This window comes from Elaeis guineensis, chromosome 3 (genome assembly GCF_000442705.2).
Source record: "Elaeis guineensis isolate ETL-2024a chromosome 3, EG11, whole genome shotgun sequence".
In the NCBI taxonomy this organism is placed as follows: Eukaryota; Viridiplantae; Streptophyta; class Magnoliopsida; order Arecales; family Arecaceae; genus Elaeis; species Elaeis guineensis.
In genome coordinates, this window is record NC_025995.2 from 8,082,430 (window position 1) to 8,154,518 (window position 72,089).

Consider the following 72,089-nt stretch of genomic DNA (forward strand, 5'->3'; position numbering starts at 1 on the left):
CTGCAGTTGAGTTGACCAATAGCTATAAGGTAAACTATCTATATATTTTAGAATCATATCAGTTACGTCGGTACACATATGACATCCTATACGATAGATTGGCACACAATGGATCTGATTATATTCTATCAAAAATTAGCTCTGGTCCATTCAGATCAATACAAAAGTGAGTTGAGAGTTGAACTAGATCGGTATTCAGCTGATCTAAGTTACTTTAATCAATAATTTCTAGATGATACTGATGTCATCATGTGGCTTGATGATGAAGTTGATTTTTATGTACCAACATATATGAATACAGATATAGATATTATTTAGATGTAAAAATTCATATCTGTATTTTTTTAAATGGATATGGATATAATTCAGATACCGAAAGTATAGATATAATTAAAGATATAAGTTGGATAATTAAATTTTATGACCACAAAATCAAAGATATTACTAAATAAATAATAAATCAAGTTAATAGCATATTTATATATTATATATTTTTATTAAAAATTAATAAGTACTATATAAAATTATAAAAGAATGCAGATAGATTTGGATGTTTGGATATGGATCGGATTGTTGTCTGTCCATATCTATATCTATTTTTTTCTGACGAATATCGATATGGATATGGATATTAGTCAGATTCTTAAATTTCTATGCACATTCAGATAAATTCGGATATGAAAATAGATCCGAATGGATATTATCCATACTATTTTCATTCTTACTAAGTATGTCCTGTACAGCCTAGCCATATACTTGGGCTTTATGCATGGTGGTTAGGGCCCGCATATGCCTATGCAGCTGCATGGAACCTCAAATAGTAATAATGCGGCAAAGAGTAATTCTTTGTACACTGCATGTTGTGGAGTAAAAATGATGTGGAGCGCATCGCAGCTGTTGATTGGTCCATGTAGCATAGAAAAAATATCCCACCTAGCCATCAACTCAACATCTAACACTATATTTAATAATGGGGGCTGCACGATTTTCTAATACTATAAAATTTTAATGCAGCTGGACTTAATTTTGAAAATTTAAAACAGAGCAAAATATCTTTTTCCCCCAAAACACCTTAGGTGCTCTATTTTGCTCAAACGGTGGCCATTTTGAATGTTGTTTTCTCTTTTTTCTTCTTCAATTCATTCAATTTCTATCTAAGCAACGGACATCCAAGATTTTTCTATAGCGAGTCATGTGTGTCTGAGGCTACACTAATATTTTGTCTATTCCAACTACTTCAAGACAACAAAAAATATCTATAAGATTTATTTTTTCCTTTGTATATCCTTTTTTTTGTAATTCTTTTATTACAGCAACTCCTTAAATAGTTAAACAGAGTTAATACGTTGGTAGGTTAAAATAGAGCTTTCTTTTTCTATTGATACAATAGAAAATAATAATTTTATCATAGAAAGTCATAAAAAATAAACAGGATATCATAATTGTTATCGAAAAGTAATATAAATTATCAAAAAATAATATAGAAGTATTCTTTTTACATCCTATGACATCTGGATCAAGAAATATGACTTCTTATCTCTTGATATGATATCATATAGCCTTGTATGACTACCTATTTTGTTAAATAAGTATTTTAGAGGCATAAATCACTTTACATAAATTTGTATTAATATGAATGACTCTCTATTACTTAATAAAACTATATAAATAATAACTATTGCTTCTTCTCCTTAACGGTATTATTGAAATGGAGGTTTTTTTTTAATGGTGCAACAGGAAGTAATAATACTGTTATGAAAAGTCATAAAAAATAAACAAAATATCATGAGAGCTATCGAAAAGTTATATAAGCTATCAAGAAGTGATATAGAAATATTTTTTTTGCATCTTATGACATCCAGATCAAAAAAAATCACTTCATATCTCTTGATATGACATAATATAGCCTTATATAATTTTTTATTTTATCAAATTAGTATTTTACAAGCATAAATCATTTCATATGAACTTGTATAAATATAAATAACTTTTCATTCTTAATAAAACTGTATAAATAATAGCTATGGCTTTTTCTTCTTAATAGTATTGCTAAAATAGAGCTTTTCTTTTCTGTTGGTACAATCAAAAGTAAAAATTTTATTACAAAAAATTATAAAAAGCAAACGGAATGCCATAATTGCTATCAGAAAGTTATATAATCCATTAAGAAGTAACATAGACGCATGCTTTTTGCATCCTAAGATACCAGATCAAGAAATATAATTTTTTATTTTTTGGTATGATATTATATAACCTTGTATGACTTTTTATTTTGTCAAATAAATATTTTAGAGGCATAAATCACTTCATATGAATTTGTATTAATATAAATGACTCTCTATTACTTAATAAAACTGTACAAATAATAGCTATTGCTTCTTCTTCTTAATAGTATTACTGAAATAAAGTCTTTTTCTTCTATTGGTGCAAAAGGAATTAATAATACTATCACAAAAAGTCATAAAAAATAAACGAGATGTCATGAGAACTATCGAAAAGTCATATAAGCCATTAAGAAATGATATATAAGCTTTTTTTTCATATTTTATGATATTCAAATCAAAAAATATGACTTTCTTTCTCTTGGTATGACATTATATATCCCTGTAGCCTTGTATGACTTCTTATTTTATTAAATAAGTATTTTACAGATATAAATCGCTTCATACGAACTTATATGAATATAAATAATTCTCTATTACTTAATCAAACTATATTAATAATAACTATAGCTTTTTCTTCTTAACAGTATTACTGAAATTGAGATTTTTTTATTGATGCAATAGAAAGTAATAATTTTATCACAAAAAATTATAAAAATAAATAAAATATCATAATTGCTATTAAAAAATCATATAAATCATCAAAAAATAATGTAAAAATATTTTTTTTCATATTTTATAACATTAGATCAAGAAATATGACTTTCTATCTCTTAGTATGACATCATATAGCCTTATATCATTTTTTATTTTATCAAATGAGTATTTTAGAGACATAAATCACTTCATATGAATTTGTATTAAAATAAATGACTCTCTATTACTTGAAAAAACTGCATAAATAATAGCTATTACTTTTTTTTCTTAATGGTATTACTAAAATAAAATTTTCTTCTATTGATGCAACAAGAAGTAATAATATTGTTACTAAAAGTCATAAACAATAAACGGAATGTCATGAAAGCTATCGAATCATATAAGCCATCAAGAAGTGATATATAAGCTTTTTTTCACATCCTATGACATCAGATCAAAAAATACGATTTTTTATCTTTTGGTATAACATCATATAGTCTTGTATGACTTTCTATTTTATAAAATAAATATTTTAGAAACATAAATTACTTCATATAAATTTGTATGAATATAAATGACCCTTTATTACTTAATAAAATTGTATTAATAATAGCTATAGTTTCTTCTTCTTAACAGTATTGTTAAAATGGAGCTTTCTTTTTTCGTTGATGAAATAGAAAGTAATAATTTTATCATAAAAAGTCATAAAAAGTAAATGAAATGTCATTAATATTGCTATCAAAAATTTATGTAAGCCATCAAAAAGTGCTATAAAAATATTATTTTTGCATCTTGTGACATTCAGATCAAGAAATATGATTTTCTATTTCTTGGTATAATATCATATAGCCTTGTATGAGTTTCTATTTTATCAAATAAGTATTTTAGAGGTATAAATTATTTTATATAGATTTGTATTAATATAAATGACTCTCTATTACTTAATAAAATTATATAAATAATAGCTATTATTTTTTTCTTAATGATATTGTTAAAATAGATTTTTTTTCTATTGGTGCAATAGAAAGCAATAATACTATCATGAAAAGTTATAAAAAGAAAATGAGATGTCATGAGAGATATCGAGAAGTCATATATGCCATCAAGAAGTGATATATAAGTCTTCTTTTCGCATCCTATGATATCTATATTAAGAAATATAACTTCTTATCTCTTAGTATGACATCATATAGTCTTATATATCTTTTTATTTTATCAAATAAATATTTTAGATATATAAATCACTTCATATAAACTTATATGAATATAAATAATTTTTAATTATTTAATAAAATTATATAAATAATAGCTATAGTTTTTTCTTCTTAACAATATTACTGAAATAGAGCTTTTTTATGTTAGTACAACAGAAAGTAATAATGCTGTAGTGAGAATTTAAAGAAAAAAGCTCGCACAGAAAGTGAATACTGCTATTGAGAATTTTGAAAGTATTTGAAAAAATAAAATCTTTATAATTGATAAAATATTTTTTATCTTTTATTTGATTGTTGTGTTGTAACAAATAATTTTTCATAAAGTGTAATTATTCTTTTAGATATAATTGATCTTGCTGAATATATTGTTATGAAATATCATAATTTAATATTTTTTTCTTATGCAATATATAAACATGAATATAAAAAGTTAAAATATATATGTAAATATAATATTTTGATTATATGATATTATTAATTTTTATAAGATGTTATAATAATTTAACAGACTTATTTCAACAAAAACTTACTTTAATACTATACTTTTTCTTTTTTTAACTTTTTAGATGTAATACAGCATATAGAAAATGTCATAATTTTCTTCCGAAGTCATATATTATTACATGATGTCATACATCTTTTTTTTTATAAATTTATAATATAAAATAGGATGTTATAATAATTTAGTAAGCTAATTTTAACAAAGACTTATTTTGATAATATACTTTTCTGTATTGCTTGACTTTTCGAATCTAATACAATTAATATAGAATATCAAAAAAATTTTAGAAGTCATGGTTATATATTGTTTTCATACAGATTTATTTCATTTCAATATTATATTAAAATAGATATTTAAAATATTATATTACTTTTATTGATGTGTTATATAAATAAAAACTAATAAAATAAATACTGAATGCCATCACAAAAATTTATAGTAAATTATATTCAGAACATAATATTGCATTACATGCTATGATAAAATCATAATTAGACATCATAAAATATTACTCCAAGTAATAAACTATGATAAAAATTGATAAAATTTATCAAATACACATTAATTTTTTGCTCTCTCATGTATTAATTGACTGTATATGTAAGCATCAAACTCATCTAATAAGAGAAGGATTGAGCAGTTTTATTTGTTTATTGTACTACCTTTATTATTTTATGAAGAATCGTCTTTTATCTTTTAGCTAGTCTTTTACTATTTTCTTCAGTCGATGAACCACTAGATGTCTTCTTCATAACTTTCTGTGACAGTATTATTATTTTCTGTCACACTAACAGAAAAAAAAATTATTTCAATAATATTGTTAAGAAGAAGAAGCCATAGCTATTATTTATGTAATTTTATTAAGTAATTAAAAGTTATTTATATTCATATAAGCTTATATAAAGTGATTTATACTTTTAAAATATTTATGTGATAAAATAGAAAGTCATAGAAGACTATATAATATCATATCAAGAGATAGAAAATCATATTTCTTAATTTAGATATCATAAAATATGAAAAGAAGACTTATATATCACTTCTTGATGGTTTATATGATTTTTTGATATCTCTAATGACATCTCATTTATTTTTTATGACTTTTTGTGATAATATTATTACTTCCTATTACACAAATAGAAAAAAAAAACTCCATTCTAGCAATACTGTTAAGAAAAAAAAGTAATAGCTATTATTTATGCAATTTTATTAAGTAATAGAGAATCATTTATATTAATACAAATTTATATGAAGTGATTTATATCTCTAAAATACTTATTTGACAAAATAGAAAGTCATACAATGTATATATGATATCAAACCAAGAGATAGAAAGTCATATTCTTGATTTCAATATCATAGGATGTGAAAATAATATTTTTATATTACTTCTTGATGGCTTATATGACTTTTCAATAGTAATTGTGATATTATATTTATTTTTTATGACTTTTCATGATAAAATTATTACTTTCTATTGTACAAACAGAAAAAAAAAAGCTCTATTTCAACAATATTGTTAAGAAAAAGAAGTTATAGCTATTATTTATGTAATTTTATTAAATAATAAAAAAATATTTATATTCATATAAATTTATGTGAAATAATTTATATCTCTAAAATACTCATTTGATAAAATAAAAAATCATACAAGATTATATAATATCATACCAAGAGATAAAAAGTCATATTTCTTCATTTGGATATTATAGAATGTGAAAAGAAGACTTATATATCATTTCTTAATAGCTTATATAATTTTTTGATAATTCTCATGACATTCCATTTGCTTTTATGACTTTCAGTGATAGTATTATTATTTTCTGTTATACCAACAAAAAAAAATTATTTCAGTAATACCATTAAGAAGAAGAAGCAATAGCTATTATTTATAGAGTTTTATTAAGTAACAGAAAATCATTTATATTCATACAAATTTATATGAAGTGAGTTATACCTTTAAAATACTTATTTAACAAAATAAAAAATCATATAAGACTATATGATGTCATACCAAGAGATAAAAAATTATATTTTTTAATCCAGTATCATAGGATGTGAAAATAATGCTTCTATGTTACTTGTTGATAGCTTGTATGACTTTTCAATAACAATTATGATATCTCGTTTGCTTTTTATGACTTTTCATGATAAAGTTATTACTTCCTATTACACCAATAGAAAAAGAAAGCTCTATTTCAGCAATACTATTAAGAAAAAGAAGTCATAACTATTATTTATGTAATTTTATTAAATAATAAAAAATATTTATATTTATACAAGTTCATATAAAGTGATTTATGTCTCTAAAATACTCATTTGACAGAATAGAAAGTCATACAAGGCTATATGATATCATACCACAAGATATATAAGAAGTCATATTTTTGATCCGAGTATCATAGAATGCGAAAAGAAGACTTATATATCACTTCTTGATGGCTCATATGATTTTTTGATAGCTCTCATGGCATCATATTTATTTTTTATGATTTTTCGTGACAGTATTATTACTTTTTGTTACACAAAAAAAAACTTCATTTCAACAATATCGTTAAGAAAAAAATTAATAACTATTATTTATATAATTTTATTAAATAATGAAGAGTCATTTATATTAATATAAGTTCATATGAAGTGATTTATATCTTTAAAATACTTATTTGACAAAATAAAATGTCATACAAGGCTATATGATATTATATCAAGAGATAAAAAATCATATTTTTTGATCCGATATTATAGGCTGTGAAAATAATGCTTTTATGTTACTTCTTAATGATTTATATGATTTTTTAATAGTAATTATGATATTTTATTTATTTTTTATGATTTTTTATGATAAAATTATTACTTTCTATTGCATCAATAGAAAAAGAAAGCTCTATTTCAGCAATACTGTTAAGAAGAAGAAGTCATAGCTATTATATATATAGTTTTATTTAGTAATAGAGAGTTATTTATATTTATATAAGTTCATATAAAATGATTTATACCTCTAAAATACTCATTTGATAAAATAAAAGGTCATACAAGACTATATAATATCGTACCAAGAGATAGAAAATCATATTTCTTAATCTAAATATCATAGGATGCAAAAAAAAGGCTTATATATTACTTCTTAATAGCTTATATAATTTTTCAATGATTCTCATAATATTTTATTTGCTTTCATGACCTCTTGTGATAGCATTATTACTTCTTATTGGACCAATAGAAAAAAAAAAGCTTTATTTCAGTAATACCATTAAGAAGAAGAAGCAGTAGCTATTATTTATATATTTTTATTAAGTAATAAAAATTATTTATATTCACACAAGTTCATATGAAGTAATTTATATTTTTAAAATATTTATTTAACAAAATAGAAAGTCATATAAGACTATATAATATCATTTCAAGAGATAGGAAGTCATATTTTTTGATCCAGTATAATAAGATGCAAAAATAATGCTTCTATATTTTTTTCTTGATGGCTTATATGAGTTTTCGATAATAATTATGACATCTCGTTTGCTTTTTATGACTTTTTATGATAAAATTATTACTTTCTGTTGTACTAAAAAAAAAGCTCTATTTTGATAATGCTGTTAAGAAAAAAAATCATAGCTATTATTTATACAGTTTTATTAAGTAATTAGAAGTCATTTATATTTATATAAGTTTATATAAAGTAATTTATACCTCTAAAATATTCATTTAACAAAATAGAAAGTCATACAAGACTATATAATATCATATATACCAAGAGATAGAAAGTCATATTTCTTAATCTGAATGTCATAAGATGCGAAAAGAAGACTTATATATCACTTCTTGATGGCTTATATGATTTTTTGATATCTCTCATGACATCTCATTTATTTTTTATGACTTTTCATGATAGTATTATTATTTTCTGTTGCACCAATAAAAAAAATTCTATTTCAGCAATATCGTTAAAAAAAAATTAATAACTATTATTTATGTAATTTTATTAAGTAATAGAAAGTTATTGATGTTAATACAAGTTCATATGAAGTGATTTATGCCTCTAAAATACTCATTTGATAAAATAGAAAGTCATACAAAGCTATATAATGTCATACTAAGAGATAAGAAGTCATATTTTTTGATCCGATATCATAGGATGCGAAAAGAGTGCTTCTATATTACTTCTTGATAATTTATATGACTTTTCGATAGCAATTATGATATTTCATTTACTTTTTATGATTTTTCATGATAAAATTATTATTTTCTGTTGTAGCAATAGAAAAAGAAAGCTCCATTTCAGCAATATTGTTAAGAAGAAAAAACTATAACTATTATTTATATAGTTTTATTAAGTAATAGGGAGTCATTTATATTCATACAAGTTCATATAAAATGATTTATATCTCTAAAACATTCATTTGACAAAATAAAAAGTCATACAATGCTATATGATATCATACCAAGAGATAGAAAGTCATATTTCTTAATCTAGATATTATAGAATGTGAAAAGAAGGCTTATATATCACTTCTTAATGGCTCATATAACTTTCTGATAGCTCTCATGATATCCCATTTGCTTTTTATGACTTTTCATAACAGTATTATTACTTTCTGTTGCACCAACAAAAAAAAAATTTATTTCAGTAATATCCTTAAGAAGAAGAAGCAATAGCTATTATTTATGTAATTTTATTAAGTAATTGAGAGTCATTTTTGTTAATACAAGTTCATATAAAATGATTTATGTCTCTAAAATATTCATTTGACAAAATAGAAAGTCATACAAGGCTATATGATATCATACCAAGAGATATGAAGTTATATTTCTTGATTTAGATATCATAGGATGCGAAAAGAATGCTTCTATGTTACTTCTTGATGGCTTATATGACTTTCTAATAGCAATTATGACATCCTGTTTGTATTTTTTATGATTTTCTGTGATAAAATTATTACTTCCTGTTGCACCAACAAAAAAAAAAAATTCTATTTTAACCTACCAACACATTAATGTTGTTTAACTGCATAAGGAGTTGCTGTAATAAAGGATTTTTAAAAAAAAATCTACAAAGGAAAAAATAAATCTTACAAATACTTTTTATTGTCTTGAAGTAGTTGGAATGGGCAAATATTAGTGTAACCTCGGATGCACATTTATCGCTACAGAAAAATCTTGGATGCTTGATATTCAGACCAAAATAGAATGAATTGAGTAAGAAAAAAGAAAAAACATCATTCAAAATGGCCATCGTTTGAGCAAAATAGAGCACCTGAAGGTATTTTGGAGGGAAAAGATATTTTAGTCTGTTTTAAATTTTTAAAATTAAGTATAACTGTATTAAATTTTTACAGTATTAAAAAATAATGCAGCTTTTATTATTAAATATGGTGTCCGATGCTGAGTTGATGGCTAAGAGGAATATTTTTTCTATGCTATGTCGATCAATCAACGATCATGGTACGCTCCACATCAGCTTTGCTGCGCCGCACGTGGTGCACAAAAAATTACCCTGCGGCAAGACAGTAATTCTACGAGGGGAGCGGGAGAATTGTATGGAATGGCCCAGCGACGGAGCTCCTTTAAAGTCGGGCTGAATAAAATTTTATGAGGATCAGAATCTGTCTCTCGCATGTTCTTTAGGCTGGGATCCATAAAACAACAAGATGGAGGTCCGTTTTGGGTTGGATATAAATAAAATTTTTATCCTAGCAGTACCCCAGGGGACCTCAATGGGCTCTCTAGATGAATTAAAATAGTAGATGACAAAGACTTTCGTATATACAGAGACCCACCAACAATAGTCCGACCAATAAAAACGGGAGGGGTGACTCATCCCGTCCCTGTCTCCTGTAAAGTCATCGACGCCCGGCGACTTCTATCGATTTCATCAATTTATTATTATTTTTTTTTCTGTTGTTTTGTCTTTCGAGCCTCTTTCCACCCGTGGTTTCTTTCCGGTCTTCGATTCCGACCTATAAGCAGAAGCTCCCGCAGGCAAAGCAAAAACCGCTCTCTATGCTGCTTTCATCTATACCTCGGAGTGCAGCTTTGGCCGTTCTCAAATGCCACAAAGGTGACTTCTAGAGCAAACCTTTCCGCTCTCTATTTGTCTTTCTTTTTAAATTTTTTTTTTTATTATTTAAGCATTTGTGGTCCGTTACAAGTTCTGATCCTCTCTAGTTCTGGCCTTGACGATATTTGTCTAGAATTGTCGGTACCGAAGAGAAAATGAAGAGGGATCCATACCAAAATGTTACCATGCAATGGGCTTAAGTCCATTTTGGTATTATTGTTGAGTTTATAAGCTTTAGAATCAAATTTTAATCTCTTTGTTCTCCCTTAATAGAAGTCTTGCATGAAGCAAAACATAAGCAAACAGAGGAGCTAATAAAACAAGTTTCTCACTACAAAATTTAGAATCTACTTCTATAAAATCTCCGCCGTAGATTTCACTCATTTTTCTCAAAATATTGCCAGGGCTGAGATAGTTCAAGAAAAATACCTTAGGCTGAAGTTTCAAAAATATTTCTAAACCATTCTGATGCGAATCATGCATACTCTTAGATGATTCAATTGTTCTTCAACGGTATTACTAAGGAGTGCGCAAATGGCTCGATTAACCAAAAATTGAACCAAATCATGAACTATTTTGGTATTTGGTTCAGTTTTCTTCTAAAAATTTCGGTTTCGATTTAAAACCGAATTGAAGTTTTTTAATCAGTTTGATCTTTGATATTTGATTTGATAATTTTAGTTAATCAAAATTATCTAATCTACTTTCGTTTAATATTTACATTTGATCTAAGTATTACTTGGATCAGATCTAGTTAGACTGTGCCAAATCCAATGGTAGATAACATGCCAGATTACCTCTTGTATTTCATCAACTCCTAAATGCATGCTATCCATCGTGTATATGCTCCGAGATTTGTCCAAATCAAAACAAAAAGTCTAGTATAGAGAAGCCGAAAATTGAATTACTGAATTGAACTGAACCGATCTGAAATTATTTGGGTTTGATTTGTTCGATTTTAGATTATTTTGGTTCTATTTTTAGTTTTATAAAATGTAAAATTTTTTGAAATTTTAGTCCAGTTTGAATCGAAAAATCGAATGCATGTTGCATGTGTGAAGACTGACTTCCCTCCGCAAGGAGAGTTCCACTGCTTTACATGTGTGCAACCGTTCCACATACAATTGTTCGATCGACCAATGAAAATGCGAGGGCGGTTCGTTCCTTGCCCTGCTAGAAAACGTCGTCAATCAGGTTGACGTATTTGAGTTGGCTAAAGACTCTAACAAAACGCGCTTAATTAATTACTTCCATCTCATCCAAAGTTCCTTCATGGACTGATGCCATCGTTTTCTTTTTTTCCTTTTTTTTTTTCCGTGTTCGGTGCCACTAGCAGGTCATCTACGGCATCAGCTGCTGCCCACTTGCGTTTACTTGGTCCACATTGGCAACTAATCTTGGAATCGGGAGACTTTTATCCATTTTAATGGTTGGAAAAATCGAGAGTCCAACGCAGCAGGGATGGTGACTTCCACCTTTGGGCATACGGGGATGGAAGAATCTTTGAAAATGTTCAGGAAAGCCCTTCAAGCAGGTGATGGGATGGTTGATGCCACTGATTTCACGAGGACCAAAAGTTTGAAAAAATTTTTGATAGCTAAAAAAATTTGGAGTTCTACTACTACAGGTTCAGCATCCCGATGATCCATTTTTGTAGGAATCCTTACCGTATGTTTTCTCAAGATCAACTTCAATGATAACACACAAAAGGCAGAATTCATCATGGTAGTATTGATTTTGTTACTTGTGATGCGAGATCACATTTCATTTTAGCCGGGGGTATCTCGCTTTGTGATATGTTGGTGCCTCAGGTTGAGCTAAGAATTGCTTCGGAGGGTCCAGCGTATGTCGTTATCGTTTTATATGCGAACAGAGCGGTGCTAGAAGAAAATGCAAGTATGGTAATTTTCTGGCCGTCTTCTTTGATCGAGTTCTCAATAGTTGCAGATACTCAGAAATTCATCGTGCACTGCTCATGTTGTCTGATTTACCATATCAAGAGGGCGATAATGCGGCCAATTGGATGGTACTCTTCGTGGATGATAGCTGAGATTCTTTATTTACTTTATGTTTCGATTGTGCCTGATAACCGGTTTCAACCGAGAAAAAAAAAAAAAAAAAAAAGACAAAAAGCATCATGTGCGCTCTCGATGCCATGTACCGCCACGTGGAAGAAGAAGCACCCACAAGCAAAGCCAAGAAAGCCGGTCGACCAGCTTCAGCTATTTTCAGTTATCATCTAGGTGATTTCGAGAACAAACTTTTTCCTCTCTACTAATTTCTATTTATTTTATTATTTACTTTTCTGTATGCGCAGGCATATATTGGGCCCCTATTGTTCGAGCAAGTAGCACGCCATTTGAATGGATATAGATCAAAATTTTCAGCATAATGGATTAGATCGAACCAAAAATTTGAGCCTATTCTTTAATCGACCTAGTCCAAGTTCAACCCGAATCCGATTATTTGAACTATATATATATATATATATATATATATATATATATATATATATATATATATATATATCCTTTAAATATTTTGAGAGTTTGCAAATTAGATCCCTAACCTAATCTTATTGTTGCCTCGCCTCACTGTGCCTTCTTGTTGCCGCCACATCACCCGCTCCTCCTCTTGTCGCTGTTGTGATCTAAAAAGCCTGACGTTCGACCCGACGTCCAAAGCTTAAGGCTTGAGCTTAGGCGGTAAGCTCAAAGCCCAAGTCAGACTGTGCATGAGCCTGGCTGACGTTAATTATTTATATGGTTGGGCCTGACTTGAATCCAATCTAACCTCTCCAATAAATAGGTCTGCCAATGGAGGTCTAGAATTGTCTCTGTATCGAAAAGAAAATAAAGACAGGTCCACACGTCTGTGTAATGCAGTCATCTTGCAGTTTGCGCCTATCTATCTCCTTGCATGATTGGCGGTACAACTCTTTGCAGCGCGAGGACTACCAATCCATCAGGCTCTTTGCGGACTAGTTTGGATTGCAGAAAAAAAATTTTAAATTTTTTTTTAAAAATAAAATTTTAATATATTTAATTGATTATAAAAAAATAATTTATTGTAGAGTAGTTTATATTTGGTTGGACATACATTTTTTTAGAAAAATTATGTATAAGACTTATTATATCCTTAGTAGATATAAGATCATATCTTTTTACTCCTAAATTTTATATAAATATAAATATAATATTAATATATTATAATATAATATTAAATCATAATAATTTATTATGTTAATATAATATTAATATTTTAATATAATAAATTTATTAATATAGATATAAATATTATATTAAATATAAATATTATATTAATATTAATAAAAATATTATATTAGTATAAATATTAAAATAATATAATAAATATAATAAATATTATATCACTATTTAGTATTTTATCCTAACTATCCAATGATATTTTGCAAAATCTTAACCATGGATCTAAAGGGGTATTTTGAGAAAGAAAAAAATATCATCACTTTCCATCCTATGGGAAGTGTCAAAATCCACCTCCTCTATTGGTTTTCACTTTCCATAAAATATGAGAAGTGACTTCTCATGAAAAAAACTTTTTTCGCTCTCTCTCCTCTTAAAATTCCAACCAAATAAGAGATTTCCTCTCCACTTCTCAAAAAATACCTCTTCTCCCCTCTACTTTTCGTCAACCAAACAAGTCCTACATATGTGGCTGAGACTACCTAATGATAAATGCTTTTAGGCATAATAATCTTGTTTTAGCTGATATCCTTTTTTACAATTTCTATGTGATCCTGTATTTGATTGGGATCATGAGAGGGAGTATAGATGGGATTGGAAGGATGGATGATTTCTATCCATCGTTTGGTTCAAAAAATTCTAGAGAGGATAGAAAAAAAAAATAAATTATTCATTCACTCAAACCCACAAATTTGCATTATTTCAATTTGGGAGGATGCACAAAAGATAAATAGTGTTTGTGAGAAATAAATTATCGTAATGATAAAATTATTCTTCATAAATATTATAACTAAATTCTAATACCTTTTAATAGCCCTTATCTAACATTTTCTCTTTCATCTATCCTTTGCCGTCTCTCTTCTCCTCAACATTCTGTCACTGCTCATGGATAAGATTTTTTTTATCTATTCATAAATATTGTAACTAAATCCTAATACCTTTTAATAGCCCTTACCTCACATTTTCTCTTTCATCTATTCTTTGCCGTCCCTCTTCTCCTCAACATCCTGTCTGCTCATGGATAAGATTTTTTTTATCTATTTCCATTTGGATATGAAGCCTTCGGTTTTTTTTTTATCTAATATTATTTTTTATTATTTATCTATACCATAATTGTTGATTGAAAATAAAAATATAAAAAATATTATAGGTGTGGCGTCGTACTTTCTGATCGACGGTGTCCAATAGCTCTGGTTTCCACGGACTTTAAACAGAAAAAACGCACGATGTTTGTGAAACAGAAAAAAAAATGAAAGAAGCAGGGGCGTGACGTCCCATGTTGGTTCCTGTAGGCTCAGAATAGAAAAAAAAATATAAAACAGATTTTTTTATTTTTTTGTTTGATAATACGTTGGATTCCCAGGATTATAGAAAAATAAGGGAAGATGGCTTCAAGCATTTCCACGTTGATGAAGTAGGATCATTTTATTTTTTTGTACAAATTGGGTTTCTAAAAATTTATATAATTAATAGATATAATTAATTACTAAATTAAATCCTTTATTATTAATTTATAAAATTATTTATTAAAAAAATATAATTAAAATTAAATATCTATATTTTTATATAATTATAAATTATATAGATTTTAAACATATAAATTATCTTATTTTCTTTAGTATAAATAAGTATTATAAATGAATAATAAAAATATTTTTTTATTAAAAGATAGTTTAGTAAAAATATCATCTATTCTCATTCTCATCCATCCTTCTATGTTTACCAAACAAATAAGAGGATGGATAGATCTTCCATCTATCTTCTCTCACATCCATTCTTCTTTTTTTATCTATCTTTCCTCCAATCCATCCTTCGTATAAAAAAGAGAATTAATATCTATACATACATACATATATATATATTTCCTTGCAACTCAACACACGCTAAAATATCTCTCATATCAAAGCCTACTCATATCTTTATTGTATACATTCATATCATTTTAATCAACTTTCCATCGCTTGCTCCGTTTGTGCAACTCTAATGACTCCTTAAATATATTTATTTCTTATTAATCTATTATTTCTATTTTTACCATAAACCCATCTTAACATTCTTATATGTGCCGTATAATTTATTTGTATATACTTAATCTCTCTGTACGGTCATACAACACTGCATGATTCATTCCATTGGTTCAAAATGTAATCCCTAACTGATATCAAATAATAGGAGGAGCACCAATGTCAAAATTTACAACCATTGTACCTCTTTCATGTGTACTCAAAATTAACTAATTTTTTTTAAACAAAAAATATTATATAATGCAACATTTTATATGATATTTTCACATCCAAAAAGAAAGAAAGAAAGAAAGAAAGAAGATCCCATTTACCTCTCATACTGAAGACCGTCAAGCCTCAGCTTCACATGCATCTCTCTCACACAATTGGCGCGACCTTTTCATTCAATCAATTGGAGAAAACCTCGATGGCTCTTCTTCGTTATCGTATCGGAACCGGCCCCTGGTACTGTATTATTAAAATGTTTGGTTGTTCCAATCACGAACGAAGATATTTCTACAGTCTTTTCTTTCTTTCTTTTGGGTATACATTAAACAAAGCAGGTTGCTTTATTGACCTACTTGGTTCCCATGGAAGAAAGGGTGGAGCTGAAGAAGTTAGCATCGTGTGAACCAAGCAAGCCGCAAAATTGGATTAATCATAAACCTCCAATTGAATGGTCAGGCCCTTAATAATATATCCTGCTGCAACCTCTGGTCGTCACACAAGCCGAGACGCAAGACGATGGTTTCAAAGATTAGCATCGTACTCTTGGTTGCCATGTTTGGGGTGGCAAAATCGCTTGCTGAGCCCTACGATTTCCCAGACAGTGGAGTTGCTCCCGATCTTTCCTCCTCCCGGGGCAATCTCGAGGTCTCTGCACCGAAGCCGTCTGCTTTGGGCCGCCGTATCCTCCGCCCCGGAGCATCCCTCGCTGTGAACAAAAACCAGGCTCCATCCCCTGCCGTGCCCCACGCTCTTGCCCCCTGCCACGGTATTAGTTTTATATCCATAGATTACTCCATGTTATTAGAGCCATATAATTGCTTAACCACAAAGTTTATAAAAAAATTGTCATTTATGATTTCTTTACTTTCTTATAACTTTTTTTTAATGATAAATTTTCATGTTGCTTTTTCCTTTCATTCTCTGGCAGCCATATAGCACCATATTTTACCTAGATTTAGTTGAACAAGAAGCGTGCTTGGTCATCCAAGATTTTCCTTTGTAGCCTTCAGTTTCTTCGAAATCACTGAGACAGCGAATTCTCCTATGTGAATTGGTTCACAAGGTTAAGAGGAAGTGACAGGAGAGTACGGCAAAATACTCAAAATAATAGAAAATGTGGAAAAAGAGATAAAAATATATATTAGATTTAAAGGTTCATTTTTTTTTTTTTTTGGGGGTATGTTAAAGGTTTATACTTTAATGGATAAATATTATAGGAAGATAGGTCAACTTTATTATTGATCATATTATGGATAATTTTTTTTTTCATGAATAAAAGTTACTCATGATAGAAGAAAAATCATATCTATCTAGAATATGGATAAATCATTTTCCCATCAGTTTCCGTTTAGTTTATTTATATTATTTATTTATATTATTGTTTTATCTCCTGTTAGTTCGGTTGGAAAATCATATCTTTAGAGAGAGAGAGAGTGTGTGTGTGTGTGAGTGAGCTCAGCTTTCATTCTTAGCTTTGTTTGCGGTTGGCCCGGACGGAAGAAAGGACCATATGAGTAAGAATTGTTTTATCAATCCTTAACCTTTAATAATGAGGCTCCTCAATTCAGGAAGTCGATCAGTGGATCGTTTGGAAGAACGGATAGAAACAGGAGACCTTTGCCTGCTGCTTCTGATCCAATCAAAATAATTTTTTTTATTTTTTTCTAAAATAAAATAAAAAATTTATTTTATATATGTGTGTTGAAGAAGATACAGTACAAGGGATTAGATGACAGATGGTTATCCTGCTGCACTAGCTAGATTGGGATTGCACGCATGCCAAGGTATTAGCTCGCTAATTAACTAGAAGAGAACTGGTACTGTTTGATGATGTGGAAATATAAAAGAACAAAAGATACGCAGAGGGATCCAAGAGGTTGGAAATTGAGCAAACCAGAATTTTGGAGATTGCTTTCTATATCAACTGCAATATTCTATTTACAAGAGTCTGCTTAACCGGATAGCATGGCAAATAAAATTCTTTCAAAAGTCTTCTTAACAAGATAGCATGACAAATACAAGATGTTGCAGCAATATATTCGGACTCACATGTATAGAGTATCACTATGGGTTATTTTTTAGAACTTCATGAAATTACATTAATATCATCCAAGAAAAATACCAAACCGGTAATATTTTTTCTATCATCAAGATCTCCAGCAAAATCACTATCATAATAACCCACCAATTTAAAATCATTTGATGATGAAGAAAACAACCCACAATCAAGAATATCTTTTAAATAATGGAGAATTTTCTTTGCTGCCTTCATGTGAGAATTAGAGGGATTTTTCATGAAGCGACTTATAAACCCAACGACAAATGAAATGTCTAACCTTGTGCATGTTAAATACCTTAGACTTGCCATAAGACTCTTGAATAGTGTAGGATCTACTTCTTTTGGATCTATCTTAGATAACTTTATACCATACTCTATGGGAGTATTAACCAGCTTGCAATCTAGCATATTGAACTTCTTAAGTACTTCCCTTGTGTATCCTTCTTGTAAGATGAAAATCCCTTCTTCTAATTGCATCATATCAATTTTTAAATAGTAGGACATAAGATCCATATATCAATCATTTCAAACTCTTATGCCATAGCCTTCTTAAACTCTTCGAACATGCTTGGATTATTGCCGATGAAGATAAGATCATCCACATAAATGCATACAAATAATATATCTTCATTTTGCTCGTTCACATAAAGTGCATATCTATGTAAGCATCTTGTGAAGCCATTTTATTGAAAATATTTATCAATATGACTATTCCATACTTTTGACACTTGCTTCAATCCATACAAAGCCTTCTTCAACTTTAACATTTCATCTTCATGCCCTTTGACCTCATATCTCAAAGGTTATTCCATATAAACTTCTTCTTCAAGATAGCTGTTAAGAAAGACAAACTTAACATCCAATTGATGAATTTTTCAATGATTTTGAGCTGTAAGTGAGATAAGCAATCTGATTGTCTCTAATTTTGCAATAGGAGTAAATACCTCTTTATAGTCAATACCTTCTATTTGCTTATATCCTTTAGCTACAAGCCTTGTCTTGTACCTCGCTAATTCATCCTTTGCATTTTTCTTAGCTTTGAACACCTATTTGACTCCAATTTCCTTCTTCCCTTTTGGTAGACTAGCCAACTCCTATATCTCGTTTTTCTCTATAGCTTGTATCTCCTCATTCATAGCTTAGACCCATTCTTTTTCTTCTCTAGCTTCTTCAAAACTCAAAGGTTCAACATCAGCATAAAAATAAAATAAAGTAACATCAACTAACCTTTCAGTTTCATTATAAAGTTCAGCAAGACTTCTATATCTTTATAATCCTTCACTTGAACTTGATGTGGATGAAGATAAGGATGTTTATGAAGAGAAAAAAACTTATTTCTTCGCGATAATCAAGGTTGCATATAAAATTTTTTTACAAATCTATATGAATAAGAATCAAATCTTTACCTAAATAGCAACAGAACTGGAGATCAAATCTCCAAAATCTGGATTCAACCTTTGCGTAGGCCTAGAACAGCAGACCCTCTACTTCGTATGCACGTCAGGCAATGTAGGAAAGCGGGATGAACTTCTAATCAAAGCACCTTCGCAAACCAACCAAATGAGGGAGGAGAAGCTACCAGGTGTGCCTCCTTACACTAGCAAGGGGATGCCCAAGGGAGGGCCCATGGCAAGGAGGAGATGGAAGGCAAGGAGGGGTGATGCCAAGGAAGAAAGGGGGCGCCCCACTTCTTACGCCTCTCTCTCTCTTTCTCTCTTCTTTCAATCTAATTTGTTTGCTATGCATCCATAGATAGAGATCCTCTCTATTTATAGATAATTTTTATGATCCAATAAGTATAGGACTTCTAATTCAAATAAGTTTTGAATCACTCTAAAACTTATCAAAGAATGACTCCTACATGAAAAAAGATTGGCATCACACTTGACACCCAAAATACACCCACTCCCACACCCATATGGGACGTTCACAACCAGCACCATGCCAGATGATGGTCGGCCAAAGGAGAGGAAGAATCTCAGTGCAAGTAAGACTCCAAAGATCTCATCCAAAAAAGGTCCGATTTGAATTCAATTCAAAGCTGATTCAAAATAATTTCGAAATATTATTAATCCTAAACTCTTTAGGACTTTTGAACCAAATCTAACTGATAATTTTGAACCCAATTAAGTTTAATTAATTCAGATCTAATCTAAAATTAATCAGCACTTAAATTCAATCTCTCATAGGCTCCATAGATTATAAATCAGAAATTATTTATTTTTGAAATTGAATCTGAATCTCATATATAGTGCTAGCTAGATATAATCAACTCTTCAATTTTGTTTGACCCATAACCTAATTCTCAATCAAGTTTAGCTTATTATTCAATCAAGTCAAGTACTTTCAAATTGGATACATAAATATAGGCCAATACTTTCTTACTTTATCTGACTTGTGTGCATGATTCTATGGGTTCAAACACTAAGCCGATAGCACAAGAACTGATTTTTGTACTAATTGAAGCTACCATCTAGCAATAATTTTCGACATTCAGATAGATTGAATTATCACAAAAGAATATTTCAAAACCTATGCATATTATTATCGCATAATTCATCCCTTTGATCCTGAATGCTCTAGGATAGTCTAGGTTTAACTGTCAACCCAAATTGCTTCATCCATATTGTATTTCAACCTTTCAAATCTATCTCATGGATTATCCTTACTAAGGCTTTACTAAATTGAAATACAGCGATACATCAACTCCAATAATTCAGAGGGATCAATCCCATCTTGATCCATATACAGACTTCGCAAGTACTTGACTGTACTTAATAGCTTTCCGTCACTGTATTAGAAATCTAGATAGTCTGGCACCAAAACACAGTGAAGTGCTTGCAAGTCACTATGGTAATCTCAGTTCTAAGGGACATTTATGCCCATATGCTTCATAAGCTGCTCTTAACAGCAGAATGCTCAGCAGGTTAGTCATTTGTTTAATAAGATGTACTCCTACATCTCACCTGTATACCATACCAGTGTCACCATACTCCTTGATTAAGAGAACAACCAATCCATATGGTACACAATGACCTCCACTCGATAAACGTCATCATCCTGTAATGACGTATCATTTAATCGCAAACATGTTTTAAGAACTATATCATAAATCCTCTCTTTTTTGTTCACTAGTATAGTTCTAAGGACTTCATCATAACACAAGAGTTCTACAAGGAAGATGTAACTTTGTGATGAATAATGTTAAAATAATTTTTATTTATTAACCAATAATTCATATACAAAAAGAAACTCAATCATCATACGATTGATTTTAGGACACAAGTTTCAACAACTCCTACTTGGACTAAAGTCATTTGGGGCAGTATCTTATATCCATCTTTCATTTGAAATCATCAAACTCTTTGATCTCGAGAGCTTTAGTAAAGGGATCGGCTAAGTTCTCTTTTTCGTCGATTTTCTGAAACTCGATATCACCTCAATTTATGATCTTTCGTATCAAATGATAGCGGCACAGAATATGCTTGGTGCACTGGTGTGATTTTGATTTTTTCGTTTGAGCTATGGCATTGGAGCTGTCACAGTACAACAGGACAGGGCCATCAATAGAAAATGTAACTTCCAGCTCGATGATAAATTTTTGCAGTCACATCACCTCATTTGCAGTATCCGATGCAGCATTGTATTCCATTTTGCATACAGAATCGATCACAGTATGTTGTTTGGAACTCTTCCAGTATACAGCTTCTTCATTCAAAATAAATATGTAATCTGATATGCTTCTACTATCATCACAATTTGACTGAAAATTAAAATCAATATATCCCACAAGTTTCAGATCAGTGTCTCTATAGATAAGTCATTGATTTTTAGTATTTCTCAAATATTCAAGGATTGCTTTCGCAACCTTTCAATGCTTCTCATACGGATCAGACTAGTACATAGTACATACTCACTACCTCTAGTAAATAGGCTACATCCGACCTCATACACGTCATAGCGTATATGATAGATCCTACTACCGAAGCATATGGTATTCTACTCATACGCTCTCTCTCCTCGGGAGTTGTCAGATAATCCTTTTTGAAGAGAGTAATTTCATGACTTATCAGAAGATAGTCTCTCTTAAAATTATCTATATTGAATCATTTCAATATGATATCGATATACGTAGATTGGGATAATCCAAGCAACCTTCTAGATCTATCCCTATAGATCTTCATCCCTAAGATGTAGGATGCTTCTCCCAAATCCTTCATGGAGAAATATGATGATAACCATGGCTTCACACTCTACAAAGTCAGGATGTCATTTTCTTGTAACAATATGTCATCCACATATGATACAAGAAAAATGACTACAGAATTGATAGCCTATTTGTAGATGCAAGGCTCTTCTCCATTCCTAATGAAGTCATACATTTTGATCACCTTATCAAAATGCATGTTCTAACTCCTAGATGCCTGCTTAAGTCCATAAATAGATCTATTCAACTTACACACTTTCGACTCATCTGTGGATGTGAACCCTTCAGGCTGTATCATATACACCTGTTCTTCTAGCTCTCCATTAAGGAAAGTGATTTTGACATCCATTTGTTAGATCTCATAATTTAAGTGTGCAGCGATAGCAAACATAATCTGGATGAACTTGAGCATTACCACAAGAGAGAACATCTTGTCATAGTCAATACCATAATGCTGGCGGTAACCCTTGATAACTAGACGAGCTTTATAGGTCTCTATCTTCCCATCTGCTCCTCTTTTTCTCTTAAAAATTTACTTACAACCTATGAGTTTTATCCCTTCAGGCGGATCAACTAGTGTCCATACACCATTGATTTTCATGGACTCCATCTCGAACTTTATGATCTCAAACCATTTTTGAGAGTCGGACCTTTGCATGGCTTCTATATAGGTGATCGAATCCTCATCATTCTCATCAAGTTAGATGGGGTCACCGTCTTGGATCAAGAAATCATAGTATCTATCCGGTTGATACGGTACTCTACCAGATCTCCTTAATGGCGTCTCTACTGGCTTCAAATTTGATTCTTCAATCAAATCCAATTCTGTATGTATCGATCCTTCCACCTCTTAAACTTCATTAATTTTAATTTTACAGGCATTAGCTCCTTCTCCAAAGAATTTTTTTTCTAAAAAGACTGTCCTGTTGCTAACAAACATCTTTTGCTCTACAGCAAGGTAGAAATAGTATTCTTTAGTTTTCTTTGGATGCCCTACGAATAAGCATCTACCAGACTTAGGTCCAAGCTTATCTGTCTTTAAATACTTGACATAAGCTGGACACCTCCAGACCCTAAGGTGTAAAAGCATCAACTTATGTCTAGTTCATATCTCGTATGGAGTTTTATCGACAGACTTACTCGGCATCTTATTCAAAATGTCGCAGACAGATTTTAGAGCATATCCCCAAAAGAAGATTAGCAGACTCTCAAAGCTCATTATGGATCGGACCATGTCTAACAAGATTCGATTCTTCCTTTCAGACATCCTATTATATTATGATATTCTAGGAGGGATCTACTATGAGAGAATTTCATTCTCTTCTAGATATGTCAAGAAATCACTGGTGAGGTATTCATCTCTTCAGTCTGACCAAAGAGTCTTAATATTCTTTTCAATCTATTTCTCTACTTCAGCATGGAATCGTTTGAATATTTTAAATGATTCTCACTTATGCTTCATAAAATAGATATATCCATACCTCGATAGATCATCTGTAAACATAATGAAGTAGTAGTATCCTCCTCTAGCATTTATATTCATAGGTCCGCATACATCAATATGTATTAGATCTAGGACATCATTGGCTCTTTCACCTTTTTTCTTAAAAGATGACTTAGTCATCTTACCAAGTAGATAGGATTCGCAGGTAAGCAATGATTTACAATCATCTATTTCAAGGACATGTTCCTTAATCAACCTATCAATCCTACTCTTGTTCAAATGATCAAGCCTACAATACCAAAGGTAGGATCCAGTGACATTATCTAATTTAGGATATTTACTAGCTATGTACATTACACCAATAAGCCATGATATTATACATATGTTATATTTTAATTATTCACACATAATTGCACTATCATTCATAATGATATCACAAAAATCATCCTTTATTATAAACTTGAAATCAAGTTTGACCAAAAAATCTACAGAAATGACATTCATAAGAAAGGAGGGACAATAATGACAATCATTTAACATGATACTATTAGACTTGAAGACAAGCTATAAAGTTTTCAAGATCAAAACTAGAACAAGACTTCCATCTTCAATATTCAGGAACCGCTCATCCTCTCAAAACTTTCTACTTACCTACAGTCTCTGCAATGAATTACATATATTGATCAGACTTCTGGTATCTAATATCTAGATAGTAGTATCACAAACAAAAAAATTATAAGGAGTTATTATATAAGTACCTTGTGAAGCAGCCGTTTGCTTCTTTCTCTTGTTCTTATGCTTTTTTAGGTCAAGGATGGCTATATAAGCAGGATAATTCCTCTTTCAATGATCAAGCTTCTTATAAAAGAAGTATTCTACCTGACTCTTGTCAACTTTTGACATGTTGCTCTGCTTAAGATCGGCGGCACAGAATTTTTGTACCTTTTTTTTTCTCCTAGAGAATCGACGACCTGCAAATGAACCTCTCACTAAATTCACCGGCTCTTTCTGGAGCTGGTGGTCCTTCTCAAAAGTTTATAGTAATCCTAGCAAATCATGATAGTTTACTACATGCTTCATCATTCTATAATGACTGAGAAAGGATAGGTAAGATTTTGGTAGCAAGTTGAGGGTTGCATCCTTGCCAACGAAAAGTCAAGTTTGCTTAGGCATTCAATCTGTCCAATCATATACAGTACATGATTGGTGACTGAAGTCTCCTCGCGCATAAGGATATTGAACACTGCATAGAAGATTTTGTGTCTCTCCGTATCCTCAGGGGTGCTGAAGGATATTCAATATTTGAATAATCTCTTCTGACTGTGCATCCTCGAACTTACGACTAAGTTCATCGTTCATCGCTGCTCTTATCACATAATGCACAGTCATTTAGTCATTGAGCCACTTCACGTAAGTACCTCTCACAGCATGAGGAGTATTGGCAATAGATTCTTTAAGTGCCTCATCCGTAAGGACGTATAGAATCCTCTTGTACTTCAAGACGATCTTCAACTTTCAAAACTAACTATCAAAGTTGGATCCGATGAGCTTGTCGCTGTCCAACAGCGTACGGAGGAATAGTGTATTGATCATAGCTGAACAAAAATCTATTAGTATATGAATTACTTTTTAATCCTAAAGACATGAACTTTAGTCTAAAGGTTCTTCCACTATTTTTACAAATTTATAGCCTCTACCTCCAACTCGAAGATTATATTAATTCGTTAGTGGATACTAGAATCCACACAGACTGCATTCGGATCTGAGTGTGGCTCGATCAATCCTAGTGCATCCATGGGTAGGTTCATAATCAATTATTTCTTCAAACAACTTCTAGTAATTAGATTTTATCCCAGGCATTCCTTCAGCAGGTGTGTGGTGCCTCCACTGAAAGTTCTAGTTAGGTCCAACCATTAACATGATAATACTAAATGTATCTAACAAATGGATGTCCAAGCCCGAGTGTGACTCGATCAATCTGAGCATTGATCTAAAGGTATAACAAGATGGTCATATGATGAATAATAATTTCAATGTCTAATAGACACCAGACATGTGGCGCCTCCAATACCTATTTAGAATATTGGACTCATTATCACATACCTTAATGGGAGGCTATGAATAAGTTATCTTTATAACTGTATCATTTTATGAACTTAATAGTTTAAAAGATTTAATTTTATTGATCTGAGAATAAGAGAAAAAGTTGACCTGCAAGCTATAAATTCTTCCACTGACTTTACCAAGTCATGTAGAGGATTAGACACAAGCTAGTCTAAAGACACTTAAATCAGTCATACTGATTAATCTTGATGGCATGGGTCAGCACGAATAAACTAGTGATCTAATCAAAATATAATCTATCATGTTGATCAGGTAAGTGAGATCAGTGAGAGGGATGTGCTATTAACTTACCGTAGACGTATATAGGTGAGTAGCTCCCGATTAAAAATTACTTGATTGAATCTACCAAACTTACCTTAGACACTAACTGGTTAATTAGTTTTGGTTTGGTCCACCAGAAGATTCAGACTCAATACGGGGTCATGATCATGGTCCATTTATTAAGGTCAAAAATATGGACTTGATCAAACTTCAACTATTGAGGTTAATCTAGAAAAATTCTGACCTAATCTAATTCAACACTTGATTAGATTTAATCAATTTCTCTACTTGATCTATATATATTTCTAACCCTAGGTCTAATCTATTAGAAGGACCTGATGCTAACCTATAGCCCATCGATTTATGTGGTGCCTTAATGGTCTTCAATTCTCAAATCTAAATCATTCATACTTAATTCAAAATTAAGTGTGTGAAATGTATGTTTCAGTCTATAGAATTATTCTATCAAAATTTTAGGTCAAGCATACCATATATTTCAATTCATGAAAATAAATTTTTATAATATGTTTAACAATCAAACATATATGGGTATGATCTAAACTTCATACATACATCTCATGCATCATTATAACTTTTAGATCAATACTGATTACATCTAATGTAACATATAATTTAGATTTTAAAATAATTTTATATCTGAATTCATCTTATTGTAAGAAATTATAAATTATTTTATATCTAATTTAAATATATTTATGATCAAAATAATTCATAAAAATCTATTCATTTTTCTTCTTTATTAAATCGGATTACAATGACACTCCTACACGTCATAAGAGAATCCATCGAATAGATAAAAGAGAGAATAATCTCTTTAATTTCTTATGATCGGATGGTCTGCTGATCTCATCAATTTGAGTACTAGGCTATAAAGATATGAAATCTAATTTTATATGTAATCACATCAACATATAATTTTGATAAAATAATTTATGTCATGAACATATTCTTGATCTTATCAATCATATTCTTCATCTAATCTAATTAGATTTGATGTATCATATACATTATATCAGATCTAAAACATATCTTATGCTGATCACAAAATATCAATTTTAGATCTGGTATCATATAGAAAATTAATTAGATACAAACATGAATGCATAATGAATAAATTTTTGGTTAAATCTATTTTGATATAGTGCTGAATTTCGTTAGAATTCAGATCTAAATATCTATCAAAACAGATCTAATTCAGATCTGAAATAAGTCACACTTTATAACCGAAATAATAATATTAAAATTTTATTAAAATAAATTTAAAATAAATTTTAAATTAGATTGTTATTTCAATAAAAATTTAACAATAACAAAATTTTGTTATAACAAACTTATAATAATCTTAATCAATCATTGATTAGATTCATCTAATCCAATTAAAATTAGATTAAAAATTTTATTTAAATAAATTTAAATTAGATTTAATATCTAACATAAAATTTTAATTACATACAATATGTAACTAATCTTAAAAAATTTAGTTATATATCTATATATCAAAGCCTAGCTCTGATACCAATTGAAGGAAAAGAAACCTATTTCTTTGCGGATAATCAGGATTACATCTAAAATTTTTTTATAAATCTATATGAATAAAGATCAAAATCTTATCTGAATAGCAACATAACTAGAGATCAAATTTTTAAAATCTAGATTTAACCTTCGCATAGGCCTAGAATTGCAGATCCTTTACTTTGCATGCACGTCAGGTAACGTAGGAAAGTGGGATAAACCTCTAATCAAAGCACCTTTGCAAACCAATCAAATGAGGGAAGAGAACATACCAGGTGTGATGCCTCACACCAGCAAGGGAATGCCTAAGGGAGGGCCCATGGCAAGGAGGAGATGGGTGGCAAGGGGGGGTGACGCAAAAGAAGAAAGAGGGTGCCCCACTTCTCACGCCTCTCTCTCTTTCTCTCTTCTTTTAATTTGATTTATTTGCTATGCATCTATAAGTAGAGACCCTCTCTATTTATAGATAATTTTTATGATCCAATAAGTATGGGACTCCTAATTTAAACAAGTTTTGAATCAATCCAAAACTTATCAAGGAATGACTCCTACATGAGAAAGGATTGGCATCACACTTGACACCCAATATATACCCACTGCCACACCCATATGGGATGCCCACAACCAGCACCATACTAGGTGCTGGTTGGCCAAGGGAGAGGGAGAATCTTAGTGCAAATAGGACTCTAAAGATCTCATCTAAAAAAGATCCAATTCGAATCCAATTTGAAGTTGGTTCGAAATAATTTCGAAAGGCTATCAATTTTAAACTCTTTAAGACTCTTGAATCAAGTCTAATTTAAAATTTTGAATCTAATTAAGTTTAATTAATTCAGATCTAATTTAAAATTAATCAGTACTTAAATTCAATCTCTCATAAGCTTCATGGATCATAGATCAGAAACTATTCATCCTCGAGATTAAACCTGAACCTCAAGTATAGTGCTAGCTAGACATAATTAACTCTTCAATCTCGTTTGATCCATAATATAATTCTCAATTAAATTAGCTTATATATTTCAATCAAGTCAAGTACTTCCAAATTGGATACATAAATCTAGGCCAATACTTTCTTACTTTGTCTAACTTGTGTGCGTGACTCCATAGGTTCAAACACTAAGTCGGTAGTATAGGAACCAATTTTTGTACTAATCAAAGCTACCATCTAGCAATGGTTTCCAATATCCGGATAGGTCGAATTATCATAAAGAAATATTTCAGAATCTATGCATATAGTTACCGCATAATTCATCCCTTTGACCCTGAATACTCTAGGATGGTCTAGGTTTAACTGTCAACTCAGATTGCTTCATCCATATTGTATTTTAATCTTTCAAATTCATCTCATGGATTAACTTGGCCAAGACTTTACTAAATTGAAATACAGCAATACATCAACTCTAATAATCTAAAGGGTTCAATCTCATCTTGATTCACATTCAAATTTCATAAGTACTTGACTGTACCCAGTAGTCTTCCGTCACTATATTAGAAATTCAGATAGTCTGGCACCAAAGCATAGTGAGTTGTTTGCAAGTTACTATGGTGATCTCAGGTCTGAGGGACACTATGCCCATACACTTTGCGAGTAGCTCTTGACAGTAGAATGCTCAGCAGGTGAGTCACTTGTTCAATAACGATGTACTCCTACATCTCACCTATTTGTCATACCAGTGTCACCACACTCCTTGGTTAAGAGGACAACTAATCTATTGGCATATAACGACCTTCACTTGATAAACATCATCATCCTGTAATGACGTATCATTTGATTACGAACATATTTTAAGAACTACATGATAAATTCTCTCTTTATCGTTTACTAGCATAGTTCTAAAGACTTCATCACAATACAAGAGTTTTACAAGCAAGATGTAACTTTATGATGAATAATGTCAAAATAATTTTTATTTATTAATTAATAATTTATATACAAAGAAAAACTCAATCATCACATGATTGATTTTAGGACACAATCTCCAACATTGATCTATTAAGAAATAGGAGTTGGTGAAGTTGGTGGTGTAGCAAGATTAAGAAATGGCTGAATCTTCTTCTTCAAAGTATGAAAAGAAATTATAAGATTCTTCCTCTTGTGAACTCTAATCCCATGATGCTTTCTTATCAAACTCAACATCTCTACTGATCACTATCTTTTTGTTGCTTGGGTTGAACAACTTGTAGCCTTTTGAATTTGCATCATAGTCAATGAATGTATACTTCTCACTGCTATCGTTAAGCTTGAACCTTTTTTGGTTGGAGACATATGCATAAGCAATGGAGTCAAAAAGATGCAAGTGTAATATACTCGGCTTGCATCCACTCTAAGATTCTTAGGGCATCACATCCTTCAAGCTTTTAGTTGAATAGCAGTTAGAAAGATAAACTGCATATGAAATTACTTTAGCCCAAAATTCTTTCAGCATCTTCTTGCTCTTTAACATGCATCTAGTCATATTTAAAATTATTTGGTTCTTTTTTTTGGCTACTCTATTTTATTGTGATGATCTAGAAACTATTAGAGGATGATGAATTCAATATATTTCATCAAAATTTTTGAATTTATTAGAAGTAAATTCATCCCCTCTATCAGTTCTTAAAGCTTTGATTTCATAGCCACTCTCTTTTTTCACAAGTACTTTAAAACTTTTAAATATCCCAAAAGCTTCAGATTTGTTCTTTAAGAAATACATCCAAGTCTTTCTACTATAATCATCAATAAAGAGCAAAAAATAAAAATTTTTACCAAATGATAGAGGTTTGACAAGGTCACATATGTTGGCATAGACAAGTTGAAGTGGCTTGGTACTTCTTAAAATAGCTTGCTTTGAAAAGCTCTTCCTTGAATATTTTTCAAGTAAACATGCTTTACATAGTTGATCAGGGTGATCAATTCTTGCCACATCCATTACCATCTTCTTTTCTCCTAAAACTTTGAGTCTTCCAAAATTCAAATGGCCATATCGCATATGCCATAGCCATAATGAATCTTCCACACATGTCTTCAAATACACAGCTTCAGTAATTTGTAGATTCAACAGAAACATCCTATTGCTTGTCATAAATACTTTAGTAATAAGATTAGCATTTTGATTCCTTAACCAAAGGTTACGATCTTTCCTATAAACTTTATAACCCTTCACCAAAAGTTGCCCAAGACTTAAAATATTGCTTCTCAATTTTGGAATATAATATACATCAGACAATATTTTATGGCTACCATTTCTTGATTGAATTAAAATTATACCGTTGCCTTTGATTTCTACCTTGGATGAGTCTCCAAAAGTTATATGCCCACCAATATTGCTATCAAGCTTCACAAATTTACTTCTATCACCGTTTATGCGATTGCTCACTCCATTGTCAAAATACCATGTACTCTTCTTGTCTTCTTCTTCTTTAAGTGCAAGCAATAAGATAGGCTCTTTCTCTTCTTGTTTGTTTTCAACAAGGTTTGTCTCCTCTTCAACCTTTTTGCTATAGCACTCCTAAGAATAATGACCAAACCTGCCACAATTATAACATTCAATATGAGACTTGTTATATCTTTTTTTATTATATCTTGTATAGTTGCTTATTTCTCTTCCTCTACCACATCCTCTTAAGGAATTTTGATTTTTGTTGCATATGAAGAATTTTGTTCATCTTTTCCTCTTTCTTGGCCACAACCATGACCATAACCTCTTCCATGTCCACAGCTGCTTCCACCTCTCTCATAAGCATCTCCCTTAGATTTAAGAGAGAGTTTTGTTTGCAAGACTTGTTCCATAGTTTTATGTTTGTCTTTATTTATTTTTTCTTTATAAGCACACAAAGAAATCCATTCAATTGATCAATTGACATGGTCTCCTAGTCCTTGGACTCTTCGATAGCCACCACCATATGCTCAAACTTAGAATTAAGCGAAGTATCTTTTCAACTATATGAATATTTTCACATTTTTACCAAGCCTCCTCATTTGGTTGATCACCATCAGAACTCTTGAGAAATAATCCAAAATGGATTCATTTTCTTTCATGCAAAGCCCTTCAAACTTAGCCCTTAGAGTTTGAAGATGAATTTTCTTCACCTTATCTACTCCCTTAAGAAAATTTTGGAGGATTTTCCATGCTTGTTTGGAGTTGGTTACATTTGCCACCTTCTCGAATATTTCATCATCCAAGCTTTGATGGATGATTATGAGAGCACATTGATCTTTCCTTTTTGCCTTTTCCAAAGCATCCTTTTCAGCCTGATTTAAGGTTGCTTCATCTTGAGGCTCATCATAGCCTTTGTTAACAATCTTCCTTACTCCTTGAGAGCTAAGGATAGCATTTATTCTAATTGCCCAATTGTCAAAATTATCCTTCATGAGCCTTGGGTATTAAAAGGAAAGTGTAGCTCTTTTTGAGGACATCTTCTCCAAAGAACAAGGCTCTAATACCACTTTGTTGGAAGGAGGTGGGCACACACACTCAAAGAGAGATAAAGAGGAACTTATGAACTCTTATTGCATATACTTTGTTGTTTCCAATGCTTATACCATTTGCCTTGATACATGGCATATTTATAGTACTCAAATGAACATTCAAGATTCAACTTAATGACAAAAACTGGCTACTAATGGCCATACATGCATTTGCTAAACAACTAACTCAGCATCACAAACATAAGCGGTCATTCTTTTGTGGGTAAATACCATAAAAAAGTTGGTCAATTTTTCTATTAACCAACTTACCTATATTTTCACACTTTTTAAGACGGATAAGTTATTTTACCATGGACAACATTTATCCATAAAATTAAAAAAAAAAATTATCCATCCAGGGGGTGGCTAAATTATTTTTCCATCAACCAGTAAAGTAGTCATTTAATACTGTACCTAAAATATTCATCCTCAATTTTAATGTCTCCATAATTCAATGCTTAAAAACTTAGTGAAATCTAAAAGGCATAAGGGATATCATGAAAAATATAGATAAATTTTACCAACTGATCCAGAAAAATAGTAATGTAAAAGAACATGGGTAATATATTTTGAAGCCACTTTCTTATGTGTAAAAAAACATAGGTAAATTATTTTTCTATCTAAATATTATCTAAAAAATATTTATCCAAAAAAGTATGCATTCTAAGGTAAATCTTTTACCTGCAAAAGAACATTCCCTAAATACAAAACAAAGTGGAACAATGCAACTTTTCAGATTTTTCAGATAAACTACACACTTTCCACCAAAATAATCATAACTTTCTGTAGAAAATTCAGATTAATGCACTTCTTAAAATGTTAGAAATTAGACAGACATAGCTTTCTAGCAATATATAATTTGTCCATAGCTATTACAGTCTTTAATGAGATTTTCAGCTCAAATTTAACCCCAATGATAGAATCTGAATAGTCAAGTTTAGTTTCCAACATTAAGCACTGTATAACATAGGTCCAAGTTATGTCATATTTCTAGCTAATGATTGCTTGCAATGCATGATTCCCTATCCTAAAGAAACCAAATTTATGCAATTTTTCACTTGTTTTCAAATTGTTAAGCAGCATTTCATGTCTCAATAAACAATCTTTTAAATTCTTGCCACTATGTATTTGTTGTATGCAGATGGTTCTGGAATGAGCGAGTCACCAGCAGAATCTCCTAAAGAGATGCATTCACCATCTAACCATTCACTCCATGAAGAGGGTAGTTCTCTCTTACTTTCTCTCATTTAGTGAAGATTATGCTTGACATATATGACTCTTTAAAGTAAAAAGAAGCGTAGGATTTTATCTTTTCTCATTGGAAAAAGTATGATTTTAAGCCTTAAACATTTTGAACAGGTTTTTGTTAGTAAATAAACTTAAATGTAATATCATTAATGTTGGGAGTCTAAGAGTCTTGGGAGCCAAAGAGTCATATAAAAAACTCCCATTATCTAGAAGATGCATGAGTAATTATGAGTTAATCTCGGAATATGGATGTGACCTTTGGGAAGAAGTGTTATAAATGCATATTTAGTGATGTATTATGTCTAGTAAATTCCCCTAATGGCTATAAATACCCATGGGGTCATTTTGTAACGAAACAATGAGCATTTTGAGCCTTTGAGTACCTTCATAAAATATAGTATTATTTTATTCCAAGCCCATCATTCTTTCTTTGACAACTTCAAAGTGGTATCAGAGCTATAATGTCCACCAATAATCTCCTCCAACTCTCTTTTCCTCGTCTCACCAAAACAAACTATGAAAATTGGTGCCTGCAAATGAAGACTCTACTTGGGTCTCAAGATCTTTGGGATCTAGTAGAAGAAGGCTATTAAGAGCCAAGAGAAGGAGAGGCTCTCACCAATCAACAAAGAGAGTCTCGAAGGAGGGATAAGAAAGCCCTATATTTCATCTATCAATCTATAGATGAATCAGCCAGAAGATCACGACGGCAACCACTTCAAAGCAAGCATGGGAGATTCTCTAAAATTCATATAAAGGAGTAGAGAAGGTGAAGAAAGTTCGCCTCCAAACTCTTCGAGGCGAATTTAAAGCCCTATAGATGAAGGAATCCGAATGTATTTCGGATTATTTCATAAGAGTTTTAGCCGTTGTCAATCAATTGAGGAGGAACGGCGAAACTATGGATGACACCAGAGTGATAGAAAAAATTCTACGCTCATTGGATGTCAAATTTGACTATATTATGGTTGCCATTGAGGAATCAAAAGATTTGGAAGAGATGACTATAGACGAGCTTATGGGTTCTCTACAAGCTTATGAAGAAAGATTCAACAAGAGGAGGCAAGAGCCTTTGGAGCAAGTTCTTCAATCTAAGGTTTTTTGAAAGAGAACAAAGAGACTCCAAGAATGAAAGGAGTCAAAGAGGTCGAGGACGAGGCTGGGGCAATGGAGAGGCCGTGGATGCGGTCGAGGACGTGGATGCTACAATAACAAAGAGGAGTTAAGCCAAAATTCAAAAGGAGGACGTGGACAAGGAGGCTCATCTAGAGGTAGAAGGTATGATAATTCCAAAGTTCATTATTTTAATTGCAATAAACTTGGTCATTATACTTCAGATTGTTGGTATAATGATGCTAACCAAGTTGAAGAGAAGGCTCATTATGCAAAGAAGAAAGAAGAAGATGATGATGAAATCTTATTACTTGCTAGCAAAGAAGATGACACTGGTGAGCAAAATATATGGTTCTTGGATATCGGTACAAATAATCACATGTGTGGTTATAAGAATATGTTCACGAAGTTGGACGAATCGGTGAATGGACATATGTCTTTTGGTGACTCCTCCAAAGTAGAGGTGAAGGGCAAAGACAAAATCCTTATTCAATTAAAAGATGGAAGTCATAAATTTATCTCTAATGTTTATTATATACCAGAGATGAAGAACAATATTTTGAGTTTGGAGCAGCTTTTGGAGAAAGGATATGATGTGCATAGAAAAAATAGAAATCTATTTTTTGAGAAATCAAAAGAATGATTTGATAGCCCATGTTCAAATGATAAAAAATAGAATATTCATGCTTAACATCAAACATATTGATACTAAATGTTTGAATGCAAGTGTGAAGGATTGCTCATGGCTTTGGCACTTGAGATTTGATCATCTTCACTTTGGTGGCTTTAAGCAACCATCAAGCAAGAAGATGGTGAAAGACTTATCACATATTGACTCTTCAGAATAATTTTGTGAAGGGTGTGTTCTTAGTAAGTAATCAAGAAAGAATTTTTCCAAAGAAGCTTCCTATCATGTAAAGAAGCCACTTGAACTCATCCACATCGATATATGTGGGCCAATTTCTCCAATATCTTTTAGAGAGCATCATTATTTTCTAACCTTTATTGATGATTTTAACAGAAAAACTTGGGTGTATTTTTTGAAGGAGAAGTCTGAAGCATTTTTCACATTCAAGAAGTACAAAACTATGATGGAAAAAGAATGTGGCTACTACATCAAGGCCCTACGATCCGATCGTGGAGGTGAATTCACATCCAAAGAATTCGAATATTTTTGTGAGGAGCATGGCATTCGATGATTCTTGACGGCATCCTATTTTCTCCAACAAAATAGAGTGGCAGAGCGAAAGAATCGGACTATTCTTGATATGGTTCGAAGTATGCTGAAGATGAAGGTCATGCCGAAGAAATTTTGGATAGAGACCGTAAATTGTGCAGTCTACTTGCTTAATCAATGTCCTACCAAGAGCCTAGAGGATATAACTCTACAAGAGGCATGGAGTGGAAGACAACCTAGTGTCTCACACTTGAAGATTTTTGGGAGTATCACCTATGCTCATACCCCAGACCAAAGAAGAATGAAGCTTGAAGATAAGAGTAAAAAATTTATTTTTATCGGGTATGATGCTCGATCTAAAGCTTATAAGCTCTTTGATCCAAAAACTAAAAAGATTCATATTAGTAGAGATGTGGAGTTTCATGAAGATGGCATGTGGAGTTGGCAATCAAACAAAGAGCTATTTTATGAAGAGAAGGAAGAAGAAGAGAAAGAATCAAAGGTGCATTTTGAAGTTTCTTCACCATCTTTATCTTCACATTCTAGAGTATCACCTCTTTTGGATGATAGTCCAATGCAAAAGAAGACAAAGAGTTTGCAAGAGCTATATGAGGTAACAAACGAACTTAATCTCATTTATCTTTTGGCTAACAATGAAAATATTTCTTTTGAAGATACAATACAAGATAAGATTTGAAAAGCCGCCATGGATGAGGAGATCAAAGCAATAGAGAAAAATGATACTTGGGAACTTACTACTCTCTCTGAAGGCCATAAATTCATAGATATTAAATGGGTTTACAAGAAGAAGAAGAATGCTCAAGGACATATAGAGAAGTACAAAGCAAGATTGGTAGCCAAAGGCTACAAGCAACAAGTCGGTATCGAGTATGAAGAAGTGTTCGTCCCAATTACTCGCATGAAAACTGTAAGATTACTTATCTCTATTGCAGCACAATTCAAATGGCCAATCCTTCAAATGGATATCAAATCAGGCTTTTTGAATGAAATTTTAGAAGAAAAAGTCTATGTGAATCAACCTGAAGGGTATGTGAAGAAGGATCATGAAGAAAAAGTTTTGAAGTTGAAGAAGGCACTCTATGACTTAAAACAAATACCTAGAGCATGGAATAGTAGAATTGATGCATACTTCAAAGCTAATGACTTCATGCAATGTCCATATGAGGATGCCTTATATGTGAAGAAGAAGAATGAAGATATATTGTTTGTTTCTTTGTATATGGATGATCTTATTTTTACAAGAAGCAACCCTCAAATGTTTGACGAATTCAAGCAAACTATGATCTTAGAGTTTGAGATGACAGATTTGGGGCTTATGTCATATTTTCTCGGCTTAGAGGTCAAGCAAAACAATGAAGGCATCTTCATTTCTCAAGAAGCATATGCAAAAGAGATTCTTAAGATATTTAAAATAAAAAATTACAAGCCAATAAGCACTCCTATTGATTGTGGAGTCAAACTATCAAAATTTGAAGAAGGTAAGGTGATGGATCCTACTCTTTATAAAAGCTTAGTTGGAAGCTTAAGATATCTCACATGCACAAGACCGGACATTCTATATGGAGTTGGCTTTTTAAGTCGTTTCATGGAGGAACCAAAATCTACACATTGGAAGGCCGCAAAAAGAATTTTTCGTTACATCCGAGGTACTATATCTCATGGATTAATGTATTCTCCTTTTTATAATTTTCGGCTTTTTTAGTTATTCGGATAGTGATTAGGGAGGAGATTCGGATGATAAAAAGAGTACAACCGGATTTGTTTTCTATATGGATGATACGGCATTCACTTGGCTTTCTAAGAAGCAAGCTATTGTGACTCTTTCTACTTGTGAGGCGGAATATGTTGCAGTATCTTCATGTATTTGCTATGCTATATGGCTTAGAAGATTATTACAAGATATCTATTTCTCTCAAGGTAATGCTACTAAGATATATGTGGATAGCAAGTCGGCAATGGCATTAGCAAAGAATCCGGTCTATCATGAAAGGAGTAAGCATATTGACATCCGTTTTCATTTCATAAGGGAGCATATAAAAGAGAAGAATGTGGAGTTAGCTAATGCAAAGACTTATGATCAAGTTGCCGATATCTTCACCAAGCCATTTGCAGCAAATCTTTTTCACAAGCTCAAGAACTTACTTAGCATGAAAGATGGAATACAATTAAGTTTAAAAGAGGGTGTTAGTAAATAAACTTAAATGTAATATCATTAATGTTGGGAGTCTAAGAGTCTTGGGAGCCAAAGAGTCATATAGAAACTCTCATTATCTAAAAGATGCATGAGTAATTATGAGTTAATCTCGGAATATGGATGTGATTCTTGGGAAAAAGTGTTATAAATGCATATTTAGTGATGTATCATGTCTAGTAAGTTTCCCTAATGGCTATAAATAACTATGGGGTCATTTTGTAATAAAACAATGAGCATTGAGTACCTTTATAAAATATAGTATTATTTTATTTCAAGCCCATCATTCTTTCTTTGACAACTTTAGTTTTTGTCCCGATTGTAGAACAGGCTCTGCCGGTATTATTGTCAAGTTTATATGCTTTAGAATTTTTTTTTTTTTTCCTCTTTTCTTCTCCCCTAATAGGATTCTTATATGAAGCAAAATATGAGCAAACAGCAGAGCGAATAAAACAAGTTTTCAGACTGCCAAATTTGGAAACTATTTCTATAAATATATACACTGTAGGTTCCAGTCGTTGAAGGTTTCAAAAGTACTTCCAAACAGATCGGATCCGAACCATGCACATTCTTTGATTCAATTGTTCTTCGACGATATTACATGTGTGAAGACTTCCTCTTTTCTGATAATAGAAAAGGCATATTTTAATCCTTTTTTAAGTTTTTAATGCAGTTAAATGTGCTGGCTGTAAGACTCGCCCCCCTCTCGGATATGACATAACCCCTCCATCGAAGCCAAAGGTAAGCCGGCCTCGATTCCTCGCTCTCTCTCGGTGATGAAAGGAAACACTTTATCCCTTCTTAACCCTTCTTTCTTCTCAGAGTTTTGAAATCAGTAGCAATAAATCAACCGTTAACCCACTACCATGAGCACTCCCACTTTATTTTTGCAATTATTTAATTTTAAAGATGGACCTCATACAAAAAAGACTCTTATTTCCAATTATAATGACAATTTGTCAACTATGATGATAGTCATATCTATTCGAGGCCATAAAGATCCTAATTGTTTTAGCTTGCATTGTTGTTGATCCTTTGAGTAGGAATGATGTAGATGTAGGGATATGCAAAAACCGTTGGTTTTAAAGATTTTAATCCAAGCAGGGTTCCAAGGAAAAGCTATTCTTTAATAATTCATTTTTCTTCATCAGGATGTGTCTTATTAGATTGTTAAACTATCTTTTTAGATCAACCTTGTGCTAATTTGTTGTTTTTGGTGACTAACCTTGCCCTATTGTTTATCTCTAATATACAATTGCCGTTCTCGTGCAGGTTGACGGTGAGAAGGGAAAACATGGGTAGAAGAGAAACGGTAGGGCTTTTTCTTTTGTTGAGAGCAATGACATGTACTCCAACATTACAGAGAATGTCGTCTCTTGATACCTGGATATGATCGTTTTTATATAGAGGTCTGGTCAGGAATGGTATTTGATGTAGCCGTTATGGCTACCAATAGCTAACTAGCCCGGGCCAAGAACCCAGTAAATGGATCTTAATGATGGCGAGTCTCCTAGTAAGCCTGCAGTTACTTTGCATGACAAAACAAGCTAAATAGGGAACGTTTAAGAGGCTATCTGGACAAAATGCATAAAATTTTAGACTTGTAATGCCACTTCTAGTGTCAAGAAGCCGTAATAGATGACGGGATAATTTCTACATATTATTGTTGGACATCTTCAGGAAAAACGAGAAAGAAAAGGTTCCTGGTTTCGGCTATGACCCAGCATTCTAAGGAGCCTTCGAATACTTAGAAGAGCTTGAACGTCTAGAAGAAGTTTTTTCCATCTACTCCATGGACCGTGCATTAAGCCTTGGCTGATTACTGTGTGCACTATATATCACCCCATTTGCGCCCCTTCTTCAAAAGTAAGGCTCTTTGGACGGCACACAAGGCTGGACAATATGCTTCTAATTGTCAGTCTAGCTGTATAGTTCGCTTGATAGATTGACGAGATATACTACCAGACATCTTACATGCATTATTAGTTAATTCTATATCGCATTGTTATTAAATTGATTGGTGGAAGTATCTTACTTTCTCCGCATTCCATTAAAAGGTATATTCGATTACCACCACAGTGGTAATCTGGTGGAAAGAGCCTTTGCTTTCCAATCAGATGGTCCGAATATGAGTCACGATGGATACCGTGGCTTCAATTAAATGCTGAGATAATAATGAACGGAAGCGAATTATTTCTGATGGTCTGGACGTAGGGTCTGAAAGAGGCATCTGGTCCATCGGCTCATGGTGATGTTGGAGTAATGTACTCATCCATTGGGTTCGTCTATATACTGAGGAGGAGGATGTTTGTTGTCCAAATTCATCTCCGAATCAAACATTCTCCGACGAGATCTGGAACCTTATGGTCACGTTCAGAGAGGTGGCTACTTTGGGATGCGCCCCCCTCCAACTTTTCTGTACCAAAAAAAAATAAAGTATATTAAATTGTTAAAATCTGATCTGGCCAATTGAATGGGCAATTAGTCCAACTAGACCAACTTTGATCGAGTGGTCAAAGGGGGAATAGTGGCATGAATAAGGGCACTACCCTGACCATGAGAACAGAAGGGAGAAGGAAGATGCCACACTGCTCTAACTGAGAGGAGGAGAATGCCATCCTACTAGCCCATCTCCCTGGAGTATTTTGGCTAAACTGTCACCCAAGGTTGACATGATCGGAGGATGGCAAGGCCTCCATCTCTTCTATTTCTTCCTCCCCTTCTCGAGCCACCCTCATTACTTGTCTCTCTCTGCCCCCCTCTCTCTCCACATTGATTGCTATCAAGCCTTCATTATTTTGAGCAGCTTTGTCCCAATTGTAAAGAAGGCCGTATTAATCGAGGCTCGCTATTGCCTCTTCTAGCACCATAATTTGCATAGAAGCAGTAGCAACAAGTTGGAAGCCTTAATTTCTCTCCTCTTTCCGGTGAAAATAAACTGTCAATCGCTTTTTAATCCTTTGTTAGTCTCAAAATGCTTAGTTCAAACTCTAACTCGCTACATGAAAGCAAGGGCTATCCAATTGCTGACCTATGAATTTTATTATTTTTTACTAAATTATTGACATGTTAATCTTATTATTTTTTTAGAAATTATATATTTACTAAAAGCATGTTACGCGTATGTGAGTGATTCTTACTATGCTGTTGGCTCACGTCATTATTTTGCCTCTTTCCAAAGCTACATTATTTTATCTCTTTTCAAAGCCACAAGAAACCAAGCTTCGTGGAGTAAATCTAGAGTTTTAGAAAGCGTAGTAGATGCTATATTTGATACTGAACATATGTGAACCCTACATTTTTATTGCTTATCTATATATGAAATGTTTTGCTTACCTTGACTTCTAATTTGCTGTTATTAAGTATTTGGTTCAGATCTATAGAGCTAGCATACGTTCCAAGAGTTAAATTACAGGATGCATAGTCGTGTCACACATCAAGCCTGAGTGGTAGGTTTGGAATGCGTGATGGAGATATCTTGGAATTAAATATATTCATCTATTTATAGCCACATTTATAACCATCTTTTTTTATCATACATTCATAATGCTTTACAGTAGCATTTTAAGAAAATCAGTATTGATTTATTAATTTTCTAATTTTGCAACTAGCATGATCCTGGAGCTTATTGCTCTTCCTTCTCTCTCTCTTCTTTTTTTTTTTTTGGTTCCAAGGGAACATGCATTACTTCAAATCAATATTTTTTTGGTACAATAGGTTATTTGTTATTTTTTGGATTTGCGATGCATAATACATAAATAGTTTGAAACCAAGAGTCACAAATTTTTGAGAGCTTTTACAGCAAAACAAAATCATGATATCATGTATTAGTTTGATTTATAGCTAAGAAATGTCCAGATTAATCTGTATTTATGTTAAACATTTTAATCAAATCAACGATCCATAATACATGTTTTATTGAATACAATCCAAGTTATGATAATGCGATAATATAGCTCGGGAAGCAAGATTATCACAAACCCTGGCCTTTTCGCATAAGACGCTAGTTCTCACAAAGCAACAAAGCAACGGGACATAAATAATACGGATATTATAGCACCACTCTAATATAAACACTTTAATATGCACCTGGGACCAAAAAAAAAAAAAAAAAAAAAAGTAAGGGAAGGGGGTGAGCTAGACCCTTATCGAATTGGATGGATTCGGATGTACATTGTAGGTAAGATTGCGTCGAAAAATTTTTAAAAAATCGAGATCGATAGGTTGCGTCTTGTTTATGATGGACACGACAAAATACTTTTATTTTTTTTCCCTTCTCTAGGAATAGATGAAGCAGCACCTCGAGTATCTGCTGGTATGCCACGGTTAGTCTGGATTTCTCAGTACCTCTTGAAGAACTGTTAAAACTTCCCGTGGTTTGTTATAGTATACGCCGTGTGGTTTATGAAAGAAGTAATTTCTGATAATACGGACTATTCTTTTAAATGTCCTGGGACTAAAATCGCTTCGCGCCGGCGAGGAAGGTAGAGGTATATTGACTCAAGTCAACCGTTTAGATCTTTTTCGTTTTTTTTGTACGCATGGCTCAAATTTAATCTTTCATCCTTTTCGTGTGGACTAATCATCTGTGCTTATGGGAGGTGGAGGTCGTGGGCTCGAAAAATTTTTTTTTGGTTAGAACAAACTTATCATATCTTAACAAATTATTGTATCATTTAAAAAATATATATATATATTATTTTATTTAAAATAATAAAAATATTTTTTTTATTTAAAATCTTCAAACAAGCATGAATAATGGTGCATTTTTTTTTTTATTTTTTTGGGATGGAATGCCGATTCGTTATTGAATGATGTAGATTTATTTTAATTATCGTGATTTTAATAATATGAAGAGTATTAATAGTCCTAAATCGATTCTAAGTCAAAAAATTTTATATTTATAAAAAAAAAAATAGTTTTTTAACCTGAGATATTTTTGGAAGATAAAATCGTGAGGTTTATAGGTTTTGAAAGGTATTTCGTTTAGTCTTTAGTTTTATTATATTGACTCGAGAGTAAGGTAACGACGGAGCCCTGCATTCGAGATATAGCGAGTAACTAGACGAAAATTTCATATAAGGAAGCTATTAATGACGGAGCCCTGCATTCAAGATGTAGCGAGTAACTAAACGAAAATTTGATATAAGGAAGCCATTAAAGAGATCTTGCCTTGTTATTTGCATTCGAGATGCACGAGACGAGCTTTCTCGTGAGCTTTTTCTTCTCGGGTGATGGAGCCCTGCATTTGAGATGTAGCGAGTAATTATACGTAAATTTGATATAAGTACAGAGCCCTGCATTCGAGATGTAGCGAGTAACTAAATAAAAATTTGATATAAGGAAGCCGTTAATGAGATCTTGCCTTGTTATTTGCATTCGAGATGCACGAGACGAGCTTTCTCGTGAGCTCTTTCTTCTCGGGTGATGGCACCCTGCATTCGAGATGTAGCGAGTAACTAAACGACAATTTGATATAAGAATATCGAGCCTGCATTTGAGATGTAGCGAGTAGCTAAACGAAAATTTGATATAAAGAGACGGAGCCCTGCATTTGAGATGTAGCTTGTAGCTAAACGAAAATTTGATATAAAGAAGCCGCCAATGAGATCTTGCCTTGTTATTTGCATTCGAGATGCACGAGATGAGCTTTCTTGTGAGCTCTTTCTTCTCGAAAACATCTTAAAGTCGAGCAAGCAGCAAGAATATGAATCAACCTATCCTTAATCTATTTTCATGTAGTCGGCTCAAATGTTCTTTTGAAGCCGATTTTCCCAGCTAAGAGTAGACGAGAATGGCACTTGTGTCCAGAAGTCATTAAAAGACCGTTCGCCAACTACTCTACTATTAATTGATCACATCTTTCTTGCCGGGCCCAATCACATTTCCTATTCGGTCAATTTTAGGTGGCGGCGTGGCCGGGAAAAAAAATAATAAAAAGACAAAAACGATGCCGTTGCCGGGCCCAATCACATTTCATATTCGGTCAATTTTCGGTGGGAGGGTTGCACCTAGTTGTCGTGTTTGACCAACTCTCCTTGGACCAAAGAAGTGTTCACACATGTAAAGAAATTATAGCTCGGACGGTTGCACCTCCTTATCATGACCAACTCTCTTTGAAGGGGAAAAAAGAAAACTTAGATAGACCTAGTTCTATATATATATATATATCATGGTTAAGCGGCAGTATATTATTGATATAATATTTTTTTGTTTAAAATATTGATATAATTTTTTTAATTTATTTTGTCTGTAGCACATGGGATAGAATAAGACTGTCCAAAAATTTCTCCATTCTAGAAGGAAAGCCTTCAAACATATAATATCGTCCAAGAACAATTGAACCGTCTAAGAGTGTATGAATTTTATAGATCCCATCAGTTTAGAAGTATTTTTGAAACCTTCAATGCTGAGTATTATTCTTCAAGTATTTCAGCCCTAAGCATAATTTGGAGAAAAAAGGGTAGAAACTAGGGTGTGAGTTTTATAGAAATGGATTCTAAATTTGGTAGTCAGCAAACTTGTTTTATTTATCCTTCTTTTTACTTGTATTTTTCTTCATATAAGACTTCTATTAGGAGAGAAGAATTTGATTCTAAAGCATATAAACTCAACAGTCATACCAATAGAGCCTATTCTACAATCGGAACAAAAACCTACTCAAAATGTTTAAGGCTTCAAATCATCCTTTTTCCTGCAGAGAAAAAGCTAATTTCCTGCGCTTCGTGTAACTTTAAAGAGTATGTATTCCAAACGTAATCTTCACTAAATGCCAGAAAGCATGAGAGACCTACTACCTTTGTGGAGTGAATGGGTAAATGATGCATACGTCTCTTTGGGAGATTTTGTTGGTGACTCGGTCATTCCGAAACCATCAGCATACAACAAACAAGAAGTAGCAAGAATTTAAAAAATTGTTTATAAAGACATGAAATGCAGCTTAACAATTTAAAAGCATATGGAAACTTGCACGAATTTGGTTTCTTTCGGATAGGGAATCATGCATTGCAAGTAATCGTCAGCAAGAAATTTGACATAGCTTCGGCCTACGCTACGTGGTGCTTAAGGCTACATATTGAGCAAATAAGCATTTGATCTGCATGAAAATGTGGATCGGATCATCTTAAGCACTACTTGAACATCATAAATATTCTTTGGCATGACTTGCAACTATTTTCTAATGATGAAAGTAATTAATGATTGAATCAATAACAGTTGAAGCTCTAATCTGATTTAGCAAGATAGCATATCACCACTAGGCAATTCTTAGATGTCTGTTTACGTTGACTCTAATGCAATCTAATACGGTATGTAATCTGTTGGAAAATCAAAATGTGGCTGAGTTATTCCATCACTACCCATAAATTTTAGTTTTCCCTTGGAGTAATGAATTGGAGATAGTACGGCCGTGCATGGTCTTATAGTGCTGCATTACAAAGACTGCGTGCATTCAACCATCCTAGATTTTAATGTCCATGCATGGCCATTCCGATCTCTACACCGACGTCGGATCCGAGCTGAAATAGCACATTTGAAGGAGCCCTCTTATCGGAGAATGTTCAGTGGGGCACCCTTCGATGTCTAAATCAAACAAATTCTTAGGAAACAATGAAGGTATCATGAGAGCAGTAGAATGACGCTATAAGGGCATAAGAAGGCTCAAAAGCATCTACTTGGAGAGTCTTGTGGGAATGGTTTATATAGACAGGGTAAGAATCCACTGCGAAAAATATCAAGCTTGCAAATCAGCTATTTTTGGTAGTCAATCATCGCATGTTCCAAAGGTCAGGCACAGGCATTTTGCCTGCATATCACACTCCATATGCTTCATCTTGTTGGAAAATGAGCTGTATTACCCTAATTAGATATTCTAATTAGGGATAGTGGTGACTCTGGATTATAATATATTTTCTAATTAGATTCTTTAATTAGGAAAAATCAAGGTGGCAATGGGTTGTGCTATTTCCTTGTAAAAAGATTAAATATTGTATATAATGGGGACTACTCTATCTCATTTGAATAGAATAAAAAATAATCTCTCTTTTACTCATTTCCTCCACGTTCAACATGGTATCAGGGCACCAAGTCCTAATCCATGAATTTTTTTGATTCCTAATCCCTCCTTCTAATCCTTTCCCTCATCTCCTTCCCACTCATTCTAATCCTTTCCCACTTGTTCCTCAACTCCACCACCCAGGCATCACCCTGCCCTCATCTCCGTCTCCTCATCTCCATCCCAACACCACCCTGTCCCCTCATCTCCATCGACCAATCCCGCCACCGCTGCCGTCTTGCTGCTGTCTCCATCCAATCCTGTAACCACCGCCATCGTCTTGCTGCTACCACCAACACCGTCTTCTTCTTCTCCGATCTCATCGATCCACCACCGTATTCTTCTTCTTCGCTGTCGCCATCTCATTGCTGACGCCGCCGTCTTGCCGCCGTGCCTTTCGACGCCGCCGCCTCCTTCTTCTTCTTCTTCTTCTTTGTTACCGGACGTCTTCTACTTCTTCTTCGCTGCTGCAACCGCCTCAGAGCCGCCACGGTTCCGTCAACGTGCGATGCCATGAATTCCAGTGAACGGGGGAAACCCCTCTGCCGTGGTATCAAAATTTCTGGCATGGTATCAAGATTCCTTTCCATCCTTTCCACTTGATTTCTTTTTTTCCTTCCAAAAAAAAAAAAAGGATGATTATGCTTCAGTGACTTTTTTGTGAGAAAAATGTCAGGCGGTTTCACTAAGGAGGAGTTGGAGAAGACAATAAGTGAGGTGGTGACTCATTCCTCTACTTCTCGATCTGGGATGGATAATCCTTCTCTTCAGATCAGTTCTGTTTGATTGGATGGACCCCTCACTTATCTTTTATGGGCCAGAAATGTGCGGCTGTTCATTAAAGCCCGTGGTTTGGAAGGTTTTCTTATCGGAGCTAAACCACAGCCACCAATAGGAAACACTGCTTTTGTACAGTGGGAGTCAGAGAACTCACTCATGATGGTCTAGTTAATCAACTCCATGGTGCCCTCAGTTGCTCAGGGCATGTCATTCTTTGAAACCGCTCAAAAAATTTGGGAGGCTGCTGCTCGAACTTATTCACAATATGACAACACAACCCAAGCTTTTGAGCTCAAACGCAAGATACGTGCACTCAAACAGGATAATTTTTCTGTCACCGATTACCTGGCAGAATTTCAATGTTTATGGTCAGAGCTGGATTTTTATCGTCCCTTCAAAGCTAGTTGCGCTAGTGATGCTGCTAAGTTCAAAAAATTTACAGATGAGGAGCGAATCTTTGATTTTCTTACTGGCCTCAATGAAGAATTTGATCCAATTAACGTTCAAATTTTGGGTCGATATTTTGATCTGTCTTCTCTCAATCAAGTCTTCTCACTAATTCTAAGTGAGGAAACCCGTCGACGTGTGATGATTGCCTCCTCTAATGAAACAGTCTGTTCTGTAATGATTGCTCAGCCCTAATCACAGCCACGCAACAGAAGTGATCGAGATACGCGGGTATGCTCTTATTGCAACAAAACTGGGCACATCTGTGATACATGCTGGCAGTTACATGATCATCCTTCATCTATCCAAAGTCGTGGTAGAGGAGGTTGACGAGGAGGTGGGCGCTCTGGAGGAACAAATGGCTGTGGTCAAGCCAATTTTTCTGAAGTCCTCGATACTACTTCATCTGTTTCAGCATCTCTGTCTACTACGGCTTCGTCTACTTCTGCTACTCCATCTACTACTGTTGGAGGTTCTTTGTCTGTGAAGGAACTTCAGAATCTACGTCAAATTTTGACCAAACTGAACACTTCTAGCACTACCTCTTCATCTGCTATGGATTTGCTTAGCAATTTTTCTTCCAATTTTGCACAAATTAGTTCTTATACTTCCAATAATAGTAGTGCACTTACTGCTTTAGATACTTTCGAATATTGGATTCTAGACTCAGGAGCTACTAGTCACATGATAGGACAATTCAAATCTTTTGTATCATATTTACCTTGCTCTGGTCAGGATAAAGTACGTATAGCTGATAGATCCTTCTCTACTGTATCAGAAAAAGGAACTGTCAACTGTACACCAACCATAACACTATTCTCAGTTTTACATGTTCTTAGTTTTTCCACTAATCTTCTCTCTATAAGCTCCATTACAGCTGCTTTAAATTGCAAAGTAATTTTTTTTTCTACCTATTGTGCTCTCCAGGAGCTGACAACGGGGGAGATGATTGGGTATGGTAGAATGCATGATGGGCTGTACTATCTGACTGAAAGAGGACAGAAAGGTAATCTGAAAACTGGCTTGGTTGTATCTTGTTCTTCTGAGAATGCTGTGCATGAACTTCAGTTACAATATCGTAGGCGTGGGCATTTATCTTTCTCTGTGTTAGCAAGACTCTTTCCTAATTTATATAATATTTGTGACAAGCATACATTGGTTTGTGATGCATGTGAGTTTGCTAAACACACACGAACTACTTATCCTATTTCTGGCACTCGAAGTAGTAAAATCTTTGATATTGTTCATTCGGATGTGTGGGGGCCGTGTAGCACTATTTCTTTTTCTGGACACCGATACTTTGTGACATTTATTGACTGTCATAGTCGAGTAACCTGGGTTTACCTACTAAAGACAAAGGATGAGGTTTTCAGGTGTTTCAAGGAATTTCATAAATTTGTAAATACTCAGTTTAATACAACAATCAAAACTCTGAGATCTGATAATGGCACTGAGTATATTAATAGAGAATTTCATGAGTATTTAGCTACTCATGGGATTGTCCATCAGACTACATGTGTTGATACACCTGCTCAGAATGGAGTGGCTGAACGTAAGAATCGATATTTATTGGAAGTAGCTCGGTCTTTGTCCTTCACTATGAAATTTCCTAAGTACCTGTGGGGTGAGGCAGTTCTTACTGCAGCTTTTCTTATTAATTGGATGCCTCTTCGAGCTTTGAACTATCGCACACCACTTAAGTGCCTACAAGGAGTATTTTCTTTTGTTGTACCTCCTCGGGTATTTGGGTGTGTATGCTTTGTCCGAGATCATCGATCTACTATTGATAAACTTGATCCTCGGGCTCTCAAATATATTTTTGTTGGCTATTCTGCTACTCAGAAAGGATACAGATGCTATTATCCTTCCGAACGGCGTATATTGGTCAATATGGATGTGACATTCCGAGAATCTGAGATATTTTTTAGCAGTGATACCATGGATATGTCCACCAATCAACATAATATTGTATCCGACTTTCTCTTTTCTCGTCGTGTTTCATCTGATTACACCAATCGTGAGGGGGAGTCTGACCAAGAGTATGGCTCAGAGTATGGAGAGCATGAGCAATCAAATAGTAATCGACAGGGGGAGCAGCGGTCTTCTCCACTTGTCACTGAGTCTGTTATGCATTCTCCTACTATCCAACAGTCTCCTTCACTTGTCACTAAGCCTGATATACATTCTCCTACTACCCAACAGTCTCCTTCAGAGTCGGCTCCGGTATCTTCCTCTTCCCACAATAATGATGGTAATATTTCTTTAACTGATTTACATCTTTCTATTGCTCATAGGAAAGCCTCTCGTCCACATGTTATTCCTTCTCATTATCGTTATGATATTGCTAACTTTGTTTCCTATAAGTCTCTTTCATCTTCATATAGAACTTTTATTGCATCTCTAGCTTCTATTTCTGTTCCCTCGCATTGGAAGAATGCTATAGCAGATCCAAAATTGAAGGAGGCAATGCTTGAAGAGATGAAGGCCTTGGCCAAGAATAATACATGGGAGATTGTTCCACTACCTGCTGGAAAATAAGTCATTGGCTGCAAATGGATTTTTACGGTGAAACAAACTCCAGATGGGACTATTGATCGCTATAAAGCATGATTGGTAGCAAAAGGTTATACTCAGACATATGGAATAGACTATGATGAAATCTTTACTCCAGTTGCAAAAATTAACTCTGTGAGGACTCTTATTTCTTGTGCTGCTAATCTTGGTTGGAGTTTTTCTCAACTGGATGTCAAAAATACCTTTTTACATGGAGATTTTCAGGAGGAGGTGTACATAAAAATTTCTCCAGGCTTCTCTAATACTGAAACTGCTGGAAAGGTGTGTCGGCTACGTCGATCACTTTATGGCTTGAAACAGTCATCTCGGACTTGGTTTGATCGATTCTGACGTGCAGTACTAGAAATGGGTTACCAACAAAGTAATGCTGATCATACTATGTTTTTCAACATAACAGTGGAAAGGTTGCAATTCTGATAGTGTATGTTGATGACATAATTCTGACAGGCGATAATCTTTCAGAAATTAATCATCTAAAGATTCATTTAGCTCAGTCATTTGAAGTCAAAGATCTTGGACCTTTAAGATACTTTCTTGGGATTGAAGTTGCTAGATTATCTCATGGTATTTTTCTTTCCCAACGAAAGTATGTACTTGACTTACTAACAGAAACAGACATGGTGGGTTGTAGAACTGCAGCTACTCCGATTGAGCAGAATCATCATCTTATGACTGACGGTGGTACTCCAGTTGATCGAGAAAGGTATCAACACTTAGTAGGACGACTGATTTATCTTTCTCATACTCGTCCTGATATCACTTTTGCTATTAGTATTGTAAGCCAGTATATGCATGATCCTCGTAAAAGACATCAGGAAACTGTCTATCGAATTATACGATATCTTAAAGGATGTCCTGGATGTGGACTTATGTTTTCTCGTCATGGACACCTTAAGATTGAGGGATATACTGATGCTGACTGGGTTGGAGCCTTGGATGATAGAAAGTCTACCTCAGGTTATTGTACTTTCTTGGGTGATAATCTTGTGACATGGCACAGTAAGAAGCAGAATGTAGTCGCTCGTTCTAGTGCTGAGGCTGAATATCGGGCCTTAGCTCAAGGGGTCTGTGAAGTCATATAGTTAAAGCAACTCATGACTGAATTGCGTCTTTCTCGGACCTCTCCTATGACTCTCTTCTGTGACAATAAGGCAGCCATTAATATTGCTAATAATCTTGTTCAATATGATCGGACAAAGCATATTGAGATTGATCGACATTTTATTAAAGAAAAACTAGATCAGCGTGTTATTTGTCTTACATTTATCAAATCCTTCGAACAACTAGCTGATATTTATACAAAAGGGCTTAGTACTCCGGTCTTTTCATATATCTGTAACAAGATGGGACTGCATGATATCTTCGCCCCATCTTGAGGAGGAGTGTTGGAAAATGAGCTGTATTACCCTAATTAGATATTCTAATTAGGGATAGTGATGACTCTGGATTATAATATATTCCCTAATTAGATTCTTTAATTAGGAAAAATCAAGGTGGCAATGGGTTGTGCTATTTCCTTGTAAAAAGACTAAATATTGTATATAATGGGGACTACTCTATCCCATTTGAATGAAATAAAAAATAATCTCTCTTTTACTTCTTTCCTCCACGTTCAACACATCTACATGGTTATGGAAACCATCTGCGATTATGGCCTTGGCTTGGTTGACAATTTGAACATCTCCACATGCTTCTGGGTCAGCCACACGATGGATTTTGATTGATCGATCGGAGCTTCATGGCAAGCTATGATTAGTCGATCTGCCACGCCGGCTATAGTAAGTTCCGAAGTGCATCATAACGAATGCCCAATTTTCTATATAAATAAATTATCATAGTAAGCAATCTACAAAACTCTGGTTTACTCAATTTCCAACCTCTTGGGTCTCTCTGTTATCCTTTGCTCTTTTATATTTCCACATCATCAAACTGTGCCAGTTCTCTTCTGGTTAATTAGCAAGCTAATGCCTTGGCATGCATGCAATCCCTATCTGTCATCTAATCCCCTACCATCTCTACCAAAAAATATTATTAAAAAAAAAAAAAAAATCTCCTACTGGTTCTCTGTTATCTTGTGTAAAAGAGTTAATTCGCAAAGTGCGATTCATGAAACACATAGATTACAAGTGTGTCTGAAGAACCGTGGCACAAAACTATGAAAAGCATGCACGCTTTTTGTTCATCTAAATCAAGGTACGACTGCTGGACAATTTGAGGAAAGAGCTCATGAAAATTTATCATCAAAAAAACAAAAAAAGAAGGTTATAAGAAAGAAAAAAGAAATCATAAAAGACAATTTTCTGATAAACTTTGTGGGTTAAGCAACTATATATTTAGCTCTAATAACGTGGAATAATCTATGGAAGCAAAACAAATACCGCAGCAGGGGCCAAGAGCGTGGGGCTGGCGCTTGCAAGCATCGGCAGGGGATAAGAGCCTGGTCTTTGTTCACAGCAATGGATGCTCCGCCGCGGAGATGTTCATAGTGGCATAAGGCAGACGGCTCGCGTACAGACCTCACGAGATACCCTCAGCAAGAGGAATAAAGATCAGGAGAAACTTCCCAGTTCCAGATCAAATCCATGGGTTCAGAAAGCGATACACCACACCAGGAAACACGAAAGTGAGTGAGGACGAAAGATGAGAGGGCTTCTGGGTTGTTTCCTTTGTCTTTGTTTTGATCTTATGTGCCTCGCTGTTATCAGCAAATTTTGTATTACTGTTTCAATTTAATTTAACGTGACTTTAGTAGGAGCTCCAAAAGTCATTTAGAGGTCTTTAACTCGCGGTCCCCCTGGGGCCGCGGTGTGACAAGAACCTCGTTGACGGGGCATTGTGCTTTCGGTCAACAAGCATGCCATTCTCTAAACTTAATTTTTGAAAGCTTAATTATCCAAAATATATATATATATATATATATATATATATATATATATATATATATATATATATATATATATATATATATATATTTGTGTTCTATTCAAAATTTTATCATATTATTTATTTTTTAATTAAATACATATATTTTGTAAAATATTACGATATTGATCTACCGTCAGTTGATGTCCAATTTTGTCATTAAAGTGCTCTCATCTAAATGATGTGAAAATTTTGAAAATGAGATGGAAATAGCAATAAGGATATGAGAGATTGAAATTGTTGGTGCAAAAATCTGCCGGCGTCGGAGAAGCTGGAGTCGAGGGAGTCACGGTCGCCGCCGGGACCTGCAAAGAAAGTCTAAACCGGAGTTGGGGGTGCTCCGGCAAGACCCTTCGACGCTCAAGTCAGTTCTCTGCCTCAACAAAAATAGAGTGCTCGAACGAAAATTTTAGCAGAGTTTTGAGATAGAAATTAGAGCTTAGAGAATAACGTATCTGGGGTCTCCTTTTTATAGGCAGAGGGTGCAACAGACTGATAGCGACGTTTGTAACCGTCTGGTAGTGGACCGTTCAAGGCCATAAGGAGTTTGTTGCGGAGAGTAGTGGCGTCAGGGGCTGTTCAGAGCCACGTGGAGCTTGTCGCGGGGAGTGGAGTAGTGTCTGTTGTCGCGACTTGCCAGAGAGTGGTGGAGCCGCGCGGAATCCGTTGCAGGAAGTGGAGCAGAGTCGTGGCCATTACTGCGGCCTGCTAGGGAGTCCAGGCCTGTCGGCCGAAGCTCGATTGAGATGTCTGGCAGAGAGAGGTAGCTCTCCATCTGAGAGGAGTTCGGATGTTGCTGGCGAGCCTTCTACCGTTAGGTGCCTTGGGCGCTAGTACTGCAGGCGAGGGCCATTTGCTGTAGGAGCTCGGTCAGAGGCTTTCCGTAGACGAAGTTCGGTTTCACGCAGAATTCGGCAGAAGGTCGACCGGTCGTGGATGTCGGATGGCGCTGGAGAGGTTCATCCGCTGGAGGGGTCCGGTTGCTGGAGTCCGTGCGTCGTAGGAGTTCGTCCGAAATCTGTCCGCTACAGAAGTTCGGTCAGAGTCCGATCTCCGAAGAAGTCCGGATGGGGATCATTTATCGAGGAAGCTCGGCCGAAGCCTGCCTGCAATAGAAGTTCGGAAGGAATTCATTCACAATAGAAGCTCAAGTGGAGGCTTACAATAGAAATCCGACGTGGACCGCTCGTAGTAGAAATTCGGAGTAGACCGCTTGTAGTGGTAGCTCGGAGCAGACCGCTTGTAGTGGTAGCTCGGAGCAGACCGCTTGCGGTAGGAATTCGGAGTAGACCGCTTGTGGTGGGGGCCCGGAGTCCGACCCTTGTCAGAATTTGGATGAGGCCCACCTGCGATAGGAGCTTGGGGTTGAAGTTCGGCTCCCGTAGGAGCTCGGACGAAGTTTACCTGCAGTCGGAGTTCGGAGAAGAAGTCTGGCTCCCGTAGGAGTTCGGATGAAGTCTACCTGCAGTCGGAGTTCGGGGAAGAAGTCCGGCTCCCGTAGGAGCTCGAACGAAGTCTACCTGCAGTCAGAGTTCGGGGAAGAAGTCCGGCTCCCGTAGGAGCTCGAACGAAGTCTAGAAGGTGGTCGACCACCGTAGAAACTTGGATGGAGTCCATCCATCATGGAGAACCCGATCGACACTGGTGGGGGTTTATCCGTCGGCAGGACTTGAGAACGTTGCGGAGGCTCGGCCACCGGAGAGGTTCAGAAAGATATCGCCGAAGGTCGGACATCGGTAGAATCCCGGGAGGGTCATTTCTGACACGAACTTCGGCTGGGGGGGTATTTTATACCCAACACCAGTCTCCCTACTTTCGAGTTCGAGTTTCGAATGAAGGAAGTATAGAGAAGTTGTTACAGCCGAAGTTGCCCCCTTGAATTCTGCACACGACCGCCCTCAGAAATCCTGACGTTTAATGTGCGCGTGCCGGAGTCTTTTTCTAATTGGGGCGATCCGAAGAGTCCTTTCGAAATTCCCGCGGGAGCGTAGTCCCAAGTGCCACACCATAATGGTCCCGCCAGCAGTCAGCCCTATGCCATGGTGAGTGGGACACGTGGCGGGCATTGGTTGGTCTAGGGATATCCGCCGCCATGACTGTGCCAGGCCCCGTCGCTTATTTAAACCCCCTCCTTTTCTCCAGGGACTTCATTTCGCCTGAGAGTCCAGACGACGCCTTTCTTCTATCTGAGAGTTCAGCCACCCATCGGCGCCTTTTTCGACCCTAAGTATTCTTCGCGCCAATCTTCGCCATCTCCACCGGCTCCCCGCCTGCGTCGGGCCAATCTGGGTTGGTCCCGAAACCTCTCTTGCCATCGTGGTTGTTCCTTCCTCTTTTTGCTTTGTTTGTTCAGCTTCCGAGGGTTTATTCACAATCTCTCCTGATCTTTCGGGATTTCCTTCTCTTCTCTCTTTTTCTTTTTCTTTTTTTTTTTGCTACAGGCACGAACGTAGGAGTTGCCCGGGCGGCCCTCGCCGTCAACGTCCCTTACGACGCCGAGCCTTCAGTCCTCCGAGCTCTTTCGAGGAGTTCTCCCATCGGGGCTTCCACCCCGGAGGTCAATCTCAAGAGGATGCTACGGATCGAGAGGAGTAGAAGGGGAGAAACAGTGGCCTACAAGTTCAGCGGTTGCCGAACTGCCACTAAAGGCTCCCACAGCTTCGAAGGGGACTCGAAGGAGAATTCCTTCAACAACAGAGATTTAATAACGAAACTAGCCGGGGAGTGCATCCTGCCCGAGAATTTTGAAGTAGTTGAACGGGGCGACACCGGTCAAGGGGGTGAGTTGTCGTCATAAGCTGTGGCGGGTTTCTTGACGTTGTCGGAGTCGAGGGACTAGAGGCGGTCGGTGCTGACGGTAGAATAGTAGAATTTGTTGCGGGGTTGGTGGAAGTAGCGCATGCCGACCTCGCCGAAGTACCTAGGATGATGGTTGTCGGGGAGCACACGGTGGTAGTGCATACCTCCGGCATTATCACGGCCTCTGGGGTACTTTCGGTTCTTCCTGATGCAGGTCATCGTTGCCGCTGCCGTCGCTGCCGCCGCCCCTTGAGTTCTATCCCCCTTTTCCCCCTAGGATTAGGGTTTCGACAATGAAGCGGAACGAGGTGGGGGGCGAGAGCCGATGAGTTCATCACACATACTGAAAAATACTGCTGAGAAGGATGAAACTGGAAGGAGAAGTCGAAAGCTTGAAGCGGTCTCTAATGTATTCTTTTCAAGTCTTGTAGTAACGTTCTTCTTTCCTCGATTCTCAGGGCTTTGTAACATATACCTTATTAATTGAGAATGAAAAGGAGATTTTTGTTACCTTGTCCGCACTTTGTGTTAAATTGTCGTCCGCTGAACTTCTTTTATTCGCTATTGTTACTATTATATCCCCCTTTTTTTTCTTTTTTTTTCATCTCGTTCGATGCCGATGTTGTCTCCTTTACTCACGTGTTGAGTTGTCGTTTGCCGAGCTTCTTTCGACTTTTGCTTTGCTTGATATCGATGTCGTTCGAAGGTACCCGATCGCCATCGCATTGACCCATCTTTTCATTTATGGCCGCAGATTTGTCTGGGGCCACTCGAGTTTGACGCCTCCTTCCGGAGTTCGAGCTCGGAGGTCTGAACTTCTCATTGCCCTGAGGAAGCCGTCTTATCCTTGGCCTGCATTGAGAGCTCTTTTGGAGATCGAAGATTTTGATAAGAACCTCAATCCTCGCTGAGACGAGGTTCCCTGTATCTTTGATGTAATTTATTTTTTATTTGTCGCTGATGCAGTTCGTCGCTTTCTTTTTTAACCTCTCCCCTTTTTCTTTTGCTTTTCTCGAGTGAGGGTTTTTCCTCTGCTCTTAGTGGGGTCGTGGGAGCGCGGAGGGGCCGTCGAGAAGGTTCTCTTTTTCTTATCTGGTCTTGAATGACCAGACTTTAGTTGGTGTCAGGATGAGGTTCTTCCCTTATTTCTGATGTAATCAGTTTCAGCTCAAGTTAGGATGAGGTTCTCCTTCTGTTCCTAACAGGACTGCGGAGGCACATATGGGTATTGTAGGACCTCTCCCCCCATCCGGTCTAAGGGTAACCGGGCCTTCACCTTTGCTCATGTTAGGGCGAGGTTCTCCTCCTGTCCCTAACATGGCTGTGGGGGCACATATGGACGTTGCAGAGCCTCTTCTCCCATCTGGTCTAAGGGTAACCAGGCCTTCGACTTTGCTCATGTTAGGGCGAGGTTCTCCTCCTGTCCCTAGCAGGACTGTGGGGGCACATATGGGCATTATAGGGCCTCTCCCTCCATCCGATCTAAGGGTAACCGGGCCTTCGACTTTGCTCATGTTAGGGCGAGATTCTCCTCCTGTCCCTAACAGGACTGTGGGGGCACATATGGGCATTGCAGGGCCTCTCCCCCCATCCGGTCTAAGGATAACCAGGCCTTCGACTTTACTCATGTTAGGATGAGGTTCTCCTCCTGTCCCTAACAGGGCTATGGGGGCACATATGGGCATTGCAGGGCCCTCCCCCCATCCGGTCTAAGGATAACCGGGCCTTCGACTTTGCTCATGTTAGGGTGAGGTTCTCCTCTTGTCCCTAACAGGGCTGTGGGGGCACATATGGGCGTTGTAGGGCCTCTCCCCCCATCCGATCTAAGGGTAACCGGGCCTTCGACTTTGCTCATGTTAGGGCGATGTTCTCCTCCTGTCCCTAACAGGACTGTGGGGGCACATATGGACGTTGCAGGGCCTCTCTCTCCATCCGATCTAAGGAGGATCGGACCTTCGATTGTGCCGAGATGAGGTTCTCCTCCTGTTCCCGACACGGTTTGTTTCGATTGTCCTATCGATATAGGCTCGTGCCAAGAGAGAAGACATGTGGATATAAAACTTTTATTTAAAATAAAATTATAGGTAATACATTCGTAAATTTTTCGAACTCCATGGTCGCGGGAGGTCTACTCCTCCGAGCTCCTTGAGGTAGTAAGTTCCGGGTCAGACTACCTCCTTGACTTCGTACGGGCCTTCCCAATTCGGGGCAAGCTTCCCTCGATCCTGAGGTTACAAGACAGCGGCTCGTCGAAGCACTAGGTCTCCTACTCTAAAGACTTTATTTTTGACCTGGGAGTTGTAATAGCGGGTGACTTTCTGTCTGTAGGCTGCCATCCGAACTTGAGCTACCTCTCACTTTTTTTCTAACAAGTCGAGGTTGGCTTTGAGACCCTGCGAATTGTGATGCTCATTGAATGCCACGACTCGTGCTGACGGGAGTTTGAGCTCAATTGGGATAACAGCCTCCGTTCCGAAGGCTAGAGCGAAGGGGGTCTCCCCCATGGAAAATCTTTGGGTAGTTCGGTACGCCCACAACACATGATAAAGTTTGTTTGCCCAAGTTTTCTTCGCTCTTTCGAGCCTTGTCTTGATTCCTTGCAGCAGAGTTCTGTTGGTCACTTCGGCTTCGCCGTTGGCCTGAGGATGGGCTACCGATGTGCAGTTGTGGGAGATGTTTAGATCTTCATAAAATTCGACGAACCTCGCTCCCGCAAATTGCCGCCCATTATCAGTAATTAGGGTTCTCGGTAGGCCGAACCTGTAAACGATTGACTTCCAGACGAAGTCTTGCACTTTAGCTTCTGTGATTTTCGCCAGTGGTTCGACTTCAACCCACTTGGTGAAATAGTCAATTACAACCAGGAGGAACTTCCTCTGCCCCGACGCCACGGGAAAGGGTCCAAAGATATCCATTCCCCATTGCGCAAACGGCCATGGGGCGCTCAAGGGTGTAAGCTCGGAGGCGGGCTGTCTCTGGATGTTGGCATATCTCTGACATCGGTCACACTTTCTAACGTATTCAATGGAGTCACGATACATTGTCAGCCAATAATACCTTTGACGGAGCAACTTGTGGGATAAGGACCTAGCCCCCAGATGGCTTCCGCAGATTTCTTCGTGCACCTCCCACAAGGCACAGTCAGCTTCCGAAGGCCAGAAACATTTTAAAAGAGGCAAAGAGTATGACCTCTTATACAACTTGTCCTCATAAAGGATGTATCGGGAGGCTTGATTTCTGAGCTTCCGAGCTTCTTTTGCATCATGAGGGAGAACTCCGTCTCTGAGATATGCCACCAGTGGGTCGATCCAACTGGGTTCATGACCAATTTCCATCACGGGCCGTGATTCTTCCGTACTTGAGCACTTCAGAACTTCAAAGAGAACTTCCTTAGGCAATTTAGCCGGAGCCAGCGTAGCTAACTTGGAGAGGAGATCGGCCCTGGTATTTTTCGTTCTTGGAATCTGCTTGATGTTGAAGCTACTAAAGGCGGGGACGAGCTCCTTTACCTTTTCAAGATATTTAGCCATGCTGTCCTTCCGTGCTTCGTAGTTTCTGCTGACTTGTCCCACTACCAATTGGGAGTCGTTGTAAACTTGGAGCCGATCTACTCCTAATTTTTTGGCGATCCTCAATCCTGCGATCAGAGCTTCGTATTCCACTCCATTGTTCGTTGTGAGGAACTCGAAGCGCAGCACATACTCCGTGATGATCCCCTCCAGACTGATCAAGATCAGGCCCACACCTGCGCCCGACATGTTGGAGGATCCGTCCACATAGAGGGCCCAAAAGCAATCAGGGGGGTCTACTTCTTCTTCAGAGGAGTTCAGTCGGGACTTCAGGCCGTCAATTTTATCTTGTTCAGGTTCGGCCTCCTCCGAGATAGTGCATTCTACTATAAAATCTGCCAATATCTGAGCTTTTACTGTCGGCCTAGGTTGATAGTTGATGTCAAATTCTATGAGCTCGATCGCCCATTTCGCTATTCTCCCGGAAGCATCCGTCCGGTGCAGAATCACATTAATCGGCTGGTCGGTGAGCAACGTTACAGTGTGCCCTTGAAAGTAAGGTCGGAGCCTCCGGACTGCAATCAACAGGGCGTAAGTTAGTTTCTCTAATTTAGTATACCTGGTTTCGACGTCTCTCAACGTGCGACTGATGTAGTAGATCGGCCGTTGAATTTTTGCTTCTTCCTTGACAAGAACTGCTGCGAGAGCCATAGGGAAGACCGTCAGGTACAAGAACAACTCTTTCCCGGGCTTGGGCTTCGCCAATAGCGCAGGTGAGCCGAGATAGTTCCTTAGTTCTTCGAACGCCTGTTGACACTCAGTGGTCCAACAGAAGTTCTTCGGCCGCTTGAGGGTTTGGAAGAAGGGTAAGTGATTTATGTCACAAATTGACATAAAAAGTATCAATTAATATCTAAATTATCTAACTTTATTAAGAAATTGATATTTGTTATTATATTTTGCAGAAGAAGAGGTCATCAATAGAAAGAACAAGGAAAGAAGATTCCAACGGCGTAAATTTTACATAAAACGGAGTTAAATTGACCCAGAAATTGAAGAATGAAGAAAGAAGACTCAATTAGGTCAAACCCGAGTCAAATCAGGTCAAATTGGTCAAAAATCAACTGATTTGGTGATCTGGTTAGCCGCCTGGTCCACAGCAACAGGTGCCTGGACCATGGACCCATCGGTGTACCATAAACCAGCCAATCAGCGAGTCTCGGCTCACCGCAACGCATCGCGAGCTCGATCCACGCGTGCGGTCCAGGGCTCATGAGGAGAGAGAAGAAGGTGCGAAGGGCAACCTGGTAACTTCACATCACTCGATGGTCCGATCTTCTCTGATCAAGATCCAACGCTCCATATTTTTGCGCCATCAGACGACCACCATCGCAGCCAGTCAAGATCCAACCATAATCAAGGCAATTGCAAGAATCAATAAACACTAGGACAACACGGGATCCTTCTGCAGCACGATCCAACGGACAAAATCTTCCAGCGCCTTGATCGGACAGTCCGCAACGCATCCGACCTGATCCTATCTCTGCAGCGCGATCCAATGGCAGTGCTTCACCCAGATCATGATCCGACGGCCCAAAATCGCTTCCGGCTTGATTTATTAGATGAATTGGGTCCTTTAGATGAAGATCGGACGGCTGAAATAATTTTTAGAGTTTCTTGATGGATTTAAGTGCTTTTTGAGCGAGATTTGAGCCCCTAAACCCCCCTAACAGCCCTCTAAAATCTCTTAGTCCCACATCTAAAGTTTTGAAAACCTTATAACCCCCAAATGCCTATAAAAAGCCTCCAAAGGCCCTTGTGTTAAGGGGGATTCTTGCCTTCCGATCAAGCTTGTAACCCTAGATAGTGGGGTTTTTAGCTTTCTTCTCAAACCTCGAGCTTTGAGATTTTTGTAATAATTTTTTTATATAAAATCTTATTTTTATACAATTTTATCTCTTTACATTATGCAATTTATTTTTTTTGCAATTAGGATAGTTTAATTTATGCAATTTAATTTTATGCAATTAGGTTAGTTTAAATTATGCAGTTTAAATTTATGCAATTAGGATAGTTTAATTTATGAAATTAGGGTAGTTTATTTTTCTACATTTAAATTTTGCAAGTAGATTTAGATCATGTCTAGCTAAGCATCCCTTCTAGGGTTTGCGATGAAGCTAGATCATGAGTAAGGGTTTTACATAGGGTTCTTTCTTTTTCTTAGGGTTTCTTTTTCTTCCTCTTTTGCCAAGAATTTTTGATGAACTACAGTTGGGTCAGAGCCCCTTCATAGTTCATGCTTGATTCAGTGCATAGGAGGAGAAAACCCTAAGAGATCCCAGTTACTACTCCCTTGTAAAGAATCTTGATGGGTTATCGTTGGGCCTTAGTCCCTTCATAATCTATGCTTGGAAAAGATAAGAGGAGTAGTCGTTAGGATCAATAAGAAAAATTCTAGGTAGAATTCCCTAATCTAGATCTAGTGGATTCAAAAACCCTAGATCCTTAGTCTTATTATCTTTAGCAAACAACTTTCGATTTTCGTTAAAGCTCGCTTGAGCATAGATTTGAAAATTATTTTTAAACCAAGTCTCTGTGGGATCGATCCGTACTCGCTGGTCGTGCTACTCTGCACACTGTGCGCTTGCGATTTTATTTATAAATTTTAAGATTTGCACATCAGTAAGCACCGTTCGGCCGACCTCGCAATGAAGCGATTTAGGACCGCCACCCTCCCTGTAAGGTGCTGAACCTCTTTTATCGACTTCGGGGCGGCCATCTCCTGGATGGCGTGAATTTTCTCCAGATTGGCTTCAATCCCGCGTCCCGATACCATGAAGCTCAGAAACTTCTCCGAGATCACTCCGAAAGCACACTTAGTCGGATTCAGCTTCATCTTATATTTTCGGAGGGCACCGAAGGTCTCCTCGAGGTCGGCGACGTGGTTCGTTGAAGATTTGCTTTTCACGAGCATGTCGTCTACGTAGACCTCCATGTTGCGGTCGATCTGCTCCTTGAAGATTTTGTTCACCAGCCGCTGATAGGTCGCACTTGCATTTTTAAGGCCGAAAGGTATGACTCTGTAACAGTAAAGACTACGGTCAGTAATGAAAGCAGTCTTTTCTTCATCTTCTGGCACCATTCTAATTTGATTATAGTCAGAGAATGCATCCATAAAGGTGAGAAGCTCATGGCCCGAGGTTGCATCCACCAGTTGATCAATTCTGGGCAGAGGGTAGCTGTCCTTTGGGCAGGCTTTATTCAACTTTTTGAAGTCTATACACATCCTCCACTTGCCGTTTGTCTTTTTGACTAGGACAACGTTGGAAATCCAGTTAGGATAATTGACTTCTCTAATGAATCCGGCCTTCAGGAGTTTATCCACTTCTTCGGCTATCGCTTTTTGCCTTTCCGGTGCATGACCTCGGATCTTTTCTTTCGTCGGCCGATGCTTTGGATCAACGGCCAGACGATGTTCCATGACCTCTGCGTCAATCTCCGGCATGTCTGCTGGAACCCAAGCGAAAACATCCGCATTCTTTTGTAGAAAATCAATGAGCTGCGTCCGCACCTCTTCCCCCAGGTTGGAGCCGATCTTCACCACATGCTCTGTACTCCCATCATTCAAGGGGATCGAAACCAGATCTTCAATTGGCCTGCCCCTTTCCTCAGCGAGGTCGTCGCGGGCATCCAATCCATCAACCGGACAGAGGTCAGATTGGTCACTTCTTTGCAAGGCTATGTTGTAGCAGTGTCTAGCTAGGGCTTGATCTCCCTTGACTTCTCCGACCCCCTGGTTAGTAGAAAATTTAAATTTCAGATGGTAGGTCGACACCACGGTCCGAAGGGCGTTGAGGCCAGGTCGGTCGAGGATTTCGTTGTAGGCTGACGGTGCCTTCACCACCAGAAAATTCACCAGAGCCCTGGATTGTCTTGGATATCGACCCACAACTACAGTCAAAGTTATTACCCCCTCCATCGGGATAGCATCGCTGGTAAACCCTACTAGAGGGGAGCTAATCGGCCCCAAACGACCGTCAAGGATGGACATTTTTGAGAAGGCATCGTAGAATAAAATATCGGCCGAACTTCCGTTGTCGATAAGAATACGGCGCACATCGTAATTGGCTATATTTAAAGAGACTACAACTGCATCGTTATGAGGGAATTGAACTCCCCGAGCATCTTCCTCAGTAAAGGTTATGGATTCCTCAATCCTTTGTCGCTTGGGAGGTCCGGCCAATACACCGATTGTTCCCTGCCGGGATTCTCCTGAGATGGTGTTGGTGAAATCGATCAGAGGTCGATTATCGGGCTGCTCCATGCCGACTGCTGTTGCCGGAGGAAGAGGAGCCTGGGAAACCGAAGATGAGGCCGGGGCTTACGGAGCTCACTGAGATCTGGCCGCAGAGGCCGTTGACTACCTGATGGATGCCCTTCGGGGAGGCATCAGGTGGAGATCAGGCAGGAAACTGGAGGAACAGATGTCAGAGAAGATGACCGGAGGTGGTCCCGTTGAGCGCTCCTTTAAGAACAAGGGTACTGCGAAGACACAGTCCCCTTCCTCTAGTGCCAATCCTGTTGGTGCAAAAATCCGCCGGTGTCGGAGAAGCTGGAGTCGAGGGAGTCACGATCGCCGCCGGGACCTGCAAAGAAAGTCTAAACTGGAGTTGGGGGTGCTCCGGCAAGATCCTCCGACGCTCAAGTCAGTTCTCTGCCTCAACAAGAATGGAGTGCTCGAACGAAAATTTTAGCAGAGTTTTGAGATAGAAATTAGAGCTTAGAGAATAACGTATCTGGAGTCCCCTTTTTATAGGCAGAGGGTGCAACAGACTGATAGCGACGTTTGTAACCACCTGGTAGTGGGCCGTTCAAGGTCATAAGGAGTTTGTTGCAGAGAGTAGTGGCGTTAGGGGCTGTTCAGAGCCACGTGGAGCTTGTCGCGGGGAGTGGAGTAGTATCTGTTGTCGCGACTTGCCAGAAAGTGGTGGAGCCACCGAAATCCATCGCAGGAAGTGGAGCAGAGTCGTGGCCATTACTGCGGCCTGCCAGGGAGTCCAGGCCTGTCGGTCGAAGCTTGATTGAGGTGTCTGGCAGAGAGAGGTAGCTCTCCATCTGAGAGGAGCTCGGATATTGCTGGCGAGCCTTCTACCGTTGGATGCCTTGGGCGCTAGTACTGCAAGCGAGGGCCATTTGCTGTAGGAGCTCGGTCAGAGGCTTTCCGTAGACGAAGTTCGGTTTCACGCAGAATTCGACAGAAGGTCGACCGGTCGTGGATGTCGGATGGCGCTGGAGAGGTTCATCCGCTGGAGGGGTCCGGTTGCTGGAGTCCGTGCGTCGTAGGAGTTCGTCCGGAATCTGTCCGCTACAGAAGTTCGGTCGGAGTCCGATCTCCGAAGAAGTCCGGATGGGGATCATTTGTCGAGGAAGCTCGGCCGAAGCCTGCCTGCAATAGAAGTTCGGAAGGAATTCATTCACAATAGAAGCTCAAGTGGAGGCTTACAATAGAAATCCGACGTGGACCGCTCGTAGTAGAAATTCGGAGTAGACCGCTTGTAGTGGTAGCTCGAAGCAGACCACTTGTAGTGGTAGCTCGGAGCAGACCGCTTGCGGTAGGAATTCGGAGTAGACCGCTTGTGGTGGGGGCCCGGAGTCCGGCCCTTATCAGAATTCGGATGAGGCCCACCTGCGATCGGAGCTTGGGGCTGAAGTTCGGCTCCCGTAGGAGCTCGGATGAAGTCTACCTGCAGTCGGAGTTCGGGGAAGAAGTCCGGCTCCCGTAGGAGCTCGGACGAAGCCTACCTGCAGTCGGAGTTCGAGGAAGAAGTTCGGCTCCCGTAGGAGCTCGGACGAAGTCTATCTGCAGTCGGAGTTCGGGAAAGAAGTCTGGCTCCCATAGGAGCTCGGACGAAGTCTAGAAGGTGGTCGACCACCGTAGAAACTTGGATGAAGTCCGTCCGTCATGGAGAACCTGGTCGACACTGGTGGGGGTTTATCCGTCGGCAGGACTTGGGAACGTTGCGGAGGCTTGGCCGCCGGAGAGGTTCGGAAAGATGTCGCCGAAGGTCAGACGTCGGTAGAATCCCGGGAGGGTCATTCCTGACACGAACTTCGGCTGGAGGGATATTTTATACCGAACAGAAATAATATGGAATAAATTAAATTAAATAGATCATGGTAATTAATGGAAGAAAGAACATGGTTTCTGATGTTTCGTATGCAAGATCTTTAATTTTGATTCATCCCAGCAAAGTATTGACGCTCTTGATTCAAATAATGTTTCAAATACTTAACATGATGATGATGGCTGCGCAACTGTCATCGAAGAACATGCATCTGTGTCTGAGGCATTGGATATGCACTAGGAAGAGCAAGACTTGGTTAAAATGATGGCATCTTCCAGTATACATAATTTAATTGGGCAGGTTCAAATGGATTCTCCTCATCTACCTTTTCCATTACCTCCCTCTGTTCTAGGTTCAGTGGGCTATGGTCAGAGAAATTTCGTAGATTCTGTTCCCACCAGCATTCCTGTGATTGAGTCTCCATGGGCATCCAATGTACCATTTCCTCAGGGCTTTGTTTCTTCACCTTTGTCACCTTATTTCCCAACAACTCTGATGTGGTTGACCCTACTAGTGAGAGCGATGGAATGACAGAAATGAACCCAAAGGAAAGTGAAAGCTGTTTGGAGGAAGGGGAGAGGTAGGGGTGGAGGTAGTTGGAAGGGGAGAGGAGGGACGGGGAGGACGGAAGGGATTCGAGTAGAAGGAAGATGGGGAGAAAAGCTTTTAAATATTCATTTAACTTTACTTATTCCACATCATTTCCATCTCATTCTTGTTATTTTTCATATCATTTTTTTTAAAATTACATGTCATTTTCACAAGGCAAGTTTAATGGTAAAATTAGATGTTGATTGACGGCAGGTCAATATTGTAATATTTATAAAATATATATATTCGATTGAAAAAAAAGAAAAATGATGTAGGATGCAAAAATATATGATTTTTTAGATAATCACTCATCTCTTAAATATAAAAATATCAATAATATCTTTGTGAAGTGTGAATGGTTTGTTCATTCCAGCACTTGATTTGATTTGGATCATTAACTCCCAAGACTTGACGGATCGATTGAAAGATCAAATGCATGTGGCTTAACATCTTGATCACTTTATCTAATGGTATTGTCCTGCGGCTGGTCAATATTGTAATATTGATAAAGTATACATGTTCGATTAAAAAAAAACATATGCTAAAACTAAAAAGAATGATATATTTTTTATATAATCACATCATCTTTAAATATAAAAATATCAATAATATCTTTCTGGAGTGTGAATGGTTTGTCAATTCCAGTGCAGCACTTGATTTGGATCATCAACTCGCAAACTTGACGGATTGATTGAAAGATCAGATGCATGTGGCTTGACATCTAGATCACTTCACCTAATGGTATTGTCCTAAAACAAATAAGATTTGCTAAATAAAGGATAATCTTCTCTATTGTCCGATGTGATAAGATTCCATGCCAAGGAAAATGGTGCAAGCCCTATTAAGCTTGCCACATCAATTTCTTAGAGAAAGTTGAGCCGTCCCAGCATGTTTTATAGTTTCCCGTCAGTATCTCTCATGTGCTTCATCTAGACAACCCTCTCAAGTAAATAGCTAGACTTAAAATATAGGCTGAAATTGGATTGGATACGCACATTCCATATCCATATTTTTTGTTTGGTGAATATAGATATAATACGGATATAGTCGATACAAAAATTGATATCTATATTTATTTTAAATGGATACGAATATGAATTGGGTACTGAAATATGGATACAAATATAGATATAATATATAATTAAATTTTATATCATAGAATCAAAAATATTACTAAGTAATGATAAATCAAATTAATGTGGTTATATATTTCTCTTAAAAGTTCATAAGTGCTATATTAAATTAAGTAACATTACAAACAAAATAGATTGGATAGTTATCTATTCGTATCCATGTCTTTTTTCTTTTGATGGATATAGGTATTAGTCAGATGTACAAATTTAATCCATATTCAGATAGATTCAGATATGGAAATGGATTCGGCGATATTATCTGGTTCACTTTCCACCCTTAAAATATAAGAAAGATCTTTGGAATTCATCTAATTATGTGGGATGCAACACAAAGATTGCAATATTGCATTTCAAATGCTGGTTGAACAAAAATCTAATTACTTTTAGTGTATAATTAAATTTAAATTTAATAATGAGGATTTACCCAAAAAGAACTAGCTAAAAAGTTTTATTTGTGTTCATTCTTCTTGCATTACAATCATCTATCTGTCCGATGCATGGTTAATATGGGACTAACACACATCTATATGGATCCTCGTACAAATTTGGATCTATAGTATAACACAAAGTGTAGATCATTTCATTTTACCTTCTTTGATAGCTTAAGCAATTTTGGTCAAGTAGTCGAGGAAATAAGAACTGCAATTAAAGAAGAACCAAGTTGAAGAAACACTTTGGATGCTTAGAAGAGCTCTATAAAGAGTGTAAATCTAGAGTTTAAGATTGTAGAAACCCTTCGGCCAGGAGTCTCATTGTCATTTGGGTTATAAGCTCATCAAATCATATTCAAATTTGAATGATGGGGAAGCATAACATAATGAACATTCAGTAATCTTTCATGTGAAGTGGATCTGAGTGGTACTTAATACATTACAGAATATACTTAAAATACCATAGCACACAATTAATATAACATCATACATAGTTAATAAAACATAGCACACACTTAATATACCACTTTACATTCTTAAAATATCACTATACATATTTAATAGACCATAGCACATAATTAATATAGCACAGTACATACTTAAAATTCAATAGTATATACTTACATGCCTAATATAATATAGTACATATATAATATACCACAATACATACTTAATATACTACAGTGCACAGTTATATACATTATATAGCTGATTCATACTTAATATACCATAGCACATGCTTAATATACCACAATACACAATTTTAACATAACATAGTACACAGATAATATACCCTAGTAAATAGTTACTCAATATGTGTATACACTTAATATATCATGATACATAGTTAATATAGCTCCGTAGCACTCAATATACCACAATACATACTTAACATATCATAGTACACACTTGATATACCATAGTATACAGTTAATATACCATGATAACAATTACTAGATATGTGTACATCCTTGATATATCACTATACATATTTAATATACGATAGTACATAGTTAATATATCATAGTACATACATAATATACTATAATACAAAGTTAATATAACATAGTACATTGTTATCAGATACATGTACACGTACACTTACTATATCCTTATATATATACCTAATATACCAAGTATATATATACTTAATATACTACAGTACACATTTACCATACCATGGACATAGTAGATATGTGTACACAATTAATATACCATGATACATAGTTGATATATCATAGGATACATTAAGATACCATAGTATACATTTAATATATCATAATACACACTTGCTATACCATAGTACACAGTTAATATTATCACAGCACGTAGCTAATAATCTATTGTCGACGCAATTAAAGTAACCTGAAGATAGTTAATCTCTCTTTCTATGCAATTAAAATAAAAAATAAAAATCTACCAAATGCCATGTAAGGCCCTAATGTTTCAATTTAATAATCCCACAAGAGCTCAGAAGACCAACACCCTTGTTTCTTTTTTTTTTTTTTTAATTTCCTCCAAAACTCAAGGGATTCCAATAATTTTAGCTGAAAAAATCGAGACAATATGATCAATATCAATGCCTTTCTGGTGAGTTAGATAACCATGCCATTCTAGGGTAGGTAGCCATCCTTTGCTCCTAGATAGAGAAAGAGAGAGGAAGAAGATAGACAGCCATCCCCGAAGGAAAATATCAAAACCATCCTTTTGTAAATTATAATAGGTAGAGCCATGTACTTCTTGCAACAAACAAATCAAAAAAAATTACAACTTATCTTCTTATTTCTTTTTTGTGACTTGTCATTTTAATTCCAAGATAAACTTAGCGAACTTATATTTGGCTTTTTTGCATCGACATTCATCTCGTGGAAAGAAAAATATGCCGACTGTATATTGCCCCGATGGTAGCAATTCAAACCCCACATCCTTGGTTGCCTAAAATTAAAAAGAAGAGAGGATTGAGAAAGAGAATATTTCAACAACATAATGACCACTCAAAAATAAAGTAGACTAACAAATAAATCTACCAGCTATGAAACAAAGAGATACGGAAAGAAAAAATAATTAAAAAAATAACATCATTCATTAAGTAATTAAATAAATACCAGTTCGGAGTGACCAAATTCAAATTTAAATACCAAAATCTATAACTTGAAATTCATAAAATCTACAACCACAAGTTCATAAGCAACTAATAACTAAAATTTTGCTATTAAATCGCCAAGCTTGCTAGCATGAACTCTAAGCTTGAACCATCCTTTATTCTTAATGACTTATTCATTGGCGTGTGTACCCTCCTAAATATTCAAATTTACATGAATATCCTTTTAAAATTGATATTTATATGTATACCATTATAAAATACTTGTTTTAATGTATATCTTTTTTTTTATTTTTTACATATGTTCCCACATCATTTAATGTCGTTAAAAAATTAATGATTAAAAATTTAAATGACTAAAATATCTTTATGGATAGATGTGTAAAAAAAAATTATAAGGATATATATATATAAATACAATTTTATGAGAATATTCATATAAATTTGAATGTTTAGAAAGATATATATATATAAAAGTTTTAATTTAATTTTTATCTATTTATCTAGATAGATTTAGGCCTTTTACTCTATAATTTAGTGACATATTACATAATATAACAATATGATGATAATTAAACAGTATTTTAATATTATAATATTTATTTTATTTTATTTTTTATAAAGATGGGATGATTATGTCCATCTTATAAAATATGATATTCTTATATACTTCACAAAGATATTTTTGATAAAAAATTTTAAAATAAAATATAATAAGATTATAAATTTTTATTATTACATAATTCTAAATCTATAATTATATTAATTCTATGTAAATTAAAAGCTATTTATTTAATATCAAGTTTAGATATTTTCTTAGAAGCATATTGTTATACATTAGAGGAACATAGAAGGTTACGATTGTTTATTTTTAGATAAAATAATTTTGATCTATCATTTGATAAATGATCATCTTATCTATATAATTAATAAATTAAATAAATTTATTATTTTAGTTGTATAAGTTTATTTTTCTCTATTAGAATAAGAAAAAAATTAACAAACCAAGAGAGATGTATTTATGTTAAGTATTTTTACATGCATACCTTCTAAATAATTAATTTTGTATGAATACCCTCAAAAATTATATTTACATATATATCCTTATAATTTTTTTTTTGCATATCTATCATAAAGATATTTTAGTTATTTTAATTTTAAATCGTTAATTTTTAGCGGTGTTAGATGATATAGGTACATATGTAAAAATAGATATTTTATGAGGGTATACATGCAGATATCAATTTTAAAAAATATTATATAAATTTGAATGTTTGGAGGGTATACATATAAAAAACTCAATCTACAACTATAAATTCATAAGCAACTAATAACTAAAATTCTGCTATTAAATCGTCAAGCTTGCTAGCATGAACTCTAAGCTTAAATCATGCTTCATTCTTAATGACCTTATTCATTGGAAAAAAGAAAAAAAAAAATAGACATGAGCTAGACAACTCAGTAAATAAACATTATACTATCCTACCAGATAAGCATAAGGTTGCATGAATTAATACACCATTTAGCAATAATAATTATCATTGCAAAAATATAATATGTCACAATACATCATGATAAAACAAGTCATAATAATCAAGCATAGATGCAAGAATCATGAAGCTTTCATAAACATGATTCCATGTATATGGCATAAGTAGAGTCGTAAATCATAAGCTATTTAACATTACTCACCAAAATCAGTACTATGATCACTTTGTTTCTATGATAGAGCCATCATCATAATCAATAAATTATCATAATTTATATTTGTTACCAACTTTATATCCATTGGTAGAGGGCCATTTTCATTGGATGCTAGTGCAAGATATGGCTTGAGCCTACTTTAATGAGGTTGTCATAGCTATATAAAAGCCTTTGATCATATTTCTTAAAATTACTTTTCATAAATCATATTTTCTTATAATATTTTCATAAATCATATATGAAGAAAACATTACATATCATTGTAGAGTTCGCAATCCATAAATAGAATAAATAATTTTATAATAAAAATTTAAATTTCATAAATATGGAATTATATTTCATAATTTAATGATTAATATTAAAATTTTATAAAATTATTATTTTGACAAATCATGAGTTTCATAATATCATTTGCTCGATCCTTAATTTACAGAAAATATGATATCAAGAACACTTAAATTTTTTTTATAATTTCATAAAAGTCACGAGCATAGAAAATATGTGAGAATTTGAAAACTAATAACAAGTGTAAGGATTACCCATAGTTTGAAAATTAATAAAGAGTGTAAAGATTATCTTCTACCGTAGAATCTTTAAAGTTCAACCATGCAACTCACCTGAACCTATCCAAAGCTATTAAAATTCATAATCAACAACTTTGAAACCCAGGAGAATTGAGAATGGCTTAAAATTGGACGAATGATCTAATTTGGATATTGCAAAGTGTATGACTTCATACTGGAGCTAGGGTGAAGGAAAAACAAGTTCAACTAGGCGGTAGTGCCCAATTGATCAGGTTGATCCAAATAAGGTGAACTCAATTGGTTAAAATTAGCTATGATTTAGATAACTCAATAGAGATCAATGGTGACCAAATTCTAAAGATACCGATAAGGATCGAGGTGGTCACTATGCTGCCCAAGTACCATGATGGCTCGGACCTCCTCATTAGGTCAACTTGAATCCATAGCAAAATGAGATTGGACTTTAAACTGAGATCACTAGGCCAGCTTAGAGAGAGAAAGAAAATAAGAGGAGATGAATCCTCTCTCTCTCTCTCTCTCTTTTTTC

The 72,089-nt window shown here is 35.5% G+C and overlaps 1 protein-coding gene and 2 long non-coding RNA genes across 5 annotated transcripts; 2 read left to right on the forward strand and 1 right to left on the reverse strand.

Annotated features, from left to right (window-relative positions):
• Positions 1 to 10,370: 10,370 nt before the first annotated feature.
• On the forward strand, positions 10,371 to 13,684 carry LOC105042327 (uncharacterized). Of its 2 annotated transcripts, XR_831505.4 has the most exons (3): positions 10,390 to 10,569; positions 11,906 to 12,812; positions 12,887 to 13,684. It is a non-coding gene; the product is annotated as an uncharacterized lncRNA (long non-coding RNA). The 2 variants fall into 2 exon arrangements; XR_012139624.1 differs by lacking the exon at positions 12,887 to 13,684 and having other exon boundaries at positions 10,371 to 10,569; positions 11,906 to 12,702.
• A 1,767-nt stretch (positions 13,685 to 15,451) lies between these two features.
• LOC114913993 (uncharacterized) lies at positions 15,452 to 39,348 on the forward strand. Of its 2 annotated transcripts, XM_073253614.1 has the most exons (5): positions 15,452 to 16,261; positions 16,360 to 16,790; positions 33,241 to 33,321; positions 38,523 to 38,590; positions 39,122 to 39,348. In XM_073253614.1, the coding sequence occupies exons 2-5, from the start codon at positions 16,541 to 16,543 to the stop codon at positions 39,149 to 39,151; spliced, it is 429 nt and encodes a 142-aa protein (XP_073109715.1). In that variant the 5' UTR covers positions 15,452 to 16,261; positions 16,360 to 16,540; the 3' UTR covers positions 39,152 to 39,348. The 2 variants fall into 2 exon arrangements, with proteins under 2 accessions (XP_073109715.1, XP_029119542.1); XM_029263709.2 differs by having other exon boundaries at positions 15,452 to 16,790.
• A 3,281-nt stretch (positions 39,349 to 42,629) lies between these two features.
• LOC140856419 (uncharacterized) lies at positions 42,630 to 52,383 on the reverse strand. Its single transcript, XR_012139625.1, has 3 exons — positions 52,082 to 52,383; positions 43,215 to 43,284; positions 42,630 to 43,091 (listed from the first exon to the last, which is right to left on the reverse strand). It is a non-coding gene; the product is annotated as an uncharacterized lncRNA (long non-coding RNA).
• Between the last annotated feature and the right edge of the window lie 19,706 nt (positions 52,384 to 72,089).

Excerpts from the sequence above, each read along its gene's own strand:
- LOC114913993 (XM_029263709.2), top strand. The coding sequence starts at position 16,541 with ATGGTTTCAAAGATTAGCATCGTACTCTTGGTTGCCATGTTTGGGGTG. Across the intron at positions 33,322-38,522 it reads CCATTCACTCCATGAAGAGG|TTAAATGTGCTGGCTGTAAG; the intron begins GTAGTTCTCTCT and ends TTTTTAATGCAG. Across the intron at positions 38,591-39,121 it reads CCCCTCCATCGAAGCCAAAG|GTTGACGGTGAGAAGGGAAA; the intron begins GTAAGCCGGCCT and ends GTTCTCGTGCAG.